The sequence below is a fragment of the Canis lupus genome, chromosome 3 (assembly GCF_011100685.1).
Source record: "Canis lupus familiaris isolate Mischka breed German Shepherd chromosome 3, alternate assembly UU_Cfam_GSD_1.0, whole genome shotgun sequence".
NCBI classification, from domain to species: domain Eukaryota; kingdom Metazoa; phylum Chordata; class Mammalia; order Carnivora; family Canidae; genus Canis; species Canis lupus.
The window spans coordinates 86,956,223-87,028,311 of NC_049224.1; positions in this window are offsets into that span (position 1 = coordinate 86,956,223).

The following is a 72,089-nucleotide window of genomic DNA, read 5'->3' on the forward strand; positions in this document are numbered from 1 at the left end:
AATGACATTCATTTATTCATTTATGTAACAGATATTTATTGAGCGCCTTCTTTGTGACAAACATTGTTCTAGATGCTAGGGATGTATCCACATACAAGATAAACAAGAATGCTTTTCTTCTTAAGGCTAACATTCAAGTGAAGAGAGATAGTATGACATGGTGATAAAGACTAAAAAGAAGTAAATCAAGGAAGGGGATAGGGAGGATTAGGGTTGGAGCTATAATATGAATGAGGTGGTCTGGTACAGATTACTAGTTCTCTGTGTTCCTTAGTATCTGAGAAGGCTTTCCAGCCCCTTGCAGTTAGTCTGGCCCACCTACTTGTTTGGACCAATAGGCTAATAGTGAAAATGATGTGGTTATTTCCACTAAGGACATTTCAGAGAGGCTGTACATTCTCTATTGGCCATTCTTCCTTTGCCACTGAGGCCATGGGAGGCTCTATGCTCCAGATAATGCTGATAAAAGATGGCAGAGTCTTCATCAACCTGGCTCCGGCAGTGATTGTGTGGGGTACAGACACTTGACCAACCCGCTCTGGACACATAATGTGATGAAAAAAATATGTGTTTTTTTTTTGGTAAGCCAGTGATAAAGTGTTAGTTTGTTAACCACTCATATTACCTACTTTATTTTCACTAATACAGTTGCTTACACAAGAACTCTCTGAAAAGATGACTTGTGAGTCCCCATCTAAATGAGGCAAGCAAGTGAGCAGATTTTTCACCTTCAGATTTCAGTTTTAAAATGATCCTCAAAACAAAACAAAACAAAACAAAACAAAACAAAACAAAACAAAACAAAAAACCCCATGATCCTCCATCACTATTTGCTTAATGCCACAGGGTCTTATAACTCTATCAGTACAGGGCTGCATTTTTTTTTAATTGAATTTCCAACATTGTAGAAATTCAATACATCTTTGAAAAATGAATGAATAAATATATAAATGAGTGAATTGCAAAAAATTGTTGGAACACAAAAAAGGTAACCATTACTGTTATTGCATTTAACATTTAATCTCCTTTTTTGTCCTTGTATATCTTGTTCTTCAAATAAAACTGATAATAGATATTTATTTAATTAGGCTCTTTTGATTGGCAGTGATGTTAATTATAAGATACATTTGTACATAAGGGAAACAAGAGTTATACTGGAGCTGAGGAGCTGCTTATATGTCAGTTTTATGACTACTGAGGCATAGTTGATGAAAGCTAATAATGTCTAATATTTATTTATTGAAAAATGACTATGTGCCAGTAATGCATTAAGGCTTCACATGTAGTTAATCCTCATAATGGCTCTAAAGGTAGGCCCCATGTTTCCCCATGTTAGAGAAGATGAAATGGAGGTAGAGAGGTTAAATAACTTGCCTAAACCCCACAGGTAGTTAGTGACAGAGCCAGAATTTGAGCCCACCTACTCTGATCCCAGAGCCGAATGGTTAACAATTCTATTGTATGGCCTCCTCCTTGACCATCCTACCTCCAGATGATCTGCCAAAAGTTGCAAGGTCCTCAGCAGAAAGTTTTGTTGGTCTCAAATTTATGCTTTGCCGTTCATGTAATTCAGCTGCTCCGAATACGTTAGTTTCTTTCTGGGTTTATCTGCTTCTCTCACCATAGACCCATTTATTCTTTCTGTCTATAAATCTGTCTGAATTTTGCCACTTGGCCTGTAGTCTCTTTTCTCATAACCTCCATGACCCTTCATGTTTCGGTCTTATACCATGGCTTCTGTCTGTAAATCCTTTCAGTTTCAATCTTTGTTATTGACTCCCTAATTCTTTTAGAACTCAAGCAAGAGTCCATTAAACTCTTGGAAGCAGGTCATATTTAGGCACCATGACAGGTTATAATTTCTTGCTCACCTCATGGGTCACCTATATTGGGTTTTGCTACCTGTGGTGTCATCATCTGTGACCAAGGAAGCTAAGCCTTATCGTAGAAAAGAATGTTGTCTAAGGAGTTTCGGAATTAAGGCCTTGACTGTGACTGTTTCTTAGGAAAGTTTATGGGCATTGCAGGAATTCCAATTAATACATGTACCATGATTGTCTATAATGATTCAGGCATCACACAAGACACTTAGACACATTGGATAATATAATTATGATGCTTAAAGGTAGGTAGGGCCATTATTTCCATTCTACAGTGGCAAACTGAGTCTAAACTTGCCCAATGGTCCATGGCTAGAAAAGAGCAGAGCCAGTATTCAGACTCCCTTGGCATTTTTACTACACTAAACCAGAAGGTTCCTTTGCGCATGTTTATTTTATTTAAAAATCTCTGCTCCCTTTCTACCTGAAGTAAATAGAACACTTGAAAGTCACCACTACTGTCAATATTAGAGACATGTCAAATGCTGTCACTTAGCCAGAAAGCTCCTTCAGAGTAACTATGTAATATTATACAACATGACAAGCTCTTATCCACGGTGGCAACATTAAAGCCAGGCGCATGTGGCTTGTGCAAAACCCCAAAGCCATTAGTTGAAATCCCAGGACCAGAAGGCTGAAGAACTCAGCACTGAACCCAATGCAGTCTCAGCCCTGGAGAGCAGAGGCCACTCGGAACGGGTAGGTTATTTTCATTCAAGGCGAAATGTGTGCCAACATTCAGCTTTCTGTTCTGGAGCTAGCTGGGCACGTTATCTTCTCAGTGTGGATTGGATGAGGGAAGTGAGAAGCAAACAGCAAATTCTTGGCAGCCAAAGACAGGCAGGCTGGGAGAGAGGAAGGGAGAAAAGCTGTCAGGGGGCTGTGGAGGAGTCATTTGACTCTTGTGATGTTTTTGCCATTTTAATTCAGTCATCAGCCTGCTGTTTGCAGGCTTCATATTTTCTTAATAAACAAAAAGTGAGAGAGAATCATAAGAATGAAGAAACTGGAAGAGGTCATCTAATTTTTTACCTTTATCCAGACTGTCAGTGCTACAGCCAAGTTTTTAGCAGTTAAGATACTTTTAGGAACAGGAATGTCCAATTTAGAAAAAAAAAACATTTAAATAACATAGATTATTAAAAATAATTCATAATTCTACATAACTCAAAGACCTCAAGTTATAATAGGCTTAAAGTAAGGTTGGCTATGCATACTTCTCTATTTTTGCTTTATATAGTATTAGCTTAATCTAACAGTTGATTTTTTTCTGTTTATAATATGGCAGCCAGTAGTGTCCAGACTACATGTTTCCTGTTCCAGAATAGAGACTACAACTCTCAACAGTTCTCCCAGAAGAGCAAAGGAGGTTTGCTTACTTTTTTCAAGTATTTTATTTATTTATTCATAAGAGATACAGAGAGAGAGAGAGAGAGAGAGAGAGGCAGAGACACAGGCAGAGGGAGAAGCAAGCTTCCTGCGGGGATCCCGATGTGGGCCTCGATCCCAGACCCCAGGATCATTCCCTGACCTGAAGGCAGGTGCTCAACTACTGAGGCACCCAGGTGTCCCAGATTTTCTTCCAAAAGCCCCAGCCCAGATATCTCTGGTCTCATTTTCAGACCTCGAGTCGCATGTCCAGTCTCAATCCAATTACTATGGCCAAGTGAGTGGGGTTTGCTGATGAGCTTAAATTCATTGAGAATCACCCTTGAAGCTGAGAATGAAGTCATTTCTTTTTTTTTTAAATAAATTTATTTTTATTGGTGTTCAATTTGTCAACATACAGAATAACACCCAGTGCTCATCCCATCAAGTGCCCACCTCAGTGCCGTCAGAAAGGGAGACAGAACATGAAAGAATGAAGTCATTTCATTCCAACTGCAGGCTAACAATGGGAGGAAGCGTACTCTTCCAGAAATCTATGTACCACTAGGGGAGGAAATATGCTAGGGTAGCCATAACAGATCTCAGGGGGCCCTTGTCAGGTATCAGATGGACCCTTGCACATCTTCTCATTGAGCTTGTTGTCCCTAGTCTTGTCTCTTTGGTCCATCTTTGGTACTGCCCCTGAAGACAACCAAATAAAATGTAAACAGCTCACATGGCATACCAGGTCCTTTATGAATCCTGTAGATTCTTTTCTAGCCCCACCACACATGAACTGGGTGAAGTTCCCTAAGCGTTTTTGTAATCTTCTCCAGTTCGCTAACTGCGATTCTTCAAAGTTGAACTCAACCATTTCCCATGAGGGGACTTTCCAGACTTACTATCTTGGGTTAGTTTCTCCTACTCTGTGCTTTTAGGGCAAATCTGAGTTTATACTCCGTCATAGAAACATCCTACAGTATTGATTTGCTTGTTTTTCCTTTCCCTCTCAAGACTGTGAGCTCCCTGGAGGAAAGATCCATAGCTCTGTCTCCTGAGATTCTGGGACTTCACGTGGTGAGCACTATAAGCACTGTCACTTAATGTATGCTTGCTGAGTGCTTGTTATTTGCTTATAAACTCCACTATGTGGTGCCAGGCACAGTGTTAGCAGGAAACAAATTCAACCCTGGTTCATACTGTCTTACAGCCCATTCATTGAAAGAATTAAAGAATAAGTAACAAAATGTGAGTAGGAGTATGAGGCATCTTTCAGCATCCAGGAGGTATATTGAAGAGAACATGAAACTCATCTTCCTCTACGGGACTTCATCCTTGCTCTGCCTCTCTGAAGTGAATTTTTGTTACCTATAAAATAAGGAGCTCCTTGAGGCACCTGGCTGGCTCTTGATCTCAGGGTTTTGAGTTCAAGCCTCACCCTCACGTTGGTTGTAGAGATTACTCAGATAAACTTAAAAATAAATAAATAAAATATGAAGCTTTCTGATGCTTAACATTTGTCTCAAAGTTAATTATATTTTTAAGTACATTCTACTCCATCATTCTTCCTTTGTCTTCCAAAAAAAATAGAGGGGGAAGAGAGTTAATTTCGCCCTAAGGTATTTGTGGGAACACCTGGAAGAGCAGCAACCGTGCCAACTCTTACGAACATCTAGTTGCCATTACTTTAAGCAGGTAAGTGTTCAACAGTGGATAGCCCTTCCCTGGAATACTGGTCTATTTTCTTGGGTGATAATTGAGAATCATATTTAATACCAACTACTGATGCCAATGTTGAAAAAAAGAATATTATATTAAGTGGAAATTTAGTGAATTTAGTACCAATCTAAATCTCGCCTTGCTCTTTTGTCAATGCTTTATTTCAACTCACTGCCAAATAAACTTGCACCTGATTTTTAACTAATATTTAATGTCGGAAAGCTCTAGGGACATAATTTGCACTAGTAGCAATGATACATTAACCTAATTAATTAAAAGCTAGCTTATAATTAAGAAAACAAGTGAACAAAGGACATTTTTGTGATGCAGTGGCCTCAATTTATTGTCATCCCCCCTTTTTTGTGCTCACTTGCTAATTCTCAGAATTCAATAATCTGCACTGGGTATCCCTGTCATTAGTATGAATTAGCAACACTCCATCGTAATTCACTGAAATTCACCAGAGACAGAGTTTTGATAAATGGAGAAAGGTTTTCACAGAGATCAGTGTGGTGAAGCCAATTTATAGGAAAACTGGGTCCCTTTGGTAACTAGGTCCCTCTCCTTTTCCCTAGCCTGCATCCCCTGCCATCTTATAAAATAAAAAGATAAAATAAATGAAATCCTTAAAAAATCACTAAATCTGAAACTAGATTTTAATAAACAACATTAATAAAGAGTGCATGATGAGAGTAAGGACTTCTAATCAATCCAGACAGATAAGATCACAGTCCTAATTGCATTGGCTGTTATTTCCTTTTCATTTACTTGTACCAAATGGAAAATAAAGTCTTGAGATGTCTACAAATGGAAATTAAAATAATGGTTTTCAGTGATAATTTGATAGGAAGTAATTGGCCACCTGAAGAGAAAAACCCTCATCGTGGAAATAATTACAAATAATTGGTTACTACAAGATTGGACTATATTTGATACAATCAGTACAATAAATACTCTTAACTAAAGATGCCAACATGGAGGTTGGGGGTGGTGGTGTTAGCAACCATGTAAATTAGAGGCAATAAAACCATTTGTAGACTGACTAGTTTGGCCTATGGATATGATTTATTTGGCCAACAAAATTGTTTTGAACTATATTTTAATTAGCTATCAATACTTAAAGATGGAAATCCCCCCCCCAAAAAAAAAAGATGTATAGATTTTCTTTTGAAAGAAAAATTGAAATGTCAGACAGTACTGGGCTTCTATTGCCATAATGGCAGCAATCCTAGAGTAGATCCTGGAGCCACCCACAGGCCTAGTAGGTACCTCATGCAGATAGAGGCCCACCTAGCCCTTGAAGATGCATGAGTTTGTGACTCCAGCTCTGTACTATCCTGTATTTATATAAAACTTCAGACTTTTTTAGTCTGTTCACCTTTCTTGATCCATAAAATAACTTCTAGAATAAATACGGTTTATATAGAAAAATAAACTGAGGCTTTGTTTAAGAGGCTCACCCAAGGGCACAGTCAAAAGCTGAAGAAGCCAGGACATAAATCCAAATCTTTTGGCTTTTCTAACATTTCAACTGATCCCTGCTAACTCTTGCCCAAAATCAATTATGAAACTTCGTTGGAGTAATGAATGCACTCAGATGAAGTCAACATCCTCTATTTGGAGCCCAAAGTGCTAACATTGATATCTTAGATGAAACAATGTGTTTTAAGTGAGAAATACCAAATGGCTGAGAAACAAGATATGATTTCAAAATCTGACCCATAGAAAAATTTCTAGAAAGTTTCTTGGCATCATTTATTTAGATAGAAAAATAACCAGTTTGAAATTTCCACGCCTAAAACTGAGCCTATGTGGTTTTTCACAGGGGAAAATATGTATCTATTTCTCACTGGGTACTTGATTTTTTCCAACTCATAGCATTTTACTTTGGTCTGTTTTTTGGGGAGATCAGAACCTTCAGCAAGTTGAGTACATAATGTACATAATGTTCTAAGTAGAGCCTCCTATAAATAAAAGTATGTGAAATATGACATAAATGGTAATTTGGAATCTTTAGAAACTTCTGAGAACATTTTCAGCAAACATGATTGAATAGAAGGAAAGTTTGTGTTGAACATTTACTTGTTAGGTAGGTTTTCTTGAAATCTTCCCAGGGTCTGGTGTTAACCACGTACGTGTTCAGGGATATCTGGGCATTGATTGTGCTATTAAGTAATAGGATTTGTTTACTGATTCAACCTCATGATTCAGAAATAACATCTCAACAACAATCTTCATCTTTTTATTCTTTTTTTTAAGATTTTATTTATATATTCAAGAGAGACACAGAGAGAGGCAGAGACACAGGCAGAGAGAGAAGCAGGCTCCATGCAGGGAGCTTGATGTGGGACTCATCCGGGTCTCCAGGATCACACCCTGGGCCGAAGGCAGACGCTCAACTGCTGAGCCACCCAGGTGTGCCATCTTTTTATTCTTTTTATTTTAATGTTTCTATTCTATTCATTCTATTTATAGAATGAATAGAATTTTATTTTTATTCTTTTTATTTTAATGTTTCTATTCTATTCATTCCATTTATAGAATGTTTCTATTCTTTTTATTTTATTTCTTTTTATTTTAATGTTTCTATTTATTATTTATTTTTTAAAAGATTTTATTTTTTAAAAAGATTTTATTTTTATTTTATTTAAAAAATTATTTTATTTTTATTTTAAAAGATTTTATTTATTTATTCATGAGAGACACAGAGAGAGAGAGAGGCAGAGACACAGGCAGAGGGAGAAGCAGGCTCCATGCAGGGAGCCCAATGTGGGACTCGATCCCGGGTCCCCAGGATCATGCCCTGGGCGGAAGGCAGACACTCAATCACTGAGCCACCCAGGTGTCCCATTTTTAAAAGCAAACTGAATGAGCACCTCCATAGCAAAATGGATATGAATAAACAATTTTTAAGAGAATATAGTAATGTTGAAAAAGTATTCAACATTACTAGATAGAAAGAAATATAAATGTATAATATGCAATTTCAACCAAATAATAGTGATATATTATTAATTTCCTACTAAGCAGATAAGGAATTTTAAAATTACCATACCCATTGTGTCCAAAATTTGGAGGCAACTGGTATACTTTTACAAACATTGGTATGAAACTAATCTGTCTGGAGGGAAAATAGTACTTGAATCAAAATTCTCGAAAATGTGGAAATAGTTTAAACTGGTGGTAGCACTATATGATTTAGAATTTATCATTTGGAATTAATTAAGGGTGAATACAAATATTTATTTATAGGGATGGCAATCATCACATTGTATTGTATCACTAAGATAAAATAATGATAGACTGAAAACAAATTAAATTCTTAAGTATAGTGTATCAGATCAATTATCAAATATCCATACACTTGAATGGCCATGCAGTCATTGATATTGTAGGAGAATATTTAATGATACAGAAATATGTTCTAAGTATATGTAAAAAAAGTTTCTGAAGATGTATAACATATAATTCCATTTCTGTGTCCACACAAACAGCTAAAGTTATAAATGGATGGTAGGATGCACTTGAAGATGTTAGCCATGCCTATCTGAGTGATGGTAGCATGGATGGTTTTTGTGCGCGTGTGCTAACTTTTTTTTCAAAATTTGTTTCAAAACTGTATATAACTTACATAATTAATAAAAATAGAATTGAAAATTTTTAAAACTGCCTGAATATTACTGTTTCTCAGTAAATTCAATAAACCCCCATTGAAATGGCACAATCCTATATTATGTTGATTCAAAATAATCAGGGATTATTCAAAGCCAAGCTTCTATCACACCTGGCTTGGACCACCATAGGATATTCCTAACTGGCCATGTCATTCCACTGCTTAAAACTCTTTAATGGCTTTCCAATGCATTCAAAATAAAATCCAAATTGTTTGCATGACTGTTGGATCTGTCCCTTGTCTGACTCTTTCATCTTATCTCACACCACCTTTCTTCCCTCCAATCACAATTACATTATTTCTCCAACAAACTAAAAATCTTTGTGTGTTAGGGACATTGCACCTGCTGTTCCTTCCTAAAATGTTTCTCCCTTTCTCTCCCTTATCCCAGGCTCTTTGCAAGACTGGCTCTTTTTCACTTTCCACATCTCAGCTCAACTGTTACTTCCTGAATAAGGAGAAGTCATCTTCTGAAGAATCCCTCTGAGGAATCAACCTGTCTTGCAGCCTTTAGAGATCTTTTCACTGCATCAAATTTTCTTGCTTGGTTATTGTTTCATAGTTATTTAATACTGATTATTTCTTTAATACTGGTTTCTTTCCCTCAAACTATAAGCAGAGACCTGCTTGGTTTGTCCCTAGCAAAAGAAAGGTGCTTTGTATGTTGAAGGTGTTTAATAACAACAAGAAAAGTTTGCCTCTAGAAGTAGAAGGGTTTCTGTGAAGTAACACATCCATATCCTTGTAAAGAACAGGAACTGAAGGATGGCCCCAGATCCAAGGTGAGGACCTCAAGTGCTGGAGTTGAGGAAGTCCACCCTTTGTCCAGGAGGCAGTGTTGTCACTCATTCCCCTCTTCGCAGCTCATCTCTATTTTGACATCTATTTTTTATGGAACTTCAGGCAGCTTGGGTTCTTGATCCTCTACTACTTCTGTAAATTTTCCTTTCTTCAGAGTTTCTGCTGACTCATTTCTCACAATTTTGATTTGCATATAATTCCTCACTGTTAGAAATTGCTATAAAGCAAAAAGACCATATCAACATTTTGCTGCTTATTTTTTGTGTAATTTTAAAATACCTTTATTAACACCAGTATTAATTCCAGTATTTTAATACAAATAAAAATGTGATTGCTATCAGCTTCTACATGAGTGCAACCCAACATAAATATAATGCAAGCCACATATACAATTTCAAATTTTCTAGCAACCATATTTTAAAAAGTAGAGAAAAACATGTGAAATTAACATTAATACTATATTTTATTGAAACAAATATTCCAAAATATTTTTTTCAGCTGGTAATCAATGTAAAGACATTAAGGTATCTTTTATCATTTTACTTGTACTAAGTTCTTGAATCCAGGATGTGCTTTACACTTATGGTAGATCTTGCTTTTGACTAACCACATTTTGAGTGCTTGGTAGCCAGATATGGTTGGAGGCTACTGCATTGAGCAATGATGCCTCTACTTTGTATCAGATTCTGTTCCACCTAAAGGAAACTAAGGTTATTCTGGCCTTTTGGCCAGGGAGTGTGGTTGAGAAATATGGCTCTCATTAAGATAAATAACAATGTTCACAGTGTTGAAAGAATGGCGGTGATGAGATCCTAAGAAATGGATTTAGTCTTATGAGGATAAAGGAGGGAAACAAGAGGGAACCAAGCAGCAGGAGAAAAGAGATGGTTAAACTTTAGGAAAATAGCTAGAAAGTGGGGCCTGAGAGAAATTCTCTACCTTTCCCCTGTCTTTCTCCATCCTTTTACCTCAGCCTTTTACTATTTACTTTAAGGCACCTGTTATCATTCTAAGCCAACCCTATCAGAGTCTCCAGAATTTACTATGGACTCAAATAGATCCTGGTGTGTATGAAAATGATTAATAAACATGAAGAAAGATGTTTACCTCAGAAAGAAAAATAAAAAACATCAACAAAATACCTGGGAAGAATTTTAAATAAGTGAGGAATATAACTAGAACACTTTCAGACTACCACTTGGTTCCATTAACCTCTCTGTGTACCTCTCAAGTTTTAAATGATTCAGATTATTTTTTTTAATGGTGAAACAATGATATCATAGAAAAAATGACTAGTGTTTTGGTACTTAAAATATCATGATGCATTCCAATGTGGGCTAATAAAATTGATATTACCACCACTAATCTCAGCTGGCCTCTTGTCTCAACTCTTATTCCCATTGCTCAATGATGAATTCTCTCTCCACTTCTTCATTCAGACAACTTAATGAAAAAAAAAAAAAAACTTACTGTCTCACTTTTTGCATTTGACCAAATCATCATTTGCTGGCCTATTTCTGGATGGACAATTCTTGAGTCCGATCATCCAGTAGTTCAACCAGCTGTGACCAAAAGAGACAATGTGACCCCTATAGAACTGTGGACAAGTAGGCATAGTAAATGATATATTTTTCAGCATACTTGTGCACGGGACAATGTGAGTGGTCGACTGCTTAGCTTTCTTCGAGGCAATACAACGTTAGTTGATGACAGCATGGGCTGGGGTGGGGGGAGGGACCAGAGAGAGTCAGATTTCCTAGGCCCCAATTTTTTTCTAAATATTTTATTTATTTATTCATGAGACAGAGAGAGAGAGAGAGAGAGAGAGGCAGAGACACAGGCAGAGGGAGAAGCAGGCTCCATTTGGGGAGCCCGATGTGGGACTCGATCCCAGGACTCCGGGATCACTCCCTGAGCCAAAGGCAGATGCTCAACCACTGAGCCACCCAGGCATCCCTCTGGGCCCAAATATTGATGCCATTGAGAACCAGCTGAATGTACTTAGTTAGATAAGTTACTTGATCTCTCTGAAAATCTCCCATCTATATCACAGAGATACTAATAGTATCTATCTCTTGGTTGTTATGAGGACTGATAGAACACATGAAAGTTATTTGAATAGAGCCTAGCATATAGCTAACGCTATATAGTATTACTTTGTCCTCTCTCATTTATTCGGAGTTAACCATATAACCTTGGCACACTGTGCTTTTGTTAATCTTCCCAATAATTAGAACAATAGGTTTTGTGATCTCCACACCACCTATGAGGCAACCAGGGCTAAGGAAGTTTAAGCAGCCTGCTTAAAATCACACAGGGGGTAGGACCTGAGATGAAGGCTGACTAATTTCAAAGGACAATTTGTCAGTTTTACTAGAACTATTACTCTCCCAAGAAAGCATATATAGTAAAAGAGCTGAATGTCAAGAATCACCATACTTTGGGGAATTTTATTTCAATGATGTGTCATTGGTTATTCCAAAATGCATCCTCAGGATCTTACTTGGTTTCCATGAGGCTCCAATTCTAGCCCTGTGTCCTATTCATTTATATGCTTAGGCTGATAAAATGCAAGACCTATCACTGATGCTCCTGTACAACTGGGTCCCACTGCCATCAAGCCATCACTGATGTGTTGAAAGGTGTGTTCCGGTTTGCTTTGCAGAGAATAAACTGATGCCTCTTTGGGCCAAGACTGGGCACACTGCTCAAATAACATGGCTGTGGAACCCAATCAAAAGGACCAAGCTCTTACCCCAGGGACCATAGTGATGGAGGAGTCGGCAATGTTCCAGCCATTCTCTGCCTGAATTGTAGTCTTGAAATGGTTTGCATGACTGTGCAGCTTGACCAGAAGCCTCCTGGATTTGCAAAATATTTTCTGTCATGCTTTGGCTTTTTAAAAAGAAGGCCAAGCTTTGAACTGTTCTCCCAAAGATAGACATTGCCTTTGGAGCTCTAAGAAATAAAACACACACCTGTGTAGAAAAGTGTGAATGTATCACATTTAAGGGTAGAGCCATTATAAATGTTGGTGCTGTTAAATTCTGAAAATCAGGACTTGGAAGGGAATGCCTCCTCTGCTGATTGCACTGTAACTGGTGCAGCTATAATAGGCTCCAGACACTACTAGAATAGCAGATATCTGTGTGTGACTACAGAGGAATATATAAGAAAGAAAAAGACAGATGGTGTACTTAGGTGCACTTAAGTCTGATTGCATGAGTTGATAATGAATGTTTAAATATGGCACTCCCATAAAATCAGATACCTGTAGACAATACTGGAATAACTACAGACTTGCTAGGGGGAAAAAATGAAGTTGTGGATTCTAATTTTTGTTTTTGTCATTATTATGATTGTCTATTTACTTGTATGGGAATTTTCGTAACTTTCTCTGAGCCTAATCATAAAATAAAAAACATAATCAGTAGCGTAGAAAACAGATTCTTAGAAATAAGAAGAAACTTAAAAGATTATGCAGAATTTCATGGCCAGATAGGTCAGATGGCAAAGGTCAAACAACTCAGGGACACATTAAGAATTAAAAACCGTGTCCCACAGGCCCCTGTCTTTCACAAAACACCATGCTTTTTCTCCTAAAAGATTATATTAAAACATTATAAACCAAGCAAGATACATAAACAAACCATAGCCAACGTTGTTCAAAGGAGGATAGTCTTCTATCACCATGAACTGCTTTGGTTTACATACTTTATTGGCCCCAAATCAGATTGCGTTGGATCTTTGAAAACCTTAATAAACGTTAGATTTTATAGTTTGCAAATACGCATTCAATTTTCCTAAGGGGCTCCAATTTTAACACTATTCCTGCATATGCTGTCCAAACAGTTCTTCAGTTAGATTATTAAAATTACAAAGAGTAAAAAGGTCAAGAGTTTGTTTAGATCTGGCACCAAAACATGACTCTGGCACCAGGTGGTCCTAGAGAAGGGTGCACACTTCCTATGTGCATATGGGTGGCCAGGGTACTGAGGCAGCTAATCTTGATCTGAAATGCATGCTCCGTGCAGAAAGTAGACATCGATCAGAAGCTGTAAATAAATTGGACCTGGCACCTTAAGTGCCTTAAATGTTTGAAGTTAAACCTTAAATCGCATCCTTATTCTTAAAGGAAGCGGGTGAGCCTCCCATCAAAGAGACTGGTGGCATAATCAAGATGAGTAATGCTGCCGGATTCCGCAAGGACTTCACTCACGATCTGAGTAGGAGAGACAGTCCCTGGTGCTGGGAGCACTAAAAGTCCACATGTCACTTATCATGAACGGGAATCTGGGTGGTGAAAGATGCACATACTTTAAAATCAGACTGTGCTGACATATATTGGAAACTTTTTGCATGGTGGTGGAAATGCTTTCCAATCACCCTCTCAAAACCGGTCCACATTCGGCTGTTGAAGATTTTGGAAATGACTCAACAAAGAGCAAGGGAAAGGACAGCTGTGCATACTACTTAAAATTACTTTACAATTCTTGACTTATACATTATATAGTTGTATAAACATAACTGTAAAGTTACTTATAATTTCCACATGAATAGGAACATTTAGTAAACAGATATTATACAAATATCAGCCCTCTAGCTTCCAAGGGTTTCTTTTTTTTTCAACCCATCCAAATGGCAAGATGACTATTAATTACAATTTGTGAGGTTGAGGTGAACACTGTAATACTCGTACACATGCATAACAGACTGCAGGAGATGAGGTGGTACCATCAGCAAAATAGAAATTTTGAAAAATTCTGGCAATCAGAACGCATGTGGAATCAGAATGACATAGATATCAGAACAGAGAGGGGCCCCTCTGGGAGGCTCAGTTGGTGAGCCTCTGACTCTTGGTTTCGGCTCAGGTCATGATCTCAGGGCCCTGAGATGGAGCCCTGCCTGGAGTTCCAGGCTCAGCAAGGGGTCTGCATGAGATTCTTTCCCATTTCCCCTCCCTCCTCCTCCCTCCCACTCTGCTCTTCCTTCTCTCTATCTCTCTCTCAAGTAAATAAATAAGTAAAATCTTAAAAACAAAAGAAATTAGAATTGAGAAAATCCTTACTATGGAAGTAAAAGCATTTTTTGCCATTGTGGACCAGGAAAAAGCTCAGCTCAGAACTGAAGTGTAAAGAGAGTAAGTAGTCAGTGGGGAGTGTGAAGGCTTGACTATGGAGGAGTTGGTCCAGTTATGCTCCTCTTACTGTATACTGTAGTGGTGACCCCTTGCAGCAGATGACTCCCCTAAAAATAAGAGGTGTCCCTGATGAGGGTTTCTGACCTAGGTGTCAGGAAGAGCTGATAAACCAGAGTGTTATGATTTCATACCTTCATAATGGATAACAATAGTAATAAAGGAAAAGGAAAGGTAGGTCCACCTGACGCTGAAAGTGTGAAAGGCATTGACACAGTAAAGTACTTTGCAGAGTAAAGATACTCCTTCTGGCAGTTGGTGGGGAGGAGGTAGATCAACCCACTAACTATAAGGGAAGTCAACTTGCCCATAAATCTGGCCCACTAAGTATAGCACTCGGCCAGTCCTCTCATTTAGAGGAAAGAAGAAAAGAGAGAAATTGAAAAAAAAAATCACTTTAAATAAGGAACTTCACATAAGCTACAGAGAAAAAAATGTTTAAAAAATATAATTTTAAAGGTGAGTTGAAAAGAATGATTTTTCTGGAAAATACAAATGACAAAATTGATTTAAAAAGAGGGAAATAATCTTAACGGGCTGAAAATTATAGAAAAAAGATTCAAAAGAGTCAAGAACTCATCCTAACTCCCCACCAAAGGTAATAAACCTAGTCAGATTTATAGGTAAGAATCATCAATATATCATAAGCAAAGAAATCCCTTACTTATGTAAAAACAATCCCAGATCTTAAGATACAATACAGAGCTTCTCAACTCATTCTATAAAGCTGAGATAATCCTTATATCAACACTGGAAAAAGATTTTTTTAAAAAAAGATAAAAGATAACTACTGTCTAATCACACCTATAAATATACAGACAAAAATTTGAAATTAAAATTTAGCAAACTAGATTCAAAAGCTTATTAAAAGGCTATTTCATGAGTCAGTATAATGTGACCAAAGTTATTTTTAAAAAGGGAATGTCCAGTATAGGTTAGGTTATAACCAGTCTATACTTGTGAGCTGTATAAATATTATATTATTTTCTACATTTGCCATGATGTGAAGAAGTTTGGAACACCCTAGTTTTACCCAAAGTACTTCATGCATAATCAAAGTAAAGCACAATTTCATGTATGTTAGAAAATGTGTATGTGGCATGTGAATGTGTGTGTGTGTGTGTGTGTATGTATTTAAAAATAGATAAAATATCTGGAAGGATAAACACTGGTATAGTAACAATGGTTACTCTGTAGGAATCATTCTATTTTTACTAAATGTTATGTTTCCTGCACAGTCATCATTACATAGAAGTTTCTCTTTGTTAAACAAATAAATTAAGTAAATTAAGGTTGCAGTGAAGTATCTATATAGTTTGAGTATTTTTAAGTGAATATACATTTAATTGTATTAAAATGACATATTAGAACTATAAATGTGCATACACATACATACACACATGCAAGTGTATAGCGATTATTTCTCAATGGTCATGCACTGACAAATATTTGTTGAGAAAGGATTATGTGTCAGGCACAGCAGCAGATACTCAGTATCACTTAGTGAACAAAATCAACAGAATAGATTTCAAGTTTAGCTATACATATACACACACATATATATCATTGGTAATTATGATTTAATCACTTATTAATCCATCAAGCTGATTGATCACTTAATCTATTTCAGATACTTTGTCAAGAGAAATCTATTGAATCTTATAAAAATAAAAGTTCTCCTAATTATATTTTCCTATATGTGTGTGAGAGAAATTCATAAAAATCAGCAAGGACAGTGAATATTCTTTGCTTTTCATAATTGGGAAGAATTCAGGGGCATATATATCAGGACTTCTTGTTAAAAAAAACAACATGAGTCAGTTCTAAAAAGGGTAATAAACTGTTTATTATCTATATAAACAAGAAAAGTGCAAAACTGTCCTAACAAAGGGAAAAGGGATCGAAGAACATTGAGTGTGAAATCAGATTGACCTGACTGCAAATGCTGTATTGTATGTGAGTGGACTTCGGGAGTGCAGGACTTAATGGACCACAAAGGGTAGAGGACGCTGTGCCAACATGCCACTAGGAGGGCTCATAGAATCTTGGAGAATGTTATGATGCACATTAAGTGAGGTAGAAGTAACTGTAACTCTAATGGCGCACTCTGGGAAAAGAGCTCAAGAAGCTCCAAGAAGTGGGCATATTAGAACAGAAGTAAGCTTGAAAAACCCACTGGGTGATCATGTGCCATGGTACAGTCCAGAAACACTGTTTAACACATTGACAGAGGGGTTACTGGAGTAAAGGGTGTCGGCATCACTGAGAAGAATGGTTTTCCTCCAGTATCACTAGTCCTGATATTTGGAGATGTTACACAATTGGCTCCTTATAGCATTGAGAGTGATAGGGTCTCCAATAAAAGAAGCCAGATGGCAGTGCCTAATCCTCAGAAGCCAAGGGGGTATAATTATCATAATGAACAGCAGGGTTGGCATCACAGCCAGGAGGGCCTGACCTATAGAGAGCTATGAATATTGTAAATAGAACAATAGCCAAAAGCATAGTCTATGATCTTTATTAACAAAAGAAATTAGGATCAGATGATCAGGAGATTGAAAGTAGCCACCCTATAAAAGTCATGATGTCTTACACAGCTTCTAGATAGAAGCCAATTTCTACCTCCAGAATCTAGTGACTAAATAAGAGGCCAGATTTTCAGGAGAGAAGATTCCAGAAGTGTGGCAAGTATAAAGCTTCCCCTATACTTCCCCAAGGGGCCTTCATCCATTTGCAACAGGAAAAGGGGAATATCCAGATATTTCAAGAGTAGGTGATCTAAGTTAACATTGGAACCTGGGATTCCAGGTGTCACAACTTCCCTGGTGAAGTTGAAGCATACAGCAGCCAAGGAATAAATGGCATTTTGGCCCAGGCCAGGCTCACTGTGTGTCAAGTGGGTCCAATGACCCACCCAGTGGCCATGACCCAGTCCCTGAATGTTTAATTGGAATTGACATACTCAGTTACAATGTTCCATATTGGCTCCTCTGCTTGTGGAATAAGTGCTATTATAGTAAAGATGGCCAAGTAAAGCTTCTGAAACTGAACCTCTCTCTCTTGCCAAAAAAGCTACTAAAAAAAAAAAAATAGGAAAACAGCAGAAATTGGTGTCACCTAAAGACCTAGAGAATACAAAATAGTGGATCTTATCATACCTCCATTTAACTTACCAGTCTATACCTTATAAAACTCAGAATCATTCTGAAACATAACAGTAGGCTACTGCCAATTAATTGAGTAATAGTACCAGATGTGGTATATTTGCTAGAGAAGATTAAAATCTTCTCAAGTAAGGGCACCTGGCTGGCTTGGTCAGAGGAACATGAGACTCTTGATCTCAGTCATTAGTTCAAGCCCCACACTTGGTGTAGAGATTACTTAAATAAATAAATAAGTAAATAAATAAAAGTAACATGGCCTCAGGTACATGGTATTCAGCCATTAATCTGGTGAATGATTTTTATTTTCCTTCCCACCCTCCTTCACTATCAAAAGGATAGATAAGGGATCCCTGGGTGGCGCAGCGGTTTGGCGCCTGCCTTTGGCCCAGGGCGCGATCCTGGAGTCCCGGGATCGGATCCCATGTCGGGCTCCCAGTGCATGGAGCCTGCTTCTCCCTCTGCCTGTGTCTCTGCCTCTCTCTCTCTCTCTGTAACTATCATAAATAAATAAAAAATTTAAAAAAAAACAAAAAATAAACAAAAAAACAAAAGGATAGATAAAAAATATTCACATAAAGAGATAACAGTATACATGTATAGCCTTGCCCCGGAGCTGTGTGAAAACTCTGTGTTCTGTCATAATATAGACTGAAGAAAACTGGACTGTCTTGACATATCTCAGAATAGCACACCACTTGTCCTTTCTATAATGACATCATGTTAGTGGGGATGAATGAGCAAGAAGAGCAAGTATATTAGAAGCCTCAGTAAGACACATGCACTTGAGAAAATAGAGGAAAATATGATAGACATTCAGGGGACATGTATATCAATGAACATTTTAAGATTCCAGTGATCTGGGACACGATGCAATATAACTTCCAAACTAAAAAACAGATGAGTGTATCTCCAACCTGTGATGAAAGAAGCATCATCTCATAGGTATCGTTACCTGTACCCACTTGGGAACATTGCTGAAATCCATATCCTGGATGACCCAAAAGGCAGACAGATTTGAGTAGGGCCCAGAGCAGAAGAGGGCTCTTTTTCAGGTTTGGGCTCCATACAAGTGGTCCTGCCACTTGGATTATATGACCTGGCCAACTCTATAGCATAAAGGGCACTAGTGCTAATAAAAGACACTGCAGAGCTTATGTTAAGATTTAGGGAAGAGGATTTGGCTTGTTCCACCCAGGAAAATACCCAGACAAGACAAAGGTGCACCCAAAATAGAGAGAAATTTAAAATGGGTTGCATAGGAAAGAAATGATGTACTCAGCAGGAGATAAATGATGATGTACTTCAGAGTCACTTAAGAGCTTAAAAAACCCATTATTTAGAATAAGTTAGAAACTTTCACAACTTTAGTTTACTTATATGAATAACTGTATTGATTAAGAAACACAGTGCTAGTGGAAAGAGTGTAATTTAGAGTTATAAAAGTTAGAATCCCGCACCCATGAGGATTCAAGTGAACGACAAAGTTATGTTGTGTATTCCCATCACATATCACGAACAATCACATAATGTAATTTAAGCCTCTATAAATACTGGGCATAGATACGGTGACCCCAAATGAGCGAATGAGGAATCCAACATTTTGGGAATTTAAGTAACTAGACAAAGTCACAGAGCTGATAGCATTTGAATGACTGACTGTTCATACAGTTGTTCAACTTCCTTTCCTGCTGAAAATCCATTCTTGATGATTGGAGAATGGATCCTCATTATCAATATTCCATGTATATATTTGACTTCGTATATATCAAGGTCCACTAAATGCTTTCAAAATCACCTAAAAATAATTGATGTATATTCATCTCTTTATTAACCAGTACACATAGGCTCTGATTCCTAATTTGTCTGGTTCTTGGTAATTAATTATGTGAGAGGGACTTAACTTTCAACAACAATGATAGTAGCAATAACAGCAAATATATGAAATACATTTTGTGTGCAAGCTATCGTTCTAAGGCGTTTTCATGTATAATTCATTTATTCTTCAAAATAGTTATCAGAAGTATGTCCAAATAGCATGCCTATTTAATTTTTGGAAAAATCGAAAACAGCTTTAAAAACCTTATTTGAATTCATACATCTAGATAGTGGCAGAAATGGGTTTTGAACTACTATCCAGCACCTTTGACCATATTCAGAAACACATGCTATATATAACAGAGATGACTGCCAAATCGGGTAAAATCTAACTCTACAAAATTTGGAATAAACTCTCCAGTTCTCTTTAAGTAGTTGTGTTAAGGCCACGACCACTTGCAAGTTAAGGATTTGGAGTGTTGTATATGGTGATTGCAAAAAGGCTTTCTATTTGACAATAAAACTTGAATTGACTTTTTCTGGGCTTCAAATGGTACTGCTGGCTTAGAGTGGTGGGATCAGCATTAGGTAGAAAAAAGGTCAAGACATTCGTACCTTATTTCCCACTTTTGACATCAACTGCCATGGAATCATAAGTAACTCATTTAATCTTATGTGACCAAACTTCCTCCTATATAAATAGCTATCAATATTACTACTTCTCAGGACTGTTTTATTGATTAAATGGGCTAATGTTTGTAAGGCACCTGTACAGTATACTCCATCCCCCAACAAACAAACAGAAAGGAAGCAAACAAAAAACAAGTGATTTCTAGGGTTGCTGCAGTAACTGACCCTATGTCTGTGGGGTAATAAAAAGTGAACTTTAAATAATCAGACATTGATTGAGATTTTGGTCCTTAATGACGTTTTAAACATCTCTGGGGTAGTTGTAGTAGTCAGAAATATGCTTAAAGATTTAGATGTGGAAAGGGATTACACTGTCTGCTTTTTATAGGGTTTCCCAGAATACCTCTTTTCTTTTTAAGTCTATAGTGAATTAAACACCAGATTTTTTTTTTCATTCATTTCTTCTCATATCAGTACCATGATTTTTCTTTGGAGAAACACCAATCAGTTCCTCTTAGCACATGCAGATTTTAGGAGATGAGGCTAATCTTGCTTTTAGCTCCAATGGTGGCAATTTGAGTGGGGCATTAGAGGTGACTCATGTCTGACCAATGGGAGAGTGACATGCCTCTGGCTATGGTAACTGGTCCAGAGATGGACGTATGAACTGAACCATGCCAGTCTGAGTCAATAAAACTCATTCTTGACTTCTTTTCAAACTACTGGGGAGGAAACATACTTTTTCTACTGAGGTTCCAGAAAGGATAGGATATTAATATACCCTTGGAGCTGCTGGCAGCTATCTTGCTTTCATGAGTGAAGACTGCCTGACAGTGGAAACAATCCAGACAAAAACACAGTTAAGAGATGGCTAAAGATTGAGTCCTAAGGATACCATTGATTTCCTGTGGACCCATCTGTTTCTGAAGCCAGAATATGACCAAAATTTTCAGTTACCAGGGCCAACACATTATCATTTTTCCTCTAAACTAGTAAAATTGGTACTATATCACTTGCCACTAAACAATACAAAGATAGTTATTCTCTTGGATTCCAAGTGTTGGAACTGCCAAGCACATTTAAAATGCTCAGCACCATTGGCAGCAAATATTCCAAGCTTTTTAGACTGCTCAGCTATACTCTCTATGCCTGTTTCAGTTGAGTGCTTCCTCTCAAGATCTAACCAGTGAGCAGCTCTGTCCAACTTCTGGTCTCGCCTCTCTGTCTTTCCCTTAAGAATCTGAATTTAGCATTTGAGCTCTTTATAACAGAATGGCAAGATTGTTTTGCATAAACACACATGACTTCCTCCAACTCATTCCCAAATGAGTCCTCTCCATCAGTGCATAGAGATGCCCATGGCATATGGCTCCAACTACACTATTACATTCACTCCCTACAGAGAATCTCTGGGTCAGCTCCGGGAGACAGTAATTACTCCTTGCATGGAAGTAGCTGTTTATCACTCAGGGGCTTTTGTAATTGATGTTTCTTACACCAGTGTTTCTTTCTTTTTAGAGATGCCTCAGAGAGCTGCAGACTAACTTCTTTAGATAACATTTGCTTTTTTTGTGGTTGTTGTTTATTTAGTTTTTTTTTTTAAGCAAATATCATCTTATGATGAATTTGGTCCATTATTTCAAAGACCCTGAATTCATGTCAGACTCATTGCCTTGATAATGATAGATAACCTCTTGAAAAGAGTCACTGAGTATTTTGGGAAATGGAGCCATATTTAATTATTTACAATTATAACATTATCTCCTGAAATTGCAAATAGCTCTTAGCATGGATATAAAAAAAATTCATACTGTAAGCAAAGCACTTACTTTCTTTGGCTTTGAAGACTCACCTTCTCATTTTCTAGGCAAAATACTATGTTGCCTCAAAATATTAATATAAGGAAATATCATTTGTTCCCACTGCTTTAGAATTCTGCATTTAACATTCCACAGACTTGAGGCTCATAATAACCATGCAAGCTGAAATTACCAGGGCAGCTTCTTAGTTGGCCTAATATGAGTGTAGAAGAGGAAGTTTTAAGCATGTGCCCATCTGATAGAGGACCTTATTTGAAGAACATTATAGCTAAATTGGAGAGAGCATAGGGCAACAGAAATGATAAATGGAATGGAAGGGATTACTGAACATATGAGAAGAGATTAAGAAAAATGGGGTTGTTTAGTCTTAAAAGAAGATGAGTCTGAGGTGAATTGATTGAGGAATTTGAGCTAGCTAAGGGCCACAATGCAATTAAGTTTGATCCATTGAAGGTGTACCTTTAAACAGAAATGTATGAAAGGCGAATTAGAGGGCGCTCATTTTACAGAAAGTGTGGTGATAAGCAAAGAAAGGACTTGTAAGTACTAAGCTAAAAGAAAATTGTATTATCATACTTAAGAAAATATTTGTACTGTCTAATTCAAGACTCCTATAAGCAAAAGGGAAAGACAATAGGGATAAACATACAAAGACAGCAGTTTTTTTAGAAGCAAAAACGCTTCTATTTATTATTTTCTACTTATAATGGAATTAAGGCATTTGGATTGAATTCTTTTTTATTCACAAGCTCTCAGCTTGACTCTGTGCCTTGGTTTACTCATTTATTAAAGAGGCAGCAAAGTTTATTAGATATTAAATAACTAAATGAAATGTGTAATTCTACCGTTTAAAGTATAATGTATTTATTATACACGTAAGTGTTATATTTACCAAAACCTTTTCTCAATGTAAATGTGACCAAACACAGTTTTGAGGAAATAATACATTGTAGAAAGCATTGTAGAAAGAATTCAAATAATTTACTAATCCTCTTTATCTTGTTCCAAAACAGCATGCTATATCAACTGAAGGTACATAAAATAAACTAAAATATTCAAAGGAGGTGTTATGAGGAGAAAAAAGTCAGGACCATAAAATATATTGAGGAAAAAGATTAACTCAGGTAAACTTAATATTGATAGAATGCAACCTTTTTTCTAAGTTTTCTCTAACCAAATGGAAAAAAAAAACAAAAAACAAAACCTGAGAGTTATAAAACATAGCGAATTCAGAATAAAAACAGACCAACCAACCAATATGGCAAAGAACAATTACTCTTGAATTATGGTCAACTGAGTTTTCTGAGTGCTGTTCTAGGGTGAATACCACTATGACAATGAACAGCTTCCTTGACAAGACACCTAACAATGTGCACACAATAATTTTCATAGGACTATTTATTTTAGTGCTCACCAGTATATATATTTGGCATTAAACCAAAACACAATTCAGCAAATGCAGTTCTAATGAGTATTGTATAAATTGGTTGAAACACCCAATTATTTTTTGAACTTAAATATTGCATTCTATTCATTCATTTAATCAGTCATTCTACCAATTCACATTGAACATCTACCATTTTCCAAGATTTAATTAAATATCTAATACATATAGAAATAAAGTGTAGTCTTAGTCCTTTAGTCACTCTGCTTTTGAATTTAATGGAATATCTGGTATAGAGCTAAATTTCTTGCCAGACCAATTATAAAATCTGAAATAAAAAGATAGAAAAAAACAATGATTTGAAGATAGTAAAGAACAACCAAGGCAATCAGGATTTGCAGGGAGATATTTCTAAGTTTGAAAAGCTAAATCAAAGTTTTTTAAAGCACTTGGGAAACAAAAATGAAATTCAGGGACAAAACAGTCCAAGTTTTCTTGAGAGCCTGAAAGAGCTATATCTGAGAACAAGGGCAAATACTGATAAACAGGCCTTGTTTGACTAAGGTGACATGATTATATCCAAGCCACTAACCAAAAGAACAATAAATTGTATGAAAGATAACATCCTCAAAACCTTTAAAATTGTTGTTATGTAATATGTAGAATTCAATTAAATAAATTCTATAAAACAACCAAATGACTAAAAACAGAGAAATAAACACAAAACATAGAAAAAAGACCTTGGTTAAAACAGTTATTAGAGTTATCTAGCAAAAACTTCAAGATACCTAAGATTAATGTGTTAAATAAAAATTAAGTTAAATAGAAAGATGAAAAATATAGAAATTAAACTAAATATATGAGATAAAGCAAATAGAAAATTTGTGCTAAATAAGAAGTTAGCAGATATTAAGAGATTCATAGATTTTTTTAATAGAAAATTAAACACAATAAAAGATAAGATTAGAGAATGGGAAAATAGAACAGTAGGAAATATCCAGTTTGAGGCACATTGAGAAAAAATGTGAAATACAGGAAGAGCATAACAGACCAGTGGAATACAAAAAAGATGTTTCAAATATTTGTATCCTGAATCCCAAAGAAAGAGAGAGAAAGAGAGAGAATGGGGCACAATGTTTTTCAAGAAGATACTGACATTTTTCAAAACCAACAAGAGATGCTAAGGCACAGCTTAGGGAAACCATAACAGGATAATTATAAAGAAAAATATGTCTATGCACATGATAGTATAATTGTTTAAAAAAATGGTAAAGACAAGAAGAAAACTTATAGGCTAAAGAACAAAAGACACTTTATTTTCAAAGGAGGAGCTACACAGATAAGAAATGTAATTAAATTTTAAATAGAAATTATGAAGCCAGAAGGTGATGGAGTGACTTTTAAACTACTAAGAGAAAGTAATTGCCAACTCAGAATTCAAATGCCACCAAAAATGTGTCTAAAAAATACTGATGAAGTGGGACGTCTGGGTGGCTCATTGGTTGAGCGTTTGCCTTCAGCTCAGGGTGTGATCTCAGAATCCTGGAATTGAGTCCCACATCTGGCTCCCTGTATGGAGTCTGCTTCTCCTTCTGCTTATGTCTCTGCCTCTCTCTGTGTGTGTCTCTCATGAATAAATAAATAAATAAATAAATAAATAAATAAATAAATAAATAAATAATCTTAAAAAAATAAAGATGAAGTAAAAGCATTCTAAACTGTATTAATACTCTGTTATGCCCTGAACAAATTACTTCACATTTGGTGGCAAAAACAACATCAATTTATAATTCTCTTACAGTTGTATAGACTGGAGGTCCAACACCAGTCTCAATGGATTACAATCAAACTGCTGGAGGGTCAAATTTTTTCTAAAGACTCTAGAGATAAATCCATTCCTTTTCAAGATTCTAGAAGCCACCTACAGTTCTTGATTATGGGCCTTCTTTCTCCATTTTCAAATTAGCAACAGTAGACCTAGTCTTTCTTATACTGCTATTCCTTTGGTTCTCTGAAGTTGAGAAAGGTTCGCCACTTCTAAAAGATGTATATGATTAGATTAGACTCTGGACGATCTATGATAATGTTCTCACTTTAATGTACATAACCTTAGTCACATTTGCAAAGTCCTTTTCGTTATGAAAGGAAACATAGTCACAGGTTCTGAGGATTAGGGTGTGAATACAGGTGAGGGCCATTATTCTACCTACCACACAAAGAAAAACTTTGAAAATGTATTGCCAGCAGAACTTTATTATAGTAAATACTACAAGGAGTTCTTCAGGAAGAGGGAAAGTGATTCTAACAATAATTATGATAATGCAGAAAGAAACAAAAATCATCAGAAAGGATAAATATATGGATAAGCATAACTGTTTAAAATGATAATATCTTGAGGAATTTAAATACATAGAGAGTCCAGTGATGTGCTGAAGCCAGCTAGCACTAGCTTGCAAGAACTTACTGCTAAATCTTCAGTAATTTTAAAAGTTGCTTGTTAAACACATAAAAAAGTAATAAATAACCAAAACTCAACACTCCTTAATTATTTTCCTACATTTTATTTTGTCCATGCTGCTGAGATTATTTAAGTGTAATGTATACATATGGTAAAAATAATATATATATAATGGTGTACAGATATACATATTTATTTAAGATTTATTTATTTTAGAAAGCTACAGAGAGGGATCTCTGGGTGGCGCAGCGGTTTGGTGCCTGCCTTTGGCCCAGGGCGCGATCCTGGAGACCCGGGATCGAATCCCACATCGGGCTCCCGGTGCATGGAGCCTGCTTCTCCCTCTGCCTGTGTCTCTGCCTTTCTCTCTCTCTGTGACTATCATAAATAAATAAAAATTAAAAAAAAATTTTAAAAAAAGAAAGCTACAGAAACAGTGCCCACAGGTAGGGGGAATGACAGAGGCAGAGAATCTTCAAGCAGACTCCCTGCTGATCATGAAACCGGATGCTGGGCTTGATCCCATGACCCGTGAGATCATGACCTGAGCTAAAACCAAGAGTCAGATGCTTAACTGACTGAGACACACAGATGTCCCCAAATGTACATATTTTTCCAACATACATTCCATGATGCCTTGTTGTAACCTAGAGTTTGCTGTCATGAGAGTATTTACACCATGAGAATTGGTGAATATTACAAATCAGGGCTTAATTTATTGTTTTTGTTGACTGTCTAGGAAGCAACCGAGAAATGTTAATTATCCAGATTAACTGTTACCCAATTTAGTAAAGAAGTTGCTCATGTCAATATATCAAGCTGACATTTAACTTCATTATCTTCATTTCATCATACGTTAATATATGAGCCCATTTATATCTAGGTATAGTTACTCATCAAATTCAACCACACTGAATAAGAATATAAGAGCTTTAAAAAAATCCAATGTAAGCATTCTGTGACAATCAACTGGCTATTTGGAATTCATAATAAAGAAGATTGTATATTTTATTTTTATCTGTAGACTTAGTGCTACATTTTTTAATCAGGAAGTATAGTAAACTCATGTATGTGTATATGCATACATTTTCCTCTGAAAACCAGTTGCTAAACATTTATTGGTATTTACTGAAGTAGGTTCAAAATACAGAAATAGCACAAATGGTGAAATTAAGGTGCTATTGCTTGCAATGTCTGAGAGGCAGAAAATGTTATTGATTCAATAACACAAGTCAAAAATGCAAGTTGTAATTTCTAGGATCACCACTTTAAGAGTAATAAATAACAACTTAATAGAATGGAAGAAGATAACCAAAATAGATACTCCTACTCCAAAAGAGTAAGATATTTCATCAATTTCTATTTAATGCAATTAATGATATACTTAGAATTAACAGGATCATCTCATTATTTGTCTGTTTTGTTTTTTAAAAGATTTTATTTATTTATTCATGAGAGATGGAAGGAGAGAGACAGAGAGAGAGAGAGAGAGAGAGAGAGAGAGGCAGAGATACAGGCAGAGGGAGAAGCAGGCTCCTTGCAAAAAGCCAGATGAGGGACTCGATCCTGGGACTCCAGGATCATGCCCTGAGCCGAAGGCAGACTCTCAGTTGCTGAGTCACCCAAGCATCCCTATTTGTTTGTTTTTTTAAATTTAGCCCATTTAATTTTATTCTTTTTCAAATTTTTTTTATTTTCTCTGTGTATCTGGTTAAATTCTTGGCAAAATTGTTAACGTTTCTACATGTAGATTTGTAGCCTGACTTTTCACTACATGTTATATTGCGTGTCATTAAATATTCTTTGAAACATCATTTTTAATGGCTACATAAAACCTTCATTATATGTACTATTATTTATCCTCTTTCTTATTGGTTGATATTTTCTTTTTTATGAGCTATTATGGGTAATGCTATGAGGAACATCCTTTTCCACACATTTCTTTGGCAAATCTCTGATTATTCCCATAGGGTAAATTTTTGGGAATAGAATAAAAAGGTATGATTGTTTTAAGCACTTCATACATATTGCTAATTGACTTTCAGAAAGGTTGTGCTAATTTATACTCCCTGTAGTAGTTAAAGGAGATTCTTTTCTTACTACGGTTTCTTCAACATTGAATATTGCTACTTAAAAATATCTTTGTCCATTTTTAAAATTGAAAATGTAGATCTCATTGCCATTTGATTTGAATTTTTTTGATTACTATTCAAGCTGAAAACTGAATAGTTTTGTGAGTTTATTAGCCATTTACATATCTTCTGTGAATTGTTGGTTCATGTCACTTGCCTTAATTTTCCAAATACCTTTTTTCTTTTTAAAAGAAGTGCCCATAATTTCATAATGAGCAATGAATCTATGGAATTGCATATGCCAATATTAATCAATTCATGAAATATTTACCAAGAATTCCTGATTTTTAGACTTGTGAGGGATACAAAAATATAACACCCTAAGGAGCTAATAATGGATAGCTGTTGAATGACTCAGTTCATTGTAGAGTATATGACTAAGAGTGAAATGCATATCATGGCCAATAAATGTACAACCCAGGAAATACTAGTAATTGGCAAGTGGGATATGTCTTGAGCCCTGAAGGAAGAGTAGTGTGTACATTGAGAGAAGCAAGCTGAAAACAGTGGAATGAAGATAGAATATGTGTGTGGGTGAGTAGAAAGATTGGAACTGGTGGTGTGATATTTTTAGCATCTGCTAAAGTTGATGCCAACATTAATTGAGATAATTGGTGGCATTAGACATGTGACTTGATTTAGCATCTAGTAGTTTGTGCTCCCTTTCCATTCAAAATTTGCTCTGAGATCCTCTATTGAGGTAAAAGACAGCAATAATAAAAAGGAAAACGATGATGACCACAACAAAAGAAGACAGTATGCCCACCAGAGGGGGTGCCATCTGCAAGTTATTTTAGCGTCAGCACTAAATAAGGAAGGCTGAGGGAGGATCCCTGAAATAGACACTCTAGAAATGTACAAATCAAATAAGTGATTGGATGTTCCTCTTCCCACTATAGAAAGAGAGGATTTTTACAGACTTCTATTGAGATCTCAGGTTTGTTTGTTTGTTTGTCTTTTTAGATTCCCCAAGCAATTTAACCATTTTCCTTCCAACAATTCCTGTTCATTTTAAGATATACAGCAAAATAATTATAAAGATCCATATTATAAACAGAATAATTTTCAAAAGCAATCATTTTAGAACTTCCTCTTAATTGGTACTAAACTTGTCCTCCTGCTGTAAAACAAAACAAAACAAAACAAGGAAACTGGTCAAAATGGGAGAAGCATTGGAAAATAGGCAGTGTAGGACTGAGGGGGAAACAAATGATGTGAGTGCTACAGTTGTCTGAGCTCTACGTGGAAGCGTTTTTCTATACAGTAGCGCAGGGAAGGGTATCTAGCACCCAAGTAGCAGAACACTGTAGTTTCACTGAGTGGAGAAGAAAAAATCAGGGAGCCTGTTAAAATGCTAAATCAAGAGTTATTGGGACACCTGGGTGGCTCAGCGGGTCAGCATCTGCCGTTGGCTCAGGGCGTGATCCCAGAGTCCTGGGATCGAGTCCCACATCAGGCTTCCTGCATGGAGCCTGCTTCTCCCTCTGCCTCTCTCTCTCTCTCTCTCTCTCTCTCCCTCTCTCTCTCTCTCTCTCTCTGTCTGTCTGTCTCTCGTGAACAAATAAATAAGTTAAATCTTAAAAAAAAAAAAAAAAGCTATTGCTTCTCTTCTGTCACTTATGGCTTCCCACCTTAGGGAAAAAGCATCTATTGGGGACTCTCCACCACTACCTCTTCTTACTGCCTTACTGCCTTCCCCCTTGTTCACTCATCTCAAAGTACCTGAGCTTCTGAATCTCCAAGGTTTTGTTCAAATGAACCAAGTTCTTTTCCTTATTTTCCTACTTCCTTTTCCTGAAATTCCCTTCATAAGACCCTCCACCTCCCTGCCACCATACACACATGGATTTTTTTCTTCACTTCATTTAAGTCTCTGTTCAATTCTTACCTGTGCACATAGACCCTCCATGGCCATCATTTATAAGGTATTTTCCTTCCCCCAAATTTTCTGCCACACTCCTTGCCATATAGTATTTTCTTCATAATTTTTATTACCTCAGGACATATTATTCCTTTGTTTATCTATTGAGTATCTTCCTTTAGCAATATGTAAGCTTCCTAAGTTCAGAAATTTGTCTATTTTCCCCAAGGTCTGGTACATGGTAGGTGCTCAGTAAACATATATTGAATGAATGAATGACAGAGCAGAATTTCAGGCAAAGGGGAATAGTAAATGTAGGCTTTCTAGGAGGCATAAGAGAAAGGATTCTATTTCGCTGAAAATGAAATGCCCAGAAATATCAGCATGCACAGTGATGCAGAGTGAGGCATAAGAAAATAGTTTCATATCAGTCTGACTGCAGGATGGGGGATCTGAAGGGCAGCATCAGAAGACAAGCCAAATCAGGTAGAGGAGATCCTTGAATACCAATGGACGTTGTATTTTTGCTTGATTTAAAAAAAAAAAAATCCCTGGAAGTCTACAATGTCACTGACAATGAGGGTCTTTAGGAAGAACAATTTGTTTAAGGTAGTGTTTCCCCAGGACAACTGGGCATCAGAAAGAAGGAAGCTACCTGAAAGCAAGGTAGCTCCTGAGAATTGTGTGGGTCCAGCCAATGAACAGGGCACTGTGAACACTGGCTCACAGTCACAATAATATTGAGCTTCGGTGATCAAAAGGAAAATCACTAAAATAGGACACTTTTTATCTTGACTATTGCTTGCCAAGCATCCTCTGTGAATTATCAAAGGGCTACATAAAAAGAAGGTTGAAATATATTATTACCCTTGCAGGACACCTATTATTGCGAACGATTGATTTCTTCTCTCCAACCCTCAGGGACATTGTGAGCTCAGTACAGGGACCTGATAGAAACTTCTGCAAAACCTCTCCAAATCCATTTGGCTGAGTCTTTCAAAAGGAATAATGTAAGCTAGTGACTTTTGTGCATTATTAGAATTAACACCCCTTAACATGCAGGTTGTCCCTCATTTCCAACTTCGTTCTCAAGCAACTAGTGATTGCTTTCGTTAATTAGTTTTTTTACTAAGAGGCAGGCCCCATTTCACAGGTGAGGAAAGTGATGCCACAGAAATTAAGCAATGAAGCTGAAAGTCATGGTTAGTCAGGAACTGGGGCATGGCAGTTTTTTTTTTTTTTAATCTTCTTGATCTATGAAGTTATATTGGCTCCATTTTCCTATTAACATAGAAATTCCTATGTATGCACTTGTAGTAGGATATTGTACACATGATTTTCAAAAGGGACATCAACATTTGGTAACATCTAGTTGTCAATAGCTAGAATTTATATCGTGTAGGGGGTACCTGGGTAAGTCAGTTGATTAAGCATCTGAGTCTTGATTTAGGCTCAGGTCATGATCTCAGGGTTCTGAAATCAAGCCCCATGTTGATTCTCTCTCTCTTCCTCCTTCCACCCCTCCCCAACCCCTGCTCATGCTCTCTCTCTGTGGAGAGAAAGAAAAAAAGAAAGAAAGAAAGAAAGAAAGAAAGAAAGAAAGAAAGAAAGAAAGAAAGAAAGAAAGAAAGAAAGAGAGAAAGAGAGAGAGAAAGAAAGAAAGAAAAGAAGAAAGAAAAGAAAAGAAAAGAAAAGAAAAGAAAAGAAAAGAAAAGAAAAGAAAAGAAAAGAAAAGAAAAAAAATTATATCATTTAGGACAATGACAAGCTGATAAAAATGACAACCATTAAGTAATAATAAAAGTCAACTATTTGATGCATTTAGCTTTCCAGTCTCCCATATCAATTTCTTTCTTATGATATTGACTTATCTATAGAAGTTTAGGAAAGAGTCATTTTTTTAAAGATTTTATTTATTCATGAGAGACACAGAGAGAGAGGCGGACACACAGGCAGAGGGAGAAGCAGGCTCCCTGCAGGGAGCCAGATGGGAGGCTCTATCCTAGGACTCTGGGGTCACAACCTGAGTTGAAGGCAGACGCTCAACCACTGAGCCAGCCAGGCATCCCAAAGACAATCATTCTTATTCCTAATTTATAAGCAAGTTAAAAAGACACAGTTTTGTCTGATTACCTTTTTATTTTTTATTTAAGATCTTATTTATATATTCATGAGAAACACAAAGAGAGAGAGGCAGAAACAAAGGCAGAGGGAGAAGCAGGCTCCCTGCAGGGAGCCTGACATGGGACTTGATCCCAGGACCCCGGGATCAGCCCTGGGCCGAAGGCAGGTGCTAAACCACTGAGCCACCCAGGGATCCCCTTGTCTAATTACTTCTTAAATGTTTAGAAGGCCATGCCCTGTACTTCCTTCCTTCATTTAATAAGATATTCATTTTTTATTTATTCACTTTGCAAACATTTGTGAGTATCAACTATGCGCCAAGCATCTGATAAACTCTACATATACTTTGATGATAAAATAGACAATCTCAGGCCTTGTAGGTCTTACATTTCAGTAGAAGAGACAGGTAACAGGGGCGCCTGAGTGGGCTGAGTGATCCCAGAGTTCTGGGATCAAGTCTCAATCCCACATCAGGCTCCTGCATGGAGCCTGGTTCTCCTCCCTTTGCCTGTGTCTCTGCCTCTCTGTGTCTCTCATGAATAAATAAATAAAATCTTTTAAAAAAAAGGAGACAGGTAACAAAAGCAAACAAGTGCATATTTTGCACATTGAATGATGTGATAGAAGGGAATTAGATATAATATTTTTAAAATATCAGTAAGGGTCCTTTTTATTTAAGAAAATCAAGGAAGGGCTCTCTGAGACGATCGTGTTTAAAGTTTAGACCAACATGGAGAAGAAAACAATCTTGCAAATCACAGGTGAAGATATTTCCAGGCAAAGATGAACATCCCAAGGAAGGAAATTCTTGAAATGTCTCTGGAGCAGAAGATTGCTAGCACAGGGGAGGCTGTAGGAGTGGGCAGGGGCCATATCATTCAGAGTCAAGGGTTATAAGAAAGAGTTGACTTCATCCTAAGTAGCATAGGAAACCACTGGAGGTTTTTAGCAGGAGAGTGATCAGGAACATGGGTTAAGAAAGAGCACGTGGGCTTAGTGTTGAAGATAGATTGAAATGTGGGGAGGTTAGAGAGAAGGGAGAAAGCTCAGAGATACTCAGAGGGACACTTTCACTGTGGTCTAGGTCAAGAGTGATGGTGGTGCTGATAGTAGAGATGAGCCAGTTTCAAAATGTATTTTTGGAAGTAGAACCAATAAGACTTTAAGTGGATTTGATATTGGACAGGGAAATACAGCAATCATGGATGGCTTCCTCTGGCATCAGCAAGTGATAGATGGGAGAACATTTTATGATAATGAAAGTGGGGGAAATCCAGGATATAGGAGGGAACAAGTGTTGTTTGAGCAGACAAGTGTGGGGGTGCCTGGGGGTCATCCAACTAGAGAAAAATGTATGTAGTTGAATATCCAGATCTAGGGTGTGGAGGGGATGCTACTCTTGATAATATGAGCTTTAGAGTCATCGACATCTAGACAGCATTCAATGTTATGGGAATGGAGATCATTTACTAAGGGAGGATAAGAATGAAAAGAGAAGGTTGAGAATAAGTCCTGGGAAATTTTCGGAATTAGAGAATAAGTACAAAAGGAAAATCCCCCTAGGAAAAATCATTATGGAAAGAGGCAGGAGGCCACCAGGAGCATATGTTTTCATGGAAGTCAGAAGAACAGCATTTCATTTTCTAATCCTTCTTACCCCTGTGGCCCTTCATTCAAAATTCAGCTCCTGGTGTGGGTATCATCTTTCTAGAATGTCTTTCCTCATAATCCCCTTTGACTACCATGCACCATGCAAATGGCTTATGATTGTGTTGCAAGAGCAACTATTAACGTTTGCCATTTACTCAACACTTCTACTGTACCAGCAGCTACACCATGCATTTTACCTTTATTTATTATCTCTTATGCTATAATCACATACTCATTAAATAAAATCGATTACTCTTTTTTTCCCCTCGACCTTAGTCACAATAGATACTAAGATTTCCATTGGGGCACTGTTCAGAAACCAGAAATAGGGAGTCATGCTTGGCACAATATCTACTGTGTACAATTTACAGAGTAAATTCTTTTTTTCCATTTGTTAATTTACAATTTATGATTATACATTTACAATGTATAGATTTACCTCCCCTACAAACTATGAACTCTTTCAGGCAGGAGGTGTTTTTCATTCATCTTGAATCCCCAATACCATGAATATTGCTAGGTTTGTTTTGTATGCACAGAGTTGTATGGAAGTGCTACTATCTGTTTTATATTTCAAAGGTAAACAATTCCAATTCTAGATGTGTATTAGGTGGCAATGGGTAACATCACTGTTTGTTTTTTTAGCTTTTTAAAAATTCAGCATTAAAAATCACTATGATTTTATACTGGATTACCTGCTTTTAATTACATTTTTTAAGTTCATGTATTTTGGAGAGGTGGAAAAGATGTAGAGCCATATCTGGTACACTGTGTCACAGATAACTTTATTCCCATCTGATACATGTATCCAAGGTATCCTTGGAAAATTTCGAAGTAAAAATTTTTAAAATCACGTATGAAACATCTTACTGTGCAACAAACATACAAAATGTGGGAAATGTTAAACAAATGGAGACAGGAAGAAGACAGTTTCTGGGAGACACCATAGTGGCTGGTACAGCCATAGATGTGAGCAGCAAGGGTGACAGGGAAGTTAAGTGGTTAGACCATCAGAGGAGTTTATTTTCAACCAAAGAGGTGATTAGCTTGGCACCTTCCTTGAGCTCATTGAAACTCATTTGGATATTCTTCATACTAAAAGAGAAAACTGACAAAATTAACTAAACATTTTAACACTTTGTTAGTTTAGTTAGATGTGTGCCATTTAATTCAGTCATTTTGGTAGAGGTTGGGGATAATTTGAGATCTTGATAGATTAGGGTAAGGTTTGGGCTTAGATGGAGTCATGGGATATATCGCAGGCATTGAAGCTCAAGTGTAATGTGGGGTTATCTGTTGTGCATACCACTTAGTAATAACAATTATGCCAAAACAAAAAGTTTAATAATTGTAGCTTACAGAGTATATTTGAAGTGGGTTTATTTATGTATCCCTAAAATAATTTAGTGAAACTATACACATGCTGGTACACTTTTCAATTGGCAGCTAAAATTTTTTTATAATTAAATACTTTAAAAGATGTCATTTCTCGTATAGCAGAAATACCAACATCTTAAAATAAAGTTGTAAAATAATGCTTTAAATTTTTCTAAGAAAATGTAAGTATCATAATAATAAATACCCACTACCATTCATTTAAAATATATGAACAACTTTAAATAAAACAATATTCTTTTTACTCTTCAATCTAGTATTTCTTATTCTACTTCTTCCAAAATTTTTATCCTGATTTCATGTATTTTATGCTTAAAGGACCTTATTAACAACCTTACGATACATCTTTACAATAAATGCTGTATATAAATTAAGATTTAACTTTGAAAATGTTTCCTGTAACCATAAGACTGTTAATGTGAAAATTGCCTTCCACATTAATTTATTATAATTGCCATAAGTACATCATTGATCAAAACAACATATTATATTTCAAATTTGAGAAATAATTATTAAGCATAAAAGTAATATTTTATTGGAAATTCATCTCAATGAGATAAATGTCTTTTCATTCTTTCATTGGCTCATATATTTATGGATGATATTACTTATTGCTAAAATCACATAGTTACTGTATGAATTCTACTCCTATTTTTGGGTTTTATAGATGTGAGAGCTGAGAAGTCATATTCACATAAATAAGTGGATGGGAATGGAAGGAGCAATGTCACTCAATTCTTTGATCTTCTTCAGAGATATATGCCAGAATTCACATAGTCATCTAGGATCATAAATTATTTTTAATCTATTAGCTGACAACTTGATTAGGTCCTCTTCAATTTTGCTGAAAGTAAAGAATTGGAAACCACCTGACTTTCAGAAAAGATTTGTCCGCTAGTAATTAGAGTCATTCAGTTTTTCAGCATCTGCACCCGGTGTGTGTCCCTTTGTTTGGTGTCACAGAGGTTTATATACCTCAAGGCATTTCACCAGAGGTAGATCCTAGGATTAGTGAGAACTATGCCTTTCTCTCCTAAAGTAGAAGAAAAGGTTTATGTCAGAGGAGATGGAAATAAAAAAAAAAAAAATCTGCGTGATGTCAATACCATTCTCAAGGAGTCTAATTTTAGGAAAGAACACATAAGGAACTTGGGAACTCAGAAACTTGGAAATCTTCATTGACCACTGGTGGTACATGAAGCAAAAAGACCTCAGACTTAAGCCCCCAGTATAGCCTGTTATCTGTAACCTCATATCCAAATAAGTCTAATTAGGCTTCCTTTCATTGATTATTACCCACTTTACAAGTTCATATATGAGATGGATAATTACCTAGTTTAGATAGTAATAAGTATCTATAGTGGATAGAGAGATAGTAGTAAGTAGGCCGAAATAGACCAAGATGCTAAAATATGAGTAGGGAGAGATTATGTTAGACAGTGGGAAATAAAGAAAATCTATAAGAATGGTAACTGAAGCATTAAATACAGTTTCTTATCTGGATTTTTATTTTAATAAAAATATGCTAAATAAGAGCAATTTATTTTGCAAAACAAAAATTTATTGCAATATTATTTACCATGGTAAGAAATTGGAATCGACCTAAATTCTAGCTCATCATATCTTGGTTTATTAAATATGGCACAATTCTTCAAGAATCATTTTCCAGACATTATAATTATGCTTATGGAGATTATGGAACAATCTCAATAAATGTTTGGTATGGTATTTAATTTATACAAATTACTATGTTTCAACAAAACTCTGTCAAATACAATATAAACTATGAAAAGTATGCACATGGGGAAAGACTTGAGAAAAAAACCTAGAAGTAATAATTATCGTGGGTTGATATTTATGTGTTTTTTCTTTTGTCCTCTAATAGAGAAAATGTGATTACATTGAACATATGATTATACATTTCCTATTTGAAGGTACATATATCTTATATACATGTAGTTATTGTATATAAACATAAAAGTTTAACATATATTTATATAATTTACTACATGTAACATTACATATAATAAATATATATTTTGTTAATTTTCTAAATGTAATACATGCACATAATGAAATAGCCAAACAGATAGAAAACCTACAAAATAAAAATATATTTTTAAAAATTTCAGCCTTCCAGGGCACCTGGATCGCTCAGTCAATTAGGTATCCGACTCTTGATCAGTTCATGTCATGATCATGGTATCATGGGATCGAGCCCTCAATTGGGCTCTGAGCTTAGACTCAAGTCTGTTTGTCTCTCTCCCTCTGCTCCTCTTCATGCTCACTTCCTCTCTCTCTCTCAAAATAAAATCTTTAAAAAAAATTAAAATATAAAATAACATTAAGCTTCCCAAGATGTAACCACTATTGACTGCTACTTATATATACCTCTACATACTTTCTATGCATAAACATGCATATTGATGGATATATATATATATGCATAAATGAGTACACGGTAATCATGTACTTTTACATAAATAAGAACATACTAGCCACATTTGTTTTTATTATTCACTTGCCATTTTCTAATTTTTTTTAAAAAATATATTTTATTTATTTGAGAGAGAGAGATAGTGAGAAAGAGCAAGGAGAGGGAGAAGCAGGCTCTTTGCTGAGTGAGGAGCCCAGCTTGGGACTCAATCCCAGGACCCCAAGATTATGACCTGAGCAGAAACAGACACTTAACCAACTGGGCCAGGCAACCCCCCCTACTTGCCATCTTCTAAAATCAACATTTCTCTAATTTGCTATGTCTGTGTGTTTTTCCTTCTAGTCCTTTAGCAGTTGTATTGGATCTTTTTAGTATTTCTAAAGATTGCCTTTAAGATTTTATATATTGCATTTAAAAATCATTTTCTATATATGTCACCTTTGGACATCATTTTTTATTTTTTATTAAAAAGATGAAGTAGCTGGTAAAATTCTGGCTTCTGTCTCCCATGTCTCCTTTCTCTACACTTAATTTCAATTTGGTTTGATTCTATTTCTATTTTTCTTTTGGTTGCTTCATACTCTTAAAACTTTTAACTTTCACTAATTGATTTATATATTGAATTAATTCCCAATTATTTAAAAAGGGGGAAGCACACTTAAAATTCCTAATTTCTCCTTTCACCTTGGGATTTGGATTAGTTATATAATAATTCTACTTTGCCAAATTTAATAATATTTATATTGCATTCCCTAATTCCCACTGCTCCTATTCCTAATTATCCATTTTAGTGGATTTATGACCCATTTCTATTTCCACACTTAAAGTTCCACCATTAGTTGGTTTACAAAAGAGTCAACACCAACTTCTTCCCACCTCCCAACCCCCAAGAAGATCTCATGAGTGCTGAGATCTCATGAGTGGAACTATTTCCAGAGTTCTTGAAAGTTGTGTATACAACTTTTGGGTCACATTTTCTTAATCCAAGGACTATTTAGACATTGCTCTTCACACATCTCACAATTAGTTTTAAGCTTCCTAAACATTTGAAGCCAGCCTGCGTTTTTCCACTTTTGTGTAGAAGTTGAACATTTTGCTTAGGTAACTCTTTATTGTGTACTCATTACTTGCTCTTTGTTATTTATATATAAAATTTTCCCAAGGGACAGTTTTTCCCTTTCATGCTTCGGATTCAGTCCTCTTTTATTTTTTGGAACTTTTCTTTTATTACATCTTTTAATATTTTTCCTGTTCCACTTTTTTTTACTTTTTATTTCATCTGAACACAAATCATGTGTAGTCTTTTGATTGTCTCTCAGAACCATTATTTTCCCTGTGATTGTATTTAAACTATGTTTTCCTTTTTATTTTGTTGAATTTTCTGAAACCTATCTGTTTTTCCATGACTGTGTTTTTGGTAATATCTACTCTTCGGTTTATTGTTTCTGATGTAATTTGAATAACTGGCATTGTTTTAAATTTTATTTTTCATTTCTTTCTAAATGTTGCTATCTTACTTTTCATCTTATCATTTTTTTTTCTTTTTCATCCCATGCATCTATACTTTGGGGTCTTATTTTAGGATAGCATCCATTTTTTAAATTACTTTGATTTTATTTTTAAAAGTGTGTCATTTTTTTTGTTTTGTTTTGTTTTGTTTTTTCACATATGTTCTGTATTTGTTACATTTCTTCAATTCTTTCTCCCTCTGGCTATATCTTCATGTAGGTGGCTACTTTTCTAAAAGTCTGGACCATTCTTCCTGAGCAAGTAGTTTATTAAAGAGTAGCAGCATGGGGAGATAGGCCAGGCGAGATGCTAAACAGCATCTAATCCAGCAAGCTGCTTGGATTTAGGTCTAGGGACACATACACTATGCCCAGGAACATGCTTCTACTGTGGTTGACAGAAGGTCTGCCAATCCCACAGCAAAAACTCATTTATCATAACTTTTATTTTAGTGGGCTTATTGTTTCTGTTTCATTAACTGCCAAAATCAGCAGATTCAAATTAGCGATTGCCAACTCTGTTTTTTTTATCCACTTTGCCACAGGAACAGCCAGCTTCTTACAAAATTAGCATGCATGTGCTCATCTTCATTCAACCCCTTCTCTGTGGCTGTGGTTTCATAAATAACTGAGTGAGACTCTCACAATGCCATCACACACTTTGCAAGAAGTACATAAACTCACCCCACAGAACAAGCCATCCAACTATGGAGATCTCTGCTGACTTACCAAGTTCTTCAGGGGTGTTTAATCTGTTCTCAAAATCCCCCCCCCCCCCAATGTGCTCATATTTCACAATATTTGGCAATAATTACTTACATTTTATGGATTGGCAGTATAGGTATGTTCTATTTTCATTATAGAAGTCATTATCACTCTAGTTGTTTGTTTTCTTTGTTGTTTTCTGTTGTTTTTAAAAGATGGGGGTAAAATACTTTTTATTTTGTCCAATTTAACTGGAAGTTCTTATATTACCTTTAAAGGGAGAAAGTATATATTCAGTTATCAAAATAACTGGAAAACTATTGAAGGTCTCTGAGCAGAGAATAAGACTTTCATAGCTCTTCTTCAGAAAGATTAATTTAGCTGTGGTATAATAGATAAATGATAAATTGTACACAAGGAATTCACTTAGGAGGGTTACTATAAAAACCTCTGTATTAGTTTTCTATTTTTGCATAACAAATGATGTAATTTACAACAGCTTCTGTGGGTCAGGAGTCTGAGCACAAATTACGTTGGTTCTTTGTTCAAGGGTCCTACAGACTGCAATCAAGGTGTTACTGGGGCTGTGACCTCATTTGAAGTTTGGGTTTCTCTTCCAAACTCACTCCATTTTCGGCAGAAGTCATTTTCTGGAACTGTAGAACTCATGGCGATTTGCTCCCCAAAGCCTGTAAAATAGTCTTTACTTTAAAAGAAGCCTTAAAGGATTTTCCACTGATTAAGTCAGGGCTGTCTAGGATAATCTTCCTTTTGATTAAATTCAATTGATTTGGGGCCTTAATTACACCTGCAAAATGTCTCTACCTTTGCCTCATAATGCAACCTATTCTAGTGGGTGAGATCCATTACCTTTACCATATAATGTAATTTAATCATAGGCATAACACCAAAGGATGGAGATCATGGGGCCATCTTGGGACTCTGCTTATCATAGTATTTATAAAAGATATTGGGCAAAATAAGCATTGTGCTATGAACGAGATATGTGAAAGAAATCCACAGTGTTCTGATTCAAACTGGTGTAGAAATAAATACATAAACACACATTTAAATATAGTGTGATAGGTACTAATATAGAAGCATGTATAAAGGTACCAAGAAGCAGGCCCAGTTCTTTGTGGAAAGATGAACATCAGAGAGAGCATCCTAGAAGAGGAGTGGTTCTTGAAAGACAAGTAAGATTAATTAGATTAACAAATGCAGAACAGATATGTAAAGTGAAAGGAATGATTAGAAGCAGATAAATATCTTCAACATTTATAAGATTATATTTACAGAATTTTGATATTTTATTATGGAACTTTGCATTTATTTTGGTATTTTAAAATATTGTCTTAAGACATTACATATCTTAAGCACTGATTTTTTATTTTTTATTTTTTGGCATCCTCTTAAATTTCACACCTAAGATAAATGCCTCACACTCCTCACCATTGCCCTGGGCCTGAGCATCAAGTAGCAGCACTATCCAGGGAGCTATGATTATTTAGGTATTGAGAGAGTATTCGATGAGAGTGGAAGAACTACAGGAAGGAAAGCTAGAAAAACTGGCTGTGGTAAGATGATGAAAAGTCTTGATTTGTTCTCTGAGAAAGTGTCCAAAGATTTGACTCCATGGGTCATAGGGAAAAGTCATGGTTTTAAACTAGAGAGTGACCAGATGAGACTGCTATTTAGAAAGATTACACTGGCAGAAACGTGGAAGCTAGTTTGGAGGGGTTTGCTATTCTCCGTTAAAGGAGAACAGTCAGGATGCCATTGTAGTGGTCACACGAGGTAAGTAATTATACTTATGTTACCCATAGTATTTGGCTCACTGAAAACTGTTTTAATTTGGGATTCACCAACAGAAACTGAAAATCTCTTTTGGAGAACATGTTAGATGGCTTTTTTGACTCTCTAAATGGTAGACCTTTTGCTTAATGTGATTTTTTATGGCAATCACATTTATGGCTCAAGCATTTCTGTAACTATATGCAGATTATTTCACCTGAGAAATGTTTTTGATAAGATACAATGTTCTGAGATGTGATGCCAGGATTGAGTCTGAGCCTATAGTTTTTATTGCATTTAAATGCAGTGATGTTAGGTTAGGAGTAAGGCAAATGAATTCTCACCATACAAAATTGAACAACCCAGCTTTATAATTGCTTCAGGATCGCCGATTGCCTATTTTGTCTCTGTTCAAAGTACCCAAAGGAAATCTTCCCAGGGCCATTGAAAATATCAGAGTCTGCAGATGGAGATCATAACTATATAGTATTGGCTGTATATTTAATATACAACTAGTGAAAACTGATTTAAGGGAGGGAGCCAGGATTACAATTGGATGCTTGATTGGAAGGGCTGATATAACCAAGAGGCCAATCTATAACGGACTATTTTACATAGTAAAAAAGTGACATATTAAAAAAGTATTTACTGCCTTGAAAAATTCTAAATACATACAACATAAATGCTGATAGAATCATACAGCCCTTTATATGTCAATGTTACTTACCATATCTGATACTAGTCCCTAACCCCCACATCCATCTTTTGAGATTTTCTTTCTTACAACCTATGTAACTACATAAGCCCTAGATTGTTTTCTTGTTTGATAGGAAGTGAAGACTCCATGAAGCTTCATTTATTTATTGGAGTATTTATTTTTCAATTAGAACAAAACCTAAAAGTTTTAGGGTTTATTGTCATATAGAATGGCCCTCAATTAACTGGAAAATGTCATGATTGATTCTTGAAATTAGGGATAGTTCTTAATTTTAGGTTTAATTGGAAATTTTTGGAAACAAAAGTGAATCCCAAAACTCAAACCAAAAAAAATTGTTATGTTTCCTTGACGCTTGTAGCATAAATTGATGAGCTAATCTGCTGTGAATTCTCATGAATGCTCTGAGCATGCAGGTAGTACAGTTAGAAGAGGAAATTGCTCAAAAACTCAACCCAAGAGTAAGCAGGAGATGCTTCCATTGTTGGCACATTCCAGCGACTCCAAAAATGCCTTCCAGACTCCAGAATATGCTCCATACTTAAAATCCTACTAGACATGACACAATCTTTTATGACCCAACAGAATTTGAAAAACAAAGTTTAAAACCACAAACCTTGCTAGCGGAGTTTACATTTTAATTAGGTTTTTATTAAAGTAAAAGCTACTGATGGCTGAGCTTTTCCCAGGAGACCCCTGTGATAAGAGTCCTGATAGGATCCTCTAGGTTGGAGGATAACTTTTAGAAAAAAGTAAGAGACTAGAAAGACGAAACAGTGGCCATGGTCCCATTTTGCCTTTAGCTATTTTACTGAACAACAACCACAAAGTCTAAATTTCAACTGGCAATGGAACTAGTTGAAGTAAGCTGAAAATATCAAAGAACACAAAAATGGATAAAATAAAGTTCAATGTTTATCCCTCTACTGTGGATCTCCAGTTCTCTAAACCTATCTCCAGAAGCTACAATTGTTGGGAATTTTTAAAATATATTTCTCCAGAAATATTCTCTCAATATATAAGGATATATATATATACATATATAGTACTATTTGTGTGTGTGTGTGTGTGTGTGTGTGTGTGTGTTTATTCTTCTCAGTTACACATAGGGGAATAGATGGTGCCTTACTTCTAATAAAATATATGCAAGATCATTCCTTGTGAACATATGCAGAGTTCACTCACTCTTTTTAGTACCTTCAGAGCCAGGGTGTCTTGATCTTGGCACTATGGATATTTGGGGTCAGATAATACTTCTTTTTGGATGGCAGTCATGTGCACTGTAAGATGCTTCGCAGCATCTCTGGCCTATGCCCACTCAATGACAGCAGCATCTTCCCATGTATGAAAACTACAAATACTTCCAGAAATTACCAAATATTCCCTGGGGCACAAAATTACCCTTGGTTGAGAAATGCTGTTTTAGAGTGTCATGTGTAAATATATATTCCTTTTTGATACTTAGGTTGTTTTTAATTTTTGGAATCACACACACACACACACACACACACACACACACAGGCTGCACCATATGTTCCTAATCCATGTGTCTCTGAGCAAATATATATAGGAGAAAGTCCTAGATGAATACTTAAGTCAAAGAGGATGTGTGCTTCACATTTGTATAGATATTGCCAAATGGCCCTTCTTTTATACCATTTTGCCTTAGAACCACTCTTTAAGAATTTCTTGCTGATCTCTGAGAGGGGAAGAAAACACTCAATAACTGTTTAAATCATATGTTAAAAAGCTCTAAAGACAATGATAGCAGCAGTTGTCAATTGCATTGACCAAGGCTACCTGGAGGAGATGACATATCAAATTTTAGATTTCAAGGCAAGAGGAGAGTGGGAAAGGAGGAAATGCAGCAAAGTAGGAGGGGATGAGAAAGCAAACATTTATTGCATGTCCTCTATGTCCAGGTGCTGTGATATGTACATTACATATGTTACCTCCAGCAGGTTAGGAATTATCATTATGGACCCTGCAGGAATTGGCTTGGGTCTCCGGGCATGAGCCCAAACCAGGCAAGCAGGCTTACGGACTATAAAAACTGCCAACATCAGTGCAGGTGCTGTTTTCCTTGTGCAAAGGTATGAGCCACCATCTCAACAGCCTGAAGCTATCTATACTCGGTTTCATAGCTGATATATTTCATTGAAATACCCTCTTCCTCCAGCCCATCCAACGGTCTTTATGTCATGTTTTAGTCCCCAAGTCACAAAGCAGTGGCTAGAAGGTAGAATTGGCCCGTGGACATGGGGGGTTTGGCCCCTACAATGATATAAAAAATTTAAACCAACATTTAAAAACAAGCAAGGTTATACAAAATCTCGAGTTCTGCTTTCTCTTTTGGGAGACTGAAGATCTCTAACAATGGACAGGTATTCCCCCTGACAATGATTGGCTTGTGCTGAGTGACAGATGCCCCTTAAGACAGGGCATATGCTCTCCAATTTATCCTAGTCTCTGCCACTCCATATTGCTCCTTGATATAAAGGTGTAGGCTCAGTTTCTATTGACATAGTAGCTCTGATGTTTAACTTCCATTCGAAAAGAGTCTTGCTATAAACATTCTTTAAATCACAGGGTGAAGACAGAAGGGATCCATATACAAACAGGAAAATAGGAGAGAAAATAAGCATAGCTCATTGGTTCTGAAGTCTGTCTGCATATTAGAATCACCCAAAAAGTCTTAAAAAATGATGAATGTCTGAATCTTTCTTCCTCACCTTCACTGGTTTGAAAAGGATCCTAGGCATCAGTAGTTTTTAAATGTCCCCAGGTGATACTAATGTAGAGAAAAAATTTACACCTCCAAGTTCTAATCGAGGTCACTATTTGTATAATCTGGCACCTCTGAGTATTCCAGCTTTGGATTCCCTGCTCCAAGCCAACCACTTTAGCCATATGGCTTACATAATTGCCACTTAAGTCTAGTTCAGCCCAGTAAAGTTTATACTCAAAGCAAAGCACACTGCTAAATAAACTTTGTAGTGTCTTGCCTTGAGTCCAGCTCATTGCTCCTCTTTTCCCTCACGTTATCTGACCAACTCAGTCCAGTTTACCTTCAGCAATCCATATCTATTCCTCTTACTCTGCCCATTTCTTCCTCTCATTACTAATTCCAATCTTCAGATGAAGAAAATGGATCTCAGAGAATGCAATCAATTTAGCAAAGATCACCCCTCTGGTAAGGGGCAGATCTGAGACTCAACCCAAATCTTTCTGATTGCAAAATCAATGATCTTTTCACCATACCAATGTATTCCATAGAATTCTTACCTCTCCTCTTATTTTGGAATGTCCTTTGACTGGAAATAAAATCTTGTATTTCTCAATGAGAAAGAGGGCTTCAGAGAAAATGCCTCCTGAGGGGGTAAAGTAATAAAATAAAACTACACTGACATATAAATGACTAATTGCAGATCCTTTCAGAGGAATGGATTGGACTTAAATATCACAACATTACTTTTAGCTGGTTATAGGAGTTTTACATACTCATTGGAAAAAAGTTGGAAAATAGGTAAAAAATAAGAGGATGACATTTACTAGAGAATTACGACTCTTAAAAAACACTCTTAATATTATGATGTGGTCCTTCTCCTTTTTTTCTTATCCATTTATCTCAAGATTAAGATCACATGATTTTATTTCCCTATTCATCACTTAGTATTACTATTTCACCTATTCATTGAAAATCCTTTGAAAGATTTCTAGTGGCTGCAAAATACCTTGTTGTGAAGTAACCACTATAATTTATTTAACCAGTTTTAGTAGAGGATGTTGGAGATGAATTTTGAAGGATGTGGAGGTATTTTACAAATGGACAAGGAAACAGAAGGGCTTGTATGCCAGCCCTATATCAATATTCACTGACCCGGTTTGCTTTCCAAGGACCACAGCTGTAGCTGCTCTGTGCTCATGCTTGACTATTTGATTTGGATTTGAACCGAATCTTTGGAGAGTTTAGATTATGCCAGTCTTTCAAGGGAGGGAGATCAAAGTTAGAATAGAGGAAAAAAAAAAAAGGAGGAAACAGAGTCAAAGGAGATTATTTTATTCAATTGGAAATGCATAGGTGCCTTACGTTACCTTTGCAAACAACTATAAGAGTCAGAGTTTTATAAAGGGGCACACTCTGAGAGATAGAAGATGAATCTGGCATTTTAATACCCTACTTTTTGAATTAGCACTATCACTAATTCATTATGAGTTTTAAATAATAACATTTAAACATTTTTCATTGAACATATATGCTGTGTCAAATACTAGACATTAAAGATAAAATGATCTTTAAGATCATGTTAAGATCCATTTTCTTCATCTGAAGATTGGAATTAGTAATGAGAGGAAGAAATGGGCAGAGTAAGAGGAATAGATATGGATTGCTGAAGATAAACTGGACTGAGTTGGTCAGATAACGTGAGGGAAAAGAGGATCTTAAGATCCTTAAGATCATTTAAGAGACATCGTCTCTTCATCATCTGGTTGATTTCGAAGACAAAATGATATTGTAACTCTACTTTCTCATTTATGAAATAAGGGAATCTCTATAGCCCCTTTCAGTGACAAAGTATTGTTCTTTTCACTTTGTTTACTAATTTAAGAAACATTTATTAACTACCGTGTTGCAAGAACTTTACCAGTTGTTGCTAATGCAGAGTTATTGCTTTTCACAAATTCACGTTATAGTGACAGTAGGTAATAAATACATAATTTAGAATGAAGTGCAATGGTTTGTCATTATGTGCACCGGGTGATTAGGGTCATATAGAGGAAGCATCTATTTTTCTTTTTCTCTCTTTTTTTTAAAATAAGATTTTATTTATTTATTCATGAGAGGCAGAGACACAGGCAGAGGGAGAAGCAGGCTCCCTGCGGGGAGCCTGATGCAGGACTCGATCCCAAGACCCTGGGATCATGCTCTGAGCCAAAGGCAGACACTCAACCACTGAGCGACCTGTGTGCCCCAGGAAGCATCTATTTTTCTAAGAGGAAATGGGAAGTCTGGGACAGTGTAGAAGAGAAGACAGTGAGTTGTCACAACACAGGAGCAAAAGCCTTCCATGCAGAGACTCTGAGAAGGGGCACGTCATATATACAGCAACACAGGAGCATGAGAGAACATTCAATACCCAGGAAATGATTAGAATATGTTATGTTTATTAATGTATGCATTACACAAACATTTATCACACTCCTGTAGTGCTAGACATTGCACTAAGCCCTGCAAATGAAATAGAGATCAATAGAAATATGGATCCTGACTTCAGAAGGCTTTAAACCGGTTGGTAGAGAGAAACGCTAAACAATCATCACACAGGTCAATATACAATTACAAATAGTCACAAGGGCTATGAAGGAAAATTCTGAGTCACCCCAGTAGGATTGAGAAGCTTAAGAGTCCTTTGATGGTGGGGAGTGGGGGGGGGGTGGTAAAAAGCATTTGGTGGTAGATATGATATATTTGAAATAGCTCTCAAAGAAGGTGGGAAGTGGTGATTTAGTGAAATTTATGTCATATGGCTGAAGACTGTACAAGGTGAGTCTGACACAGAGACTAGGCCAAGTCAAACAAGCCCAAGTGTACCTGTGGCCATGATAGGTGCTTACTGAGGTCTTTGATTACATTCAACATTTACTAATGTGGTTTGTAAGTCCTACATTATCTGGCCTGTACCTCATTTCCAAGTTTTGTCTTTTACTGTGTTTCTCCTCCTAATCGGATCTCCAAGATTTTCTACCAGTTACTTCTTTTATAGGGATGGTTCTTTCCCCATTTCCACGGTTACTGTGGTTCTCCCAGGCTCATCACACATGCCATCTCCCAGGGAGTCACATAATCCAGGATGGGCCAATTAGAATATTACTTCAGACCATAGTATATGGTAAAGAGATTTTTCCAATACATTTCATCTTGAATCATTTTTGTTTATTTAAAATTGCAAAGAATACAAGGCAATCCATACCATGAGTTACACAAAGTGCTAGTAATATCTTTTTTTTTTTTTAAACCAATAACTTGAGCAGAGAAGTAGTACAAGATCTCCTGGGCTTTCATAGTTGTGCCTAGAAAATGCCTAGGCTGCATCTAAAATAACCAGTAGTGTACACACAGGACAAAAATGTGCAGGTGAAACACACCACAGATCTTCACACCACATTGCATATTTATAGATGAGCCTAAAGGAGAGTAGAGAAAAAAATCTCATATCTGTAGAGCTGAGACAGGAGGTAGTATGACTATCATGGGTCAGGTCCACATGACAATCCTGGGAATAACCTTGAGAAATTTCTTCATGCCAGGATTACCTATACCATAGGCCTTGGCATGTTTTCTATAAACTAACAAAATCCAGTTTGCTGCTGAACCTCAGGGATAAAAGGAGAAAATATGTCTCTCTTCACTTATTTAATCAAAAGAGGCACTGGGGCATCCTAGCACTTCAAAGCAACACAAGGCATAAAACACTCAGGAATTTTGGTAATTTAAACAACAGTAATTTGCATAGAACATACAAAATCCCATTGATGGAGATTTTCTCTCCTGGAGCTTTAGGGGTTCACTAGATGGAGCGGAAGTCCTAGGAGAAAACAAAAGCTTCTTATAAACCCTGCTTGTAGGAGATTTCAGCAGAATCTAAAGCTATTCCTTCAGACCATATGTGAGGAGGACACATGCCTGGGTATCCTAAACACAGATCAGGGAGGGGATAGATGTCATCGACAAAACCACCTCACACTCCCTAAGAAGTGCGATTTACATTTGTAAGCCTGTCTTAAACTTTCTGCTTCTGAAAGGTTTTAAATTGTTACTCCATGAATAAATGAAATGCTGATTTGGAGGAGATGAGGAGGAGAGATGCTTACAAGTATAATGAGGCAAAAGCTCAAAATAAGTGTGCAGTTAATTAGGTTTAATAAACATGTGTTAAAGGTGGGCAGGACTTTTCAGAGCCTTGAATGGTTAAATTTATGTTGTGACTCTCCAAAGAGATAAAACTATAGTCATGATTTCTAGAATTTACTGAATTGGGAGACCTTTTATTTTTCTACCCAGATTCTTGAAGGATTCATTCTCATAATAATACAACTAATAATAATTCAGCATTTAATATGTGCCAGGAGCTGCAGTAATTGGTTTACACAAATTATTCAATACTCATGACAAGTCTAAGATGTAGAATCTATTACTCTTCTCATCTTGCAGAAGGGAAGACTAAGGTGCTGCATATTTAGCATCTTTCCCAAAACATACTGCTTGTGTCTGGAAATGCTTTGAATTGAACCAAGGCAGTCTGACTCTGGAACTCATGTTGTAAACCACCTGATATTGCCACCCATAGTTCCTTAGAATAGCATGGAAAAAAGTCTGGCGTAGAATATAGAGCTCTAACAATGCTTGCTTTCTGTATGAATTCGTCTTTTATTACCTGGAGCTATGTTGTTTTGGAACACGTGATTTCCTTAGAAACACACTGGTTTAATAGAATTTGTGACAATGAGTCATGTTTTAGGTGAATCCACCAATATTTCTTCAAGGGAACTTATCCAACACTTTATTTTTAAAAGACAACATCACAGAAAACCTTCACTGTGCTTTTCTGTTGTCCCTCACCTTGAAGTGGGTGGGTTTGTAATTAATTTCCTTTGCAAATGAATCTTTGGGAACTATACACACTCACACCACAACACAAAATTAAGAATACACTTTGATTCTTCCAAGGTTCTCCATCCCTTTTAGATCACTCTCTAGTCAGGACAAGCTTTGTCTTGAAGTTCAGGAACTCTAGGTGTTATTGGAAGAAAAGCACACTAGAATCTAAAAAAAAAAAAAAAAAAAAAAAAATTTAAAAAGCCTATCATTGACATTTTCCTGATTCTATATGGCAATTCCTGGTGTATTGATAGTTATAAGCTTCCTAACTTGGTGGGTACATAGTTCTGGGAGACAAAGTTTCCCTTAGTGATAACTACTGGGATGACGTGGTTTGATATCTGTCCTGTGTGGTGTTGTTTATTGTATGACACTATAACTGTTGGTGTAATTCATTCTGAGCTCTGAGGTAAGTGGAGGAAAAAACTTTAGGGGAAGGGATCTTGCAAATATCCATGATGTATAACATGCTGAGGGAGATATAATGGGTTGAGGTTAGGATTTCTCTTTATTCTTTTGCTATATTGCACTCCATTTTTTTTTTTTTTTTTTAGATTTTATTTGTATCTTCATGAGAGACACAGAGAGAGAGAAAGGCAGAGGCACAGGCAGAGGGAGAAGCAGGCTGCCTCTGGGGAGCCCCATATGGGACTCAATCCCGGGTCTCCAGGATCACGCCCTGGGCCGAAGGCAGTCGCTCAACCACTGAGCCACCCAGGTGCCCTGCTCTCCAATTTTGATATTGGTAAAACCCTGAGAAGTAGGTGCGATTCTGTTAGACGATAAGAAAAAAGTTAATTTGCCACTGCATTTCCAGGTGAGGAAAGGGCATAATTTCAGTCGGGTACTTTCTGCTGACAGCAATATTAGATTCAACATACATAAACACAGCAGGGACTCCCGTACTTTATGTTATAATACCGGGCTTGTGTGAAAGTAGGTATGTACTTAGATGAGCTTTTTTTCTGGACACTTCATATCCAAACCTCCAAAATATATTGACACCTAAGAAAACTCTTTGCTTTATAGATAGCTTTACATTTTACAAAGCAATTTTATGTAGAATGACTTCATTCATTCTTTACAACACTGTGATAGTTGTTATTTCTCTATTTTGTGAATGAGGAAAGAGGCTTGGAGACATTAAATGACTTGCCCCAACTTCCACTGTTAATAAATGGACAAGCTGGATGGCAGGTGCCTTCTGGCACTCTTTTTAGTCTTTCATTAACCCTGCGAAGCTCACCAATATTCAGAGGGGTACAAAAGAAGGAAGCACAACTGAAACCAACAGATATGCCTTTGACTATTAAATTTCCAAATGTATTTTTAATTATAATATTTAAATCTGAAGATAACAAAGGGTACCTGGGTGGATCAGTCAGTAAACTGTCTGATTCTTGGTTTTGGCTCAGGTCATGACCTCAGTTGGGAGCTCGAGCCCCTGGGCAGGCTCCACACTCAGCAGAGTTTCTTGAGATTCTCTTCCTCTCCTCCTTCCCCCACTCACACATGCTCTTCCCCCCACCCTCTAAAAAATAAAAATAAATAAATAAAATCTTAAAAAAAATAAATCTGGAGATAATGAGATCTGCTATCCTCATACCTACTTAGCAGATTAGAAATCAAATAGGGCTTGCAGTTGGCAGAGTTTGAAATGTTTTAGATCTTTCATCTGATAATTCTACTACGAATAATTCATGCTTAAGTTAAAATGGAAAAAAAAGAAAACCTTTATGTACCAAATTGTTTTTGACATTTATTTTTAATGATGATAAACAAAATAAACATTTCCCAAGAGTATAGTGACTTCATGAAATATATGCAGCCGTTAAAATAATGCTGCAAGATGCTTTTAAGGACACGGGACATTCTTGTTATAAAGATAAGGAGAAGTGAAGAATATATATACATGTTTGGGAAATGTGCATGAAAACAAAACAAAGAAATAACCAAAATCATGTTAGTAATTAGAATGATGGAATTGTGAATGGTAATATATTCTTTTTTTTTGTTTTTATGCATTTTGAAGCTTTTCTAAAATGTCTTTCCAATTTAAACTGAAATTGTTTTAAAGAATTAGAAAAGCGCACTGATTTTTAAATCCAGACTTTTAAAAAATGCACTGTTTAAAACCAGACCCTGTATTTGGTACACTAATTTGATATGTTGGCTGGTGCTTTTAGGTGCTTTTTAGTTAGGGAACCTGACTGTGTCCCCCATGTGGGGGATGGCTAGCTCATCTCAAAAGGCCCTTTCTGCATCCATCTCCTATGCCTGCCTATCAAACCGGAATGGCCACCTGCCATCTTTGGGTTGACCATATTCCATTGTTCCTTGCTAAGAGCATCCTGTTGTCCTTTTGGGGCAGTTCTTCACTGTGTATACTCTGAGTATGGGGTACAGCTGCCTTTCCATTTCTTCTCCTCCTCTACTGCTACCCATTCCCTGAGGCTTTGAATCTTGACCAAAGTGTTAGGTGGAGATCATTTAATCTCCAGCTGGCTAGAAATTTTCTGCTCTGAAATGACTGCCATGCTTCTTCCTAATACTTTGGAGCTCTTTTGATGCCTGTTCCTTTGTAAGCCTAGCTCTCCAGCCTCCCATCCGTTCTGTGACTTCCTTCTTATCTTTCCAGTAAATTCCCTTCTATTATATTTAACCAGAATCAGTTTCCACTGGTTTCAATCCAGAATGCTGAATAATACACACACACACACACACCGACAACCATTCCACATTGTAAATATCAGCAAATACTTTCCTTCAGGCCTTTAAAAGTTAGCAAGGAAGCATTTTCTATATCCAAATAAAATTAAAAGTAAGGGCTAAGTGCCATCACATAATATCTCACCCAGAAGGATCTCATAAAGACACCAAAGGTTATGCTATATCAATTCAAAGCCTTAAAAGTGTTTTCACATCATAAACACATTTTAGGTTCCGGTATGATCTGAGAATTAATTCTCATAGTAGCCACAAATAAGTGGACTCAGAGAGATCAAATAGTCTTTTCCAATTTGAAGCAGAAGACTGCAGTCCATTGCAGGATCTTTGATTATCTGATGCTCCTGAATTTTCACAACATCTTAGACATAGGAATTTTTTTTTTTTTCTTTTTGGCTGTTACTCTGGCTGTTCTTCAAGACCTTTGTTGAGAAGGACACAGACTTTGGCCAGTTTAAGCTACTCTCAGTGTTCTGGAGATAGCCTGCTAATGCTCCAATTCCTTTATAATTAAAATCTTTCTAAAGTGGTGCATTGGATTTGTAATAACTCTGTCATGACAGCAGAGCCCAGCAGAAGACCCAAGCCACCAGCCTGTTTCCTATAGTCTTTTACATAATAACATTCCCCACCACAGATACTCTGATTCTTGAAGCAGCTTTAACTCAAGGAAGCAAGCATTCTCTCGTGGGTCCAGAAACCAAAGCAGCTTTTAAAACAGGAAGCTGACATAACTGGTTTTGAGTTCTGTCCTAAAGAGATATTTTGTTGGCTTTTGGCCTCTATTTACTTAGCTAGTGGGTTAACCAGGATAACAAGTTTGACTTGCAAATATTTTTTTTTTTCAAAAGAATACAAACAAAGCTACCATCCCTTCAAAAACAGCAGTGGGGCAAGAGGCTCCTCGTTGTGTGCCTGCAGGGATAGCTTGCATTTGCTTCCCCCCCCCCCCGCCGTATTGACTATTAGCTCATCTCCCCCTGTTTATCCCCCGCCCCTTCCAGTTTACCTGGGGTAAGAACAGCGGGAGCTGCTGTCAGGACTCCTGAAGAGGTTGTAGATGGAGGATGACGTGGCAGTTTCAAGATTCCCCCCAAACAGGTGCCTCTGCTTCCTTTTTAGATCACAGGGGATGCCTCTGGTCTTGCCACTAATAATTTGTCTAGTCCTAGGTACAAAACTCCCTTCAGTCTTCCCAGTCATGCTGATTCTCTCCTCTAATGCATGAACAGTGTCCTTTCGCCCTCTTATATCCACTGAAGACTTAATAGTGAACTTCCGAGGTCACACTATGAGTCCAACCTGCCTTTCTCCACATGTCTCTGCCCTCAGCTGGCTATGACACTGTGAGGCAGCCGACTCCTTGCCCTGGTTCCCCTGGGTTCTTCTTCAGAGACATTCCTTTGCTTGGAGGGGGGCCCTTCTGGTTCTACTCACCACTGAAGTAACACCTCCCTCATGTCCCTTGATGCTCCTGAATTTCCAGAGTCACTTAGACACAATCCTCTCTTTTTTAGGGTACATTTTTGCATTAATTCTTTATTTTCCTATCCTTACTATGGACTAGGTATTATAAGCACTGGAATGTAGCAGTGATAAGATCACACATGGTCCCCATTCTCAGAGCTTACCATCTAGTAGAGAAACAGAAAATTAATTACAGTGCAAATGATCAGAGGCAGGGGTGAACATGGGTGCTCCGAGGAAAATGGCAGGGCCTCTAACCTACATTGCTGGGATTGGTATTGCCTTCCTCCTTAATAAAGTGAGATCTAAATGGACAGGGAGATTAAGTTGGAGTCAGCTAGGTGAAGTAGATGAGTTTACAAGCCAAGGAAACAGAATTTTATTATTATTTTTATCAATTGTATAGTTAATTAATATACATTGTGAACTTCTGTTTTTGGAAAAATAGAAAATGATAAAGAAAGAGAAACCAATTGCCTTAGGCAATTTGCCATCCAAATATCACTGATCATTATTAACACCATGATTCTTTTTCCTCTTGTCTTGGGGAGTTGTGGTAGGGGATAAGAGAGTAATATAGAGAGAAGCTAGATTTTGTATTTTTCGAATTATTTATTGTATGTGCAATTTTGAATACTGCTTTTTTTCACTTAAAACTGCACTATAAGCTTTGTTTCACTCCATTAAAGCTTTCAAAAATATCATTTCAATGGCTCATTTAGTCTTTCTACATGAGTCCTTCCTGGCTCTTCTCATTCCTGTGGTCACACCAGTAATCTCTCTTGTTCACGCCTCCAAATCAGACTTGCCTTTCTAGCACTCCTTTGGAATTGATAATATGGTCACATTTGTAATCTCCATCATTTGCGTGAATTTAGAGCAGCCCGGTGCCCCCAGAGAGTTAGATCAAATGTGCCTAAATAGCGAGCATTCCAACCATCATCTTTCACTACCTTTGAGACTCCCTTCTGTGTGTGGTCAGTAAATGTTCCCAACTAATCTATCAATTGATGTTCCTTTAAAACATAAACAAGAATCAAAAGCTAACAAACCTTAGTTGAATCCACTTTGAACCTTATTTGACTCCTTTCATTGGGCAACATCTAAGTACCTCACACTGTGAGTTATTGATTTTACCAGCATCATGTGTCCTGGAACTTTTTCTTTCATCAGTGTTGGGGTAAGGGTTAGGACATCATGTTCCAATGTTGATACTTCCTTTTTTTTTTTTTTTTGCTGAAATAGTTAATTTATTGGCAGCTGCTCTGCAAATCTATGCATAGGAATTATCATTACCATTATCACCATTGTCAAAATCTTATTGTCATTGATACCATCATAGTAGCTTCTTTGTGCTTAGTCATTGTGTTTTTTTGCATTACTCATATTATCTTATTGAAATTTCAAAATAACCATCTGAGATAAGTATAATTGGTATTCCTACTTCCATGAAATTAAGTAAAAAAAAAAAATGGCTGAGTTGATAATTGAACCAGATTTATTTGATTCCAGAGTCTGTGATCTTAATATGAGAGAGAGAGAGAGAGAGGGAGAGAGAGAGAGAGAGAAAGTGTGTGTGTTTGTGTGTGTGTGTTTGGGAGAGAAGGAAATTGGAAGAAGCAGATATAGGAAGGAAAGAGAAAGATTAGAGAATATCTTCACTTTAGGGAGATTTGAGATAGTGCATTAGACTTTATGTTTCTTATTTTAAAAAGGACAGTAGGCAAAAGACCAATTTGTGTATTGGCACTGAGAACCCAAAGATGTCTATGGAAAAGGAGGATGTTGTTCATTTGCAGTCATGAATTATATTTTGCCACAAATTTCACTATCATACTAATTGCTTTTCTTTTCTGTACTAAATGCAGGTCTTTCTGATCTTTTTCCTTCCAGCCTCATTTAGTCCTGGAATCAAAGTCCAAGATGCTGTTTTTAGGCTTGGATAACTGATAATATGGCCTTTATATAAATGAGCTTCTTGAGGGTATATTCACATACTTTTATTTCTGTTGATTTTTTTGTTTGTCTTCTTTATTTTGCCTTTCCCCCCACTTCTATCCTGGCAACAAATATAGTACAGAAAACATAAGGTATTTTATGTGAATCGTATTTTTGATTTTGTGTCCGTTATCATGTTTTGACATCTTAAAATACTCATCCAAGGAGAAACTGCCCCTCCTTGGGCTAGCCAGTTTTTTTTTTTTTAATTTTTATTTATTTATGATAGTCACACACACAGACAGAGAGAGAGAGAGAGAGAGAGAGGGAGAGGCAGAGGGAGAAGCAGGCTCCATGCAGGGAGCCCGACGTGGGATTCGATCCCGGGTCTCCAGGATCGCGCCCTGGGCCAAAGGCAGGCGCTAAACCGCTGCGCCACCCAGGGATCCCTAGCCAGTTTTTAAGAGAGAGCCAAGTACCCACCTTGGAGATTGTCTTTGACATGCAAACTAACCAATCTAGAGGCATGGTTCTCCATCAGCCCACATACCCCAGAAGGCAATATTCCTTTGCCTGAATCATCCCAAGGTGTTGGTTCAAAAACTCTTCCAGAGCTTCCCTGGGGTATTATGAAATTGGCTCCTAAAAAAGAAAGCCAGTGAGAGATTGGAGAAAGAGGTAAGCTACTCCAGATTGGTAGGTGGCAGGTAAAAGGCAAGGCAAGTTTAATTTATACCCAAGGCTTATCTTAGCAGGCCTAAGATGAGTAGGTCTCCTTACTCACTAGCCAAATCTTAACTTTTATTTTAAGGACTTAACTGGAGTTAGTCATTTATACCACCTTGATGGACTCAATACCACATCACTATATCAAGATGAATTTCTGGGAGCAGGGTAGGCAGACAGAATATAAATTCCAGGGACAAAGGAGGTGGTGAGGAGTCTCCAACAGGAGGGTCAATAATCAGTTAGGTCTTCTCTAAGACCTTTCCCAACACACAAACATCAGGTGCTAGGCAACTAGACACTACCCCTTCTAGCCCAAAGCTAGCTGAAATTATTTAAACTAGCCAATCCTAAATAGTTTACCTTGTCCTGTCTTGTCTTTCCTATGGAAACCCCAGTAAAGACTCTGGTCTAAACTTGTCTCTTGTTCCTGCTTCTGCTTCCTTAGCTAAACCTGGTGTTTGTCCTGCGTCCCCGTGTGGCAAGTCATGCCCCTTGTTTGTAGGGGAACTGCAATATATTAACTTCTACATGTTGTCACTCAGTCACCTTTAAAAATGAAGACCTCAGCACAGAATATGTTTAGCGCAAGGAATTTGTGACAGACAGATCTTCAAGGTGCCCTGTGATTCTCACCTCCTGGTGAGCATGTCTTTGTAGGACCTCCTCCCTTTGAGTGTGAGCAGGACATAAGACTTGTTTCTACCCAGTAGAATATGACAAAAATGACAGATGCCACTTTTATGGTTATATTCCATTATATAGGATTTTGTTTTGCTAGGAAACTCATTATTGAGACTCCTACTCCTGGTTGGATGAAGTAAGTGGCCAGGTTGGGGAAACCTTCATGGCAAGAAGCTACAACCAACCTCCAGGAGTTGAGGGCAGCCTCCAGCCTCCAGTTACCAGGATGCTGGCCTTAAGTCCTAGAACTTCAAAGAAACAAATTCTGAGAATAACCTGAGGGAGCCTGAAAAGGAATTCCTTCCCTTTGAGCCACCAGATAAGAATGCAGTCTACCTGATATGCCTTGATTGTGATCTTGTGAGACTATAAGCAGAAAACTCAGCTGTTCACCAACTCCCACAGAAACTATGAGATAATACATGTGTGTTTTTAAGCTGTTGAATTTGTAGTAATTTGTTATGTAACAATAGATAACTAATAGAGCATTTGAGTGTGATCTAGTTTCTTTTTACTCTTTTAATAATAAATTGACATGAACAGAAATCTCACAGAGGAAGTGATCTAGTTTCTTTTCCTTTCCTTTCACTCATTTCCTTTCATTCATTCTACAAGTCACCAGTGATCCCCATCTCATCAATATCATGGATCCTTTACAGTCCCTCTCTGTGACATTCCCACTTACACCTGTTGAAACTCTCTAATTCAGTGTCAAACTAGAAGTACAAATAGGAAAAAAATATGAAATTTTTCAAACTACACATTCGGGACCCTCCTAAGGGGTGTTGACTCAGATCTGGGAGGCTAGTAGCAAGACAAGAACATGTGTATTTTGAGAATGTGACACCAGCATTTCTAGTGGACATTTTTCAAAAGGAAGTACTATCCTGATCCCATCCCTTCTGGGATTCTGTGATCTACTCAAAAGATAGTGTTCTTCAAGGTTCCATTTCTGACTCATGACCTTCTTTCCTCCCACATGCTTCCATTAGTCAATATAATCTATTTTTGTAGTTTTATGACTGTCCAAATGCCTATCACTGCTAAATCTCCCTTGTCACCTTAGTGTATACATTGAGACCTATGTGCCTGATAGTCTATCGAAAATATTCAGTTAAGTGCTCTACAACCTCTTCCAACTCAGGACATTAAGAGCTGAACTCACGCACCATGCCATCCTCGTTCCTCCATCTATTCCCTCATTGTGACGTGTTCTCTTGACCAGTGAACGGCATCCTTTCCTAGACCTTCAAGTCAGAAAATTGTGAAATAATTTTAAGCTTTAGGTCCCTTAAGTGATTCTCTATCATCTGCAGAATGAGTCTAAATTCCTTAGTCACCTGAAGCTTCTCTGAACCATCTTCAACCCACTGCTATAGCTTTGATCCTTGTCCTCATGGCCTTACCCTTGATATGAATACATGCTTAACTACTTGAAGTTAACCACAGTTGCCATTCTCTTTCATACCTGATTCATGTTCCCCTCTGTGAAAGCTTTCCCCTGTCTACTCCCCTAACTCTCATATGCATGTCATTTCCTCTCTTTTCCTGAAATCTTAGACATATCCAAGAGCTCCTTTGGGGTTACTAAATACATTATGCTACATTTTCCATTAGTTCTCACCACATCAATTCACATATTTTTATGGCAGCCTTCCTCTACTGGACAATAAATACCTTGAGGGCAGAGCCAATTACTAATTTTGTTTTTGTACTCCCAGCGTCATGACATGTACTGGGCATATAGAGAGTGTTCTGTTGGACTGAACTATTGTTAAAATGACTGACAGTAGTGCTGTGGTATTTGAGGCATGCTCAGCTCCTATGAAACCTTGAAACATAGGATATTACATGGAGAACTGCGGAGATGGAAGTGAGGAGGCAGCATACAATGTGAATTATTCTTAGCTGTCCCTGTGGATAACTTTTTGGAACTAACATGGGTATCCTTCTAGAGACTGCTTCTGAGAACTTGCTCAAAGCAGTCAACTACTTTTTAAATTCTTTTTTTTTCAAGCCCCCAAATCATTCAACTTTCTTTAGTTATTTTAGCTAGTGTCTTTTTTTTTTATTGTTGGTTGTTTTGTTTTGTTTCAGAGCAAGAGAGATAGAGAAAGAGTATGAGTGAACGGGAGTGAGACAGGGCAGGGGAAATGGTAGAGGGAGGAGAGAGAATTTCCATGCTGGGCATGGAGCCTGACCCTGAGATCATAACCTGAGCTGAAATCAAGAGCCCATGCTTATTTGACTGAGCCACCCAGACACCCCTAACTAGGTTTTCAGAAAGTCTTGCATTTGCTTTCAAATAAATCAACCTAACAGGGTGGTGTGGGACAGGAGGAGGTGTGTGTGAGGGAGACTGAAGGGGGAACAATCAGAAAAAGATAGACAGATACAGGCACACATTACAAATCCACATAAATTCCTATGAATATGCAGCTCTCTGGTTCTGACTTTCCTTCTCTAAACTGTGCATTGAAGTGAAATTTCTAAGAAAAGTATGTGGTGCCAGGTGTGACTGGGGTGAGGTTAGGCATTGTGAAAGTCCCTTTATGGTTGTCAACTGGAACAAGTCAAAGCCTAAATTTGTCCTTTTCCTTTATCTTTAAAATTTACAGATAATTAGAGAATATCTTGGTTATTTTCCTCTCATGTTTTCCTAGCTTCTAGAAGATGGTGTTATACAAACAAGGAAGCCAGGAGCAAGAATACTGGGCACACTTGCTTGACTTTTCTCCAGTCCTGAAATACAGCTAAGGCTTAGCCTCTGGAAGCTTCAGAGCTAAATCCTGGTGACCGCTCTGGAATGAATGTCACTCCCAGTGAATTTTGGGAAAGGAGGAACCACACCTTCCAGGCCACTATCCATGGGATGAAAATCAAACCAAGATATTACAATGAAAGCAAAACAAAAGCAACATGGTCAAACCCAAAACAGACTCCATATCTTATTTCTAAAACATTTAAAAATTGGGCTTCATAGAAATCAGTTTGTGAAGAAAAATGTTACATATAACTGACTCAGATAGTAGGCAGATGTACCGAGGGATGGCAGATGTGTCTAATGAAGCCAGATGTATAAAGGCGGTCAGATGGGCGTGTATTCCTAGCCAAGGACTTGAGGAAGTGATAGGTGAAAGTAAATGTATGTATAAATGTGGCTGGTGACCAAAATGGCACCAGTACTTAGAAAGGAGGTGCTTCAGTTATCCTTTGAGTATTAAACCATACAAGTAGTGGATAAACGAGAAAGGTACAAAATCACTTAACGGGACTAGCTCTTGGGCCTAACAATATTAGGATGCTGTCACGTTAGTATCACTAAGCACTGCCTTTTTATGTTTTTATTGTAAAATCTTAGATTCCTCTTCTATGCTTCTTCTCTAAAATTAGTTGGAACTTTGGAATTCCTTTGTTAAGCTTAACTTTTATTTTAAGAACATTTTATAATTATTTATAAAATTAAAAATATAACTTTCAAACATATATTTATATCTTCTCATATGGAATCAGAAATAACACTTTATGAAATAATAATGCAACACTTTACACATTAATAATTATCAAGCCCACTTCCTGCCCCCTTTCCTGTATATGACAACCATGATGCAGGCTTCCCTTTGAGTAGACCAGTAGAAGATGGAGGAAGATATTCTCTAACTGAAAGAAATGTTTAACAGAAATAAAAATTTCAAGTGTATATAAATAAAGATATATTTTATTTGAATTGAACATTGAAGTTCATCAGCATACAGTGCGTGTGTTGTTAAACTGGTAGCACTTGCCTGTTAAAATAGAAAGTTCACATTATCATTTTAGCTTTTATAACTCTTTGAAATAAAAGTCTCAGAACAAAATAATTTGGCGTTCAGAAGCAGTGCGTGGGGACTTAGCAGGAGGAGTAGAGGATGCAGATCAGTGATTTTTAACTGTGGGTTTATATTGGATGAATCTGTGGAGCTATTTACAAGTGCTGGGGTAGTGAGGCTTGACTCCTACCCCAGAGACACACTGGGGGTGGGACTCCAGCATAAGCATTTTTTCAGAGTTACCCAGATAATTTGAGTGTGTATCTGGTTGACAAACCTTGGGAGAGACAAACCAAGGAGGCAAAGATGCTAATACTGCCTAATGAAGTGGTTTCTTGTGACAAAATGGTCTCAACAGGATATATGAGCTTAAATCCATTAACTAGTCAATTGGCCCACTTACATTTCTTTGCTCTAGTCCTAGGCTGCCCTAGCACACTGGGGTTGTACCGCGGTTTCTAACGTTGGTCTAACTACTAAATGTGGCCTGGTCATATTAACACTGGCATCCTGGTTTATGAGACACTTATGTGTCTCATTACATAGGAGTCAATTAAATTACTTCCTACATTAGATTTTAGCCTCTTCTAAGATTGATTGGTGCAATTAGTTTTCCAAAATGTGCTTATTTCTGCGACCCTGAAAACTTTAGGCTTTAAGGCTATAGGCCAGATAAAAACCTATGAATTCAACTGAGGCATTGCATCATTGTCTTAAGTCTTTGTCTTCCCTTTGGAGACATTCCTTGGAAATTGCTATTAATTCTGTGGGCTAAATTTTACCTTGGTAGGCACAGCAATTTGAGGCAAGTCTTTTTACAATTTGACTAACTTTTGTTAACCTTTTGGAAAGAATTGCTGGGCCCTGAGTGATTTCAGACAAATTCTAAAGGAGGTTTTTGGGTTCAAGTCACTGTGGGTTTGTATTAACATTCAAGATAAAATGAAATGGTCACAACTGTAAGCAAGTTTTGATGCCATATGATCTCATCCATGTTATTTATTCTCTTTGGGCATCACTTTACCTTAATGGAAAACAAGAGGGTAGGGAGTTATATTGAAATATCCCTAGGCTTCTTCTAGTTTTAAAATAATGTACCCCTATGTACCTATGTCCTTTTTTTAAACAAGATTTTCATGTTATAACAATTTTATGTCTACAGAAAACCTGGGATGTTAATACAAATAGTTTGCATACTATTAACATCTTACAAGAATGTGGTACATTTGCTATAATGAATGAATGAATATTTATACATTATTATTATTAATGGAAGTCAGTACTTTATCTCTATTGCCTTAGTTTTTATCTCATGTTCTTTTTCTGTTTCAGGATCCTATTCAGGATACCTACCACATTGCATTTAAAAGTCATGACTCCTGGGGACCTGAGGAGCCTGGGTGGCTCGGTTGGTTGATCATCGGACTCTTGGTTTCAGCTCAGGTGTTGATCTCAGGATTGTGAGATGGAGCCCTGCATCAGGCTCTGTGCTGAGTGTGGAGCCTGCTTGAGGTTCTCTCTCTCCCTCTCCCTCTGCCCCTCCTCCTTCCCTCTCTCTCTCTCTCTCTCCCCCTTTAAAAAAAAAAAAGAAAAAAGAAGAAGAAGGAGAAGAAGAAGAAGAAGGAGGTGGTAGAGAAGAAGTCATGTCTCCTTAGGCTTCTTTTGGCTGTGGCCCTTTTAAATATGTGTCTTAATTTTGCCCAATACTTTTCTCATGATTAGATTGGCCTAACGAATTTTGAGCGAGGGTCATAGGCTCAAAGAGGCATTTTTAATAGAGTCTATCAAGGGTACATTATACCAACATGACAGATAAGTGATAACTGTTGTTGTTGACCTCAGTCACCTGGCTAATATAACATTTGTCAGATTTACTCTCCCCTGTCCCTTTCCATACTGTCTGTCCTCTTTCAAAGCCAGCCACCCTGGGCAGCCCACACTTAAGGAGAAGGAAGTTTTCCTCCACAGTCCAGAGCATAGATAACTATTTACATTGTTTGGAATTCTTATACAAGGGGGATTTGTCTCTTCTCCCTCATTTATTTATCATTTAGTTATAACAACTTGAAATCATGAATATTTATTTTATAATTTTTCTTAAAATATTTTATTTATTTATTCATGAGAGACACAGAGAGAGAGGCAGAGACATAGGCAAAGGGAGAGGTAGGCCCCTTGCAGAGATCCCCATGTGGGACTCGATCCCAGGACCCCGGGATCATGCCCTGAGTCAAAGGCAGATGCTCAACCACTGAGACACCCAGGCGTCCTATTTATTTTAAACTTTAAGTTATAATTCAAAAGTATTTTGTTGCTAAAATTGTTCCATATTTGTTTGCTGGAAGTTCTTTTAGTGAACTCCTGGGTCCCTTTCACATGTCCCCATTATCGATCATTTGGGGCTTGTGTGTATATTTAATTTCTATCACTACCATATGTTCCAGTCCTGTCTTATATATTTCCTGTCCTAATTTTAGAATCAAAAATTTCTCCAAGGAATTCTGGTTCCAATTATTGGAGAATAACATTAAAAACCAAGATCTGGATTCTAGATGTACTTCTTGCTACTGGGATGCTGCTCCTTCTAGGTATGCTTGGCTGACAGAATGAGGAAATGTATGTTTGTATATATTAACCTGTGTTTATACACATATCTATAAATATTTCCATGTATAACCATCTGTATCTATATTAAGCTAAACATAAATCCATCCTGATGTCTTGGATCTAACATAGATCATTCTAGTCTTTTCCATTTGCTTACCCACAACCTTTCACTCCAACAGTGAGAAACCTGGCTCCCACCATCGGCCATCCATTTATTTAATTGTTCAATTACAATATAAATATATAGCAGTATCAGAGCTGTGACCCCACACCCCAGGGGAAAGAATGTTAGAGAATAGTATTTATGTATGATTTCTTTTGACTTTTTATTTATAGACTCCATTCATTTCCAAAGTTACTTAGATGAGCAACTTTTCCCCTTTCTGTGAGCTTGTTTTGTACATTTGTAGTATAATTAGATGATTAGATTATTTTGTCACATCCTACATGCCACCCTAAGCTCTTTCAGCCTCTTAAGTGATGTTTTAAAAAAATTGCATACAGGGATCCTTGGGTGGCTCAGTGGTTTAGCGCCTGTCTTCGGCCCAGGGCCTGATCCTGGAATCCCCAGATCAAGTCCCACGTCAGGCTCCCTGCATGGAGCCTGCTTCTCCCTCTGCTTGTGTCTCTGCCTCTCTCTCTCTCTCTCTCTCTCTGTCTCTGTCTCTGTGTGTCTCTCATGAATAAATAAAATCTTTTTAAAAAGTTTGCATACATTAAGATTTACTTTTTGTGCTATAAAGACCATGGTGTATTTTAATTTCTATTTTTGTGGACTTTACTTGTACTTCAATGATTCATTAGTAAACTAAATCATGTACACAAATACCTTTGACACATGGTCTGGTGATTTTCCAGAGAGATGTAGAAATATTCTACATATTCTAGAGAATATATTCTCTAGAAATATAGCCTGGAAAATTATATATATATATATTTCTTTTCTCCTACTGTAAAAAACTTGCTTCCTCATAACATTAATCAATTACTTATTTGCACTATTCTATAATATAAACAAAGTTATTTGAAAATAATAGTATCAACATTGCTACAAAAAATTAGAATACTAAGCATACTTTAAGATTTCTTTCTAGAGGTGCCTGGGTAGTTGAGCAGTTGCCTTCGGTCCAGGACGTGCGTGACCCCGGGGTCCCGGGATCGAGTCCCACATCAGGCTCCCCATAGGGAGCCTGCTTCTCCCTCTTCCTGTGTCTCTGCCTCTCTCTCTGTGTCTCTCATGGATAAATAAAATTTTTTTTAAAAAGATTTCTTTTTAGTTTTTATGGTCACTTGAAAATTGGTTACTAAGGATGACTAATCAAAATATAGTATTTTAATGTCACTTTAATTCATATCCCTATGATTGTGTTATCAAGTTGATAAACAGGTACATTTATTTCCATTTGTTTGCAAAGCTTAGCAATTGCTTTTTAAATATAATTTCATTTTTGATTATGGAAACCAAGTATATAAGAAATAGAGACTATATTTGGATAAATTTTATTTCTTTTCCCCAAATGCCTAACTCCTCCCTGTTCTTTACCTCCCCATGATAACCTTTTTATTAGTTTTGAGATTATCTTTACTATCTTTCTCTTTGCATAAGACAGCAAATGCACATTTCTTCCCATTTTTTACATGCAAGAATCACAGTATGTATCATGTTCTAGATCTTATTTATTCCACTGCACAAACATCATGGAGTTCACTTTATATCATTGTACAGAGATCTTTACCGTTCTTCTTCTTCTTCTTCTTCTTCTTCTTCTTCTTCTTCTTCTTCTTCTTCTTCTTCTTCTTTTTTTTTTAATGGATTTTGGTATTCCTTTTTTTGGGGTATATCATGATTTGTTCAAGCAATCACTATTGATAGATATCTGCCATTATAAATAATACCACAATGCAGAGTTGTTTGCCTAAGTCATTTTGTGCCTAAGTCATTTTTTATTTTTAAGTTACACTTTGGGAATGATTTTTCTTGGGCATATGTAATGTGTGTATGCTGTCCTAATTAGGGGCAAATTCCTCCATAGAAGTGGAATCATCAGGTTTCCATAAGCAATGTGGGGAAGTACCTCCTTTCCCACAGGATTGCCGGAGAAGTATTCTGTGAAACTTTTGGATTTCGCCAGACTGGTAAGGAAGAAATACTATTTCAGTGTAGTTTAATATTCAATTCCATTATTATAAGTGAAGTTGATCTTTTTTTAAATGTGTACTATACTTTCTATATTTGTCTTATTCTCATACTTTTTGGGGGAGTATTTTTCCCCTTAAATTTTTAAGACTTTATTTTTTTGGAAATGTTATTATTTTTTTTGTAGAATTAGAAAATGTCTCTTGTAGTTTGTCCCTTCATTTTACTTTCATTTTAGTAGAGGAATTTTTGCCAATACTTAAATGTATCACCATGGTATTTTATTACTTTGGATTTTGACTTCTAGTTAGGAAAGTATTTCTCTCACTTTTTAAAGATATTCACTCATGTGTCTTACTAGAGATGTTACGAGCTCAGTTTTTACATTTAAATCTCTGATTTGTTTAGGTTTTATTCTGGTACACAATGTGAAGTACGGTGTGATTTGTCATTTTCTTAATACTATCCTTTTTTTTTTTTCCCCACAGTATCCTTTATTCCTATTGTTATGAGTTGAATTGTGTCCTCTTAGAAAGAGATGTTGAAATCATAACCCTGGGGCTTCAGAATGTGACCATTTCAATACAATGTGACTAATGTCTTTCTAAAAGAGAGATCTGCACACAGACCTGGACACACACACACACACACACACACACAGGGAAGAGGATATGAAGAGACACAAAGAGAAAGGGCCACTTAAAGGCCAGTGAACAACTGAGGCTTCCAGAAATTACGAGTGAGGCCCTTTCACAGAGCCTTTGTAGGAAGCATGGCCTTGCTTACACTTGATTTCAAACTTTCGGCCTCCAGAGCTGTGAGACAACACATTTATATAGTTTTGAGTCACAGTTTGTGGTTCCTTTTTATGGCAGCCCTAGGAAGCTAAAATACCCACTGATTTGAGGTAGTATTTTTATCATATCCTATATTTTCACTGACAACGTGGGTGTGCTTACGGACTTACATTTTGCTCCATGTGAACTGTCTACTCATGTATCATTACCACAGTATTTTAATTAAAGGTGGTCTACACTATGCTTTAATATCTGGTAGAGGTACTGCCCTCTGTTGTTTTTTTTTAATTCTTTTTGCAGTTTTACTTCATACTCTTGCTTGTTTATTTTTCCATATGGAAGTTATCAAAACAACCAATTAAACAAACTCATTCATTCCAGGGAAAAGAAGTTTATATTTTTATCAAGATTGCAATGTTTTCTATTTTAAGTCTCATTCAAATCAGCCTCTTCAACCCACGCCCCCGATCCTATCTCCATGTCAGCGTGTCCCTGCTCAATGCCTGGTTGCTTCGACTTCAGAAGTGGCTCTACATGCCACCGAAATACTCAAATTCCTTGGATGAAAGCTTCTCTGAAGCCCTTTCCACCCTCAGAAGCACTTCTGGGGGCACCTCGCTGGCTCGGTCAGTTAAGAGTCACATTCTTGGTTTCGGTTCAAGGGGTCAGGGGATTGAGCCCCACTTTGGGCTTCACACTCAGGATGGAGTTGGTTTAATAGATTCTCTCCCTCAGCCCCTTCCCCACTCTCTGGAGAGAGAACTCTCCCAAATAAATAAATAAATCTTACAAAAAGAGAAAAAAAAAAAAAAAAACTTCTAGATACATGCTTTGTTTCTGTAAGTATGAACTGAATGGAATCATATTGCATTAATATAAATTTTGAAGTTGTAAAGCAAGATTTGTTATAAATGGTCAGTAAGACTTCCAACTGACTTGATAGATTATCAGAACGCAGATTTAAAATTGCACATCCAGCACTCACTTCCATGTACCATATTACCTAAATTATATCCCATCAATCTATATATAGTATAATTATATATCTATAATAATAGATAATGCGATTATGTAATATGTAATATAGCATTATATAGTCAAGGTATTATACATTAATATGATATATTTATATTCTATTATTATATAATAAAACACATATTATATAATAGTATGTAATATATAATTAATATTAGCATAAATGTAGTATGTATTATTCATAATTATGTTAATAAAATATAACTATATATAATTAATCATAGCTATATATTATATAATGTAATTTCACACACTATAATACTATATTCTTTATTTTATGTATACTGGCTTTTCAGAGTTATGTGTATTAAAACAGTAACTTTGGGAGCAGCTTCCTAGCTTCTTAAATATTTTTGAAAGGTTTATTTATGATTTGGGAGAGAGAGAGAGAGCACACAAGTGGGAAAGGCAGAGGGAGAGGGAGAGAATCTCAAGCAGAATCTGTTTTGAGCGTGGAGCTCAGCTTGGGGCTGGATCTCACTACCCAGAGATCATGACCTGAGTTGAAAAAAAGTCCAACGCTTAACTGACTGGGTCACCAGGCACCACCTCCCTGTTTTTCTAAATCACATTTTATTTTTTTTTTTTTTTTTTTTTTTTTTTTAAAGATTTTATTTATTCATGATAGTCACAGAGAGAGAGAGAGAGAGAGAGGCAGAGACACAGGCAGAGGGAGAAGCAGGCTCCATGCACCGGGAGCCCGACGTGGGATTCGATCCAGGGTCTCCAGGATCGCGCCCTGGGCCAAAGGCAGGCGCCAAACCGCTGCGCCACCCAGGGATCCCTAAATCACATTTTAAAATCTAAGATCAAGAACCTTGCCCATCAGATTATTGGGAAAATTACATAATGGACAGTTTCTGCTGAGATTTCTAGCTCTCTCTCTATGCCCCCTGTCTCTCTCCCCCCTCTCAATTAGTTCCAATTGCAGAGATTTCTTTGCTCTTCCTTAAACAGGTCAAGTTCATTCCTGCCTTAGCCTTAAGACCTGGTCCTCTGCTCTTGCCATTGGTCCTTGTAATTTTATTTAACTTACCCTGTGATCTTCTTTAAATTATAAGCTCCAATGCCCTTCATCACATGGCCCTCCCTGATCACTTCTGCACACAATGGCTTGTCCTCTTAGCCACTCTTTAATCCTTACTTGCTTTATTTTTCTTCATGGTACTTATTTATATCTGAAGTTATATCGCCTATTTATTATTTTACTTGTTCTTTCTTTCACTGACATAGAACATTCCTGAGGAGAAAGATGTTGTCTTCTTCACTTTGATAGTCTCTGGCTTATAATAATGTATTAGATGCTTAATAAATATTTGTTGAATGAATAAGTCAAATAACATAATATGTGTACATTGTTTGGAATGCAATAGTTGTTTAATGGACAGTACCTTCTTTTTATTATTTAGTCTTTAACAGTGAATTTTTATTGTAGTGACACTGAGGACACATGTAAAACATACTTTATTCCTTTCTAGAAGTCTTGATCTTTGACCTCTGGTTAATAAAGACTTATATAATCTGATTTCATTCGATGAAGTACATGTTTTGGGGGTTGTATTTCCCTAGCGTAGGCCCTTTTGCATTTGAGAAGAGGTCATATAATTTTTAAATTGTCCCTTCCCTGTCATTAGTCATGCTGGTTTCTTGGTTTCTGGGTATGCTCATGTGTCTAATTATATCTGGGATGTTTGCTTTCCAGATGCCAGCAGAAACTACATCTCTGCATTTGCTCTTCACAATTGGATATCCAGCTTCTAACAGTGCCTCACTTGGCGGTTATCATTTTGCCAGGCAGGACTTAACGGTGCTCTCAGCCGAAATGGAAGATATTCAGGCTGGTTTGACTTCACCATTCTTTAAATGGAAAGGTCCTGGCATCGCTGATTTTCCTTAAGATTTTGTGGACTAATAGTCGAAAATTGAAGTACAGAATTGCCTGTCCTACGGAAAGTTTAGAAAAGTGCGCAATTTAGGAAAGTTTCTGACCAAGCTTGACATTTCCCTGAATTGTTAAGGCCCTGGCACTCAGGACCAGGGGGAGAAAGGGAATTTGGCCTCTGCAGTCATGGCCCTTTTGACAGATATGATGAGAGGGTCTAATCACCAATGGCAAAGCATTTAAAATGCCAAGGAACAGAGCAAGTGTCAAAAGATTGAGAAAGGAACTAACGTTCCCCAGACATACACTGTGTACATGGTACAGTGCTGGGAGCTAGGTCAGGGGCACTTAAGTAGCTTTCAGAGCAATAAATGCCTGACAGTTATAATAATGCTGCCTTCAGAATATCCTACTGCTTTAACTCTTAAGCTGTGCTATAGTCTGAATGTCTGTGCTCCCCCCAAATTCATAAATTGAAATCTAATCCCCCAGGTGATGTATTAGAAGGTGGAGGCCTTTGGGAAATGGTTTGATTGGAAGGCAGATCCCCCATTCAGTGCCCTCACATAAGTGACTAAGAAAGGTCCCTTGCCTCTTCCACCATGTGGGATTATACTGGGAAGCGAACTGTCAATGAAGGTAGGCCTTCACCAGACACTGAATCTGCTGTCGCAGAAGATCTTGGATTTCCCAACTTCCAAAAGTGTGAGAAATAAATGTTTGTTATTTATAAGCCAACCCAGTTTAAGGTGTGTGTGCAGCCCAGATGGACTACGACAAGCCCTCCTTCCTGACTGTGACTGATGTAGTGGTTCCCAAACTTTAAACGTTCAGGTGTACTACCTTTATTACTTTGGTCACGATTGAGTACCACCTGTACTGCTATTTATTTTTCTAAAATCAACTTGCTTCAATTTTATAAACAATTTATTGTAAAAAATGGTATATTGGTCATAAAAAGTCACCGTTAATTAAAAATTATTGTCGTATCATCTAAAAGTACATCATTTATGCTGTCAATGGACCTTCGTCCTTATCTTACTTTGAGAAAGGCTGGAATCCTTGACATCAACTCCACACTATTTGAATGACAGATTTGGGCTTTCATTTCTTGTCTGACTTTATTATGAAACTGGGTCACCCAGTTGGCATGAGCCCACATTGTCTCTTTCTCCTTCTATTTTCCTTCTATTTCTGAGACTGCAAAAGCAAAGCTCTTGGAGTTCCATTTTTCTCTTTTCTTTCATAAGGAAGAGCCTCTAACCAAAGCTAGGCATCTTTAGGTTTTGCCCCTGGCACATGGAAGCTACAAAGAAAAAAAAAAAAAGAATCCTTTTTAAATGTCTATTATGAGTGGGCTGCCTGGGTGGCTCAGTTGGTTAAGTAAGTGTCCAACTCTTGATTTCAGTTCATGTCATGATCTCAGAGTCATGGGATTAAGCCTTGCATTGAGCTCTGCGCCCCACATTAGGCTCCACGCTCAAGGTGGAGTCTGCTTGTCCCTATCCCTATGTTCTTCATCCTGCTCTCTCTCTCTCTCTTTCTCTATCTCTAAAATAAATAAATAAAACCTTAAAAAAAAAAAAAGCCAAACAGAGTTCTAGATGCTCTATAAACCTGAACCCACTCAATACCTTCAAACCATTTATTGTCATCCCCATTTTACAGGTAAGTAAAATGCACTAAAGAGAATGTAGAGAATTAGCGAAGGCAACATATGGATAAAGCGGAGATGCAAATCGAGCTGTATCTGACAATAAAGTATGTGCTCTTTTCAGTAAAAATCCTGAAGAAGAGAGTCCATTGGCATTTCAAAGATATGATATGCAGAGCTGATAATCTCTCTTAAACTGACAAAAACTCAATCATTTTTGTGATTCAAATAGCTACAAAATATATGTGTTTCTGATTCAAGTTGCACTTAAGGTATAAAAAGACTGTTTCAAAGAGCCATTTAATGTTCAAGAGCCTTTTAAATAGGATCAGGTGACTCAAGGTGGCTAACTGAGAAGATCTATTTCTTGTTTCAGTCTTAAATGTGCTGAAATGATATCCAATTCATAAAGCTACGATTGATATGCCCAGAGGGTAGAATGCTGTGACTGCTTAATCTCATGTTCCCTCAGAGCAGAGGACTGCATAATCTTTCATTGTGTGAGGGCACCATAATTCATTTGAACATTTCTCTCTTTTTGGATATTTAGGTTGATTTCATTTCTTTGCTTATATGAATAATTGTGTTATTGTTGGTTTTAAAGTCCAAGTTGAGAGCTAAGGATGTTTCATTCTTAAATGGATTTCTTTTATAGTTTATGAGCTTAAAAGTGAGTGTGTATTAGCCCTTAATTTCTTTTCTGTTGAAATTTTCAGTTCATGCACATTATGCATCT